Source organism: Pollicipes pollicipes, unplaced genomic scaffold, assembly GCF_011947565.3.
Source record: "Pollicipes pollicipes isolate AB1234 unplaced genomic scaffold, Ppol_2.1 Scaffold_7231;HRSCAF=8579_pilon_pilon_pilon, whole genome shotgun sequence".
Lineage (NCBI taxonomy): Eukaryota > Metazoa > Arthropoda > Thecostraca > Pollicipedomorpha > Pollicipedidae > Pollicipes > Pollicipes pollicipes.
Window position 1 is genome coordinate 4,110,147 of NW_023597034.1, and position 62,752 is coordinate 4,172,898.

At 60.4% G+C, this 62,752-nt stretch overlaps 4 protein-coding genes and 1 long non-coding RNA gene across 5 annotated transcripts in view; 4 read left to right on the forward strand and 1 right to left on the reverse strand.

Moving 5' to 3' along the window:
• The window catches only part of LOC119110229 (ras-related protein Rap-2a), a 29,912-nt gene extending 12,219 nt beyond the window's left edge, over positions 1-17,693 (forward strand). The window contains exon 2 of the mRNA XM_037233973.1: positions 16,875-17,693. The gene's annotated coding sequence lies outside the window, so the exon portion shown is untranslated. The remainder of the gene's footprint in view (positions 1-16,874) is intronic.
• A 2,041-nt stretch (positions 17,694-19,734) lies between these two features.
• Positions 19,735-23,395, reverse strand: LOC119109266 (NKAP family protein CG6066-like; the record flags this gene model as incomplete). The annotated part of the gene is given in 6 exon segments (XM_037232861.1): positions 19,735-20,195; positions 20,197-20,293; positions 21,107-21,227; positions 22,068-22,187; positions 22,500-22,705; positions 23,376-23,395. Coding segments are annotated over 6 exon segments (633 nt in total), but the record flags the coding sequence as incomplete, so codon positions are not given.
• A 2,888-nt stretch (positions 23,396-26,283) lies between these two features.
• LOC119109267 (DNA polymerase alpha catalytic subunit) lies at positions 26,284-45,835 on the forward strand. The gene is made up of 29 exons (XM_037232862.1): positions 26,284-26,438; positions 27,449-27,655; positions 28,145-28,320; positions 28,685-28,812; positions 29,196-29,313; positions 29,603-29,674; positions 30,190-30,311; positions 30,900-31,029; positions 31,384-31,548; positions 31,930-32,118; positions 32,583-32,759; positions 33,210-33,414; positions 34,034-34,158; positions 34,616-34,765; positions 35,226-35,348; positions 35,795-35,962; positions 36,613-36,747; positions 36,998-37,228; positions 37,587-37,733; positions 38,488-38,596; positions 39,287-39,426; positions 39,840-40,045; positions 40,447-40,582; positions 41,634-41,762; positions 42,232-42,409; positions 42,869-43,170; positions 43,744-43,860; positions 44,197-44,290; positions 45,162-45,835. The coding sequence occupies exons 1-29, from the start codon at positions 26,423-26,425 to the stop codon at positions 45,323-45,325; spliced, it is 4,359 nt and encodes a 1,452-aa protein (XP_037088757.1). The 5' UTR covers positions 26,284-26,422; the 3' UTR covers positions 45,326-45,835.
• A 6,042-nt stretch (positions 45,836-51,877) lies between these two features.
• LOC119110500 (uncharacterized) lies at positions 51,878-55,204 on the forward strand. The gene is made up of 4 exons (XR_005095498.1): positions 51,878-51,930; positions 52,679-52,820; positions 54,162-54,271; positions 55,168-55,204. It is a non-coding gene; the product is annotated as an uncharacterized LOC119110500 (long non-coding RNA).
• A 74-nt stretch (positions 55,205-55,278) lies between these two features.
• On the forward strand, positions 55,279-60,698 carry LOC119109269 (myosin-10; the record flags this gene model as incomplete). Its single annotated transcript, XM_037232863.1, is given in 6 exon segments — positions 55,279-55,533; positions 55,891-56,028; positions 56,341-58,926; positions 59,561-59,668; positions 60,025-60,198; positions 60,568-60,698. Coding segments are annotated over 6 exon segments (3,392 nt in total), but the record flags the coding sequence as incomplete, so codon positions are not given.
• Positions 60,699-62,752: the final 2,054 nt, after the last annotated feature.

The following is a 62,752-nucleotide window of genomic DNA, read 5'->3' on the forward strand; positions in this document are numbered from 1 at the left end:
GGAACAGCATCGAGGAGCAGACCGGCATCAGGACCGAGGCAGGGTCAGGAGTTAGGACCGAGGCAGGTCGACAGCAAAGTCTCAGTACCCCCGAGGCGGGGCAGGGCCGGTAAGAAGTAGGACAGTGAAGAGAAGCCCGCAGTAGGAGGAGGAGCCGCCAGTAGAGTTATGACCTGGGAAGAGGTCCCAGCGGCGTCAAGACCAGGGCAAGAGCGGACAGCAGGAGCAGCGCCGGACACAGATCGGCAGCAGTGTCGGAGCAGGGCAAGATCTTGGTGCCGGGTCACGATTGAGGGACGGGGGGGGGGGGGACGTGCCCTGTCCGCCGGCGCCGGTCCGTCCGCCGTCCCGCTGCGCCCGGCTCTGTCCCGTGGCGCGACGGAGAGTGAAAGTGGCGCAGCGGCGGCCGGGCCGCGTCTCTCGGAGATCACCACCGCGGCGGGGGCAGGCGGTGGCGGGCCCCTCGTCGCCGTCCCGCCAAGTCAGGGCTTTGCCTTGCTCCAGCCCCGGCCGGTGACGACATCGAGGTGGGTATGAGCTCGGCGTGGGGGGTGGCGGCAGACACGCTGTCCGCGGCGCTTGACGGGCCCGTCTTCGCGGCAGGGTACCGCCGTGGCGCCGTCAGTCCGTCCACGCGCGGCCCGCGGCGCGGTGGGATGAATCGCCGCGTATGCACGGCAGGGTTTCAATTCGCCGCAGCGCGCGTCCGGCGCCGGCTAGCGACGGACAAAGCCCGAGCCCGGCGTGGCGTCGTAGAATCGTGTTACGTTCGCTCGAAATCGTTCGCCGAGGCTCACTCAGGCCGCTGTCTTCAAGTTGCCTTATTGGGTTGTGTTTTTAGCGGAGCTTAGGAACACAAAGGAATGGCTTTATCCTGTAATAGCGTCCTGAGGCGTCGGGGTTTTTGCGTGCGCGGGGAGGATCGACCGTGGAGATCCCGGTGGAGACGAAGGTTTTTGCTGCGCCAGTATCTCTAGGATGCAGCGTCCAGCCGCCCGCCAGTGGGCTGGGACAAGCCTTTGATCTGTACGAGTGCTCGTTTCGAACTGTGATGGGAATTCATAAGTGATTAGAGCGTCATTGGCCGCATGCCCGTCCCGGAAGAGGTGTGGCACGAGCACATGGCGGGGCCCGCGGTCTAAAGCGCCACTTGTGCGCGGAAATAGCGCGGCCCATCCTGAGCGGCGTCCAAAATCAGAAGGAATGGCTCAACCCACGCGGCCAATCTCCGGCCGGCGGGAATAGCCCGCTCAAGCCCGACGTGCCGCGGGCGGTCGGCAGGCTCCTCAGCGAAATGGATGATGTCCAAAAGCGGCCTCGACGAGCGCTGGCAGAACGTACCTCGCCTCTGTCACGGCGGCACGTGAAGATGGCTCTGCGTCGGGTGTCCAGTGTCCGGTGTTGCCGAACACAGGTCTCTGAGAACCAGAGCAGCCGGGCGCCGGCGTAACGGGCGCGGCGTGCCGACTTTCCTGCGGCCGTTTCCTGGCCCATCCATTTCATGTGATGACATTCTCTGATTGGTCATGACTCGCATGAATTTATAGCGAGCGCTTTGCGGGCCAGCACGTTTGTGTCACGCCGTTCCGCGCGACCGGAAACGCCGCAACAAGACGCGACAGGCGCGAACCCGCTGCAGCTGCGGACAGGCTGCTGCAGCCGCCACCGCTGGCGCCGGTCGCCGGCCGCTCGTCGTGTTGCTAGGTATTCCCTTTTTGTCGACGACCATGTGATCGTTGCTACTATCTGATCGTGGACGAGGCTGGATGTCGGACGCCCGTGGACGACCTGGCGACGGCGGGACAAGCGGTCGAGGCCGAGGTCGGGAGCCCGCGTGAGGGTGTGTTCTCGGCAATGTCCGGGACGCGGTTCCTATGATCGGCCGCTGGGCGACGGGGCCGGTCTGCCGGCCATATGTGCGCACCACGCGTGCCTGTCCGCCTCGGCCGCTTCCGCGCCGCTGTCAGCGTTCATCAGCCAGCCGCCGGATGTTGGACAGCCTGGCCTCGCCTCGCTTCGCTTCGCCCGAGACTGGCCGACGGGCCCACGCCGAAGGCCTGCACCTGCGCACCAACCCCCGCATCGTGTTCGTGAGGGGTTCTGAGAGGTCTTCTCCACTCGCTCTGCCCGACCATCAGGGCATCGAGCTGCAACCAAGCGCGGTCGCGATGCGCTGGGCCGCTAGCTCTGAAGCAGTCCCATGCTTCAGGAGCGGTCCTCAGCCGGGCGAGGCGGGCTCCCCGCCTGGCGGGGCGCCCAGCCGTCGGCCGCGTATGGCACGGCCGGACCGGCCGCCTGCCCATGTTTGGCGGCCGGCCCTGGCGCCGCCCCTGCTGCCACCTGTCGGCGCCGCACGGCGGCGGCCGCCGCTCGTTATCTAAGGAGCCGTGCCGCGTCGCTTTAGAGAAATTACCGCCGGGATATTGGGATTTAATTAGCGCGCGGGAGTGGTGCGCCGATAAGGAGGCGGCCGCCGCGTGTGCGGCCAGCGGGGGCGCCCGTACCGACGGCCGGGGTCAGGTGCGGAGGGGCGCCGGCACGGCGCGGCGCGGCGCCGCCGATGGGGCGATAGCTAGGCATCTCGTGACGCCGAGGGGGCTGGCCGGTTGGGGCTGAGTGGGCCCCGACAAGGCCGTCACGGCATCCGCCTGGCGCTGGCCGCCGTGATTCGCGCGATGACGGCGCTTCTGTGCGGCCGGCGGACGCGGCGGACGGGCGGCGCTCGGCGGAGCTGACGGCAGGTGTCGTGTTGTGGCCGTCGCGCCGCTGGCTGCGAGGTCGGCTCGGCGTTCCTCGCCAGCTGAGGAGCGCCGCGCCGGTGGCGCCGCCCCGTGGTGACCGGATACGACCCGCGGCGCTCTGTTTGCCGCCCACGTAAATGTTTATGGGTTCGGCGGCGTCCGCCAGCCGCACACGCAGTCGGCGGTGGGCGCCCGCGCGGCGCCGCGTGGGCCGCCCGGCGCACCTCCACTCGCTGCCAGCATGTCAGAGGCCACTGGCTGCACTCCCGATCCGTCGAGCCAATGTTTAGCTCTGGAGGGCGGGGTTCGTCTGCCAAGACAGCGGTTTGGTCGACCTCTTCCAACCCACCGGTTTTTAACACCCGCGCCCTCTCCCATAGTTTTGTGGTCTGCAGTCGCTAGTGGAGCTTTTGACCGGCTTGTATGGACGCATTAAGGTGCTATATTTGCCTGTTGGCTGGCGCTCCCGCTGTACAGCACAGTCGCGCAGGCTGGCCAGGGCCGCACCCCATCCAGCGGAACGGTAGCGCGCTCCAGCAGCTCTGGCTGTCCTAGCTCTCTACTGGCGTCGTCGCCGGCCGAACGCCGCGGGCGCGCCGGAGGTGACCCAGACCTGACACACGGCCGACTACAGACCTTACAAGCGGCCGACTGCGGACTTTACAAGCTGCAGACTGCAGACTGTGGGGACCGTCGGACGTCGTTACCGTCTGACGGTGCGACCTCGGCGGTACGTGGTCACGCTGGCCTACGGGCCGGGCTTTTCAGCGCCGGACCAAATTGTCCGAGGGCCTGTCAGCGCCGGACGAGATCACCAGGGGGCTTGTCAGCGCCGGACGAAATCGCCGGGGGGCCTATCAGGACCGGACGAAATCGACCACGACCTGTCAGCGCCGGACGAGATCACCTGGGGGCCTGTCAGCGCCGGACGAGACCGCCAGGGGACCTGTCAGCACCGGACGAAATCGCCTGGGGGCCTATCAACGCCGGACGAAATCGACCACGACCTGTCAGCGCCGGACGAGATCATCTGGGGGCCTGTCAGCGCCGGACGAGATCGCCTGGGGGCCTGCCAGCGCCGGACGAGATCGCCTGAGGGCCTGCCAGCGCCGGACGAGATCGCCAGCTCTGTGCAGTTGCTGGTCGATGGCCAGAATCCCCCGGCCGCCGACAGGAGCTCTCCGGGCACCGAACGGCGCCGACGTCGGATACGGTCGGCGTCCTGCCGTCAGCGGGGTATCCCAAGCAGGTCCGTCGGCCCTTTGCTCACGAGGCCACGCGCCTGTGTAGTGCCCCTCAGCGTGTTGTTCCGTGTGGGCGTCGATCGTGCGACACCGGGACGGACGCCCCGCCAGCGCCAGGTCGTGCGGTCTCGGTTGGCGGCGGGCAGTGGCGTGTCGCCGCTGCCATCGCGCCGCGGAGCCTCCTGGGGATAGCCCGACGCGCAGTGTCAACAACAAAGGGGCCATTTTCCGGAAGAGCGCGCGGTCGCGCACGCCCCTGATCCGCGCGGTGGCGGTGAATGACGCTCAGAAAGTTGCGGCGGGTTTCCCGTCGCGCACGGCGGCGGCCGTTCGCGGCGCCGCGACGTTGCCGTGGTCGCGGAGGAGCCGCCGCCGCCGTCCGTGCCGGCGGCCGCCCTGGGTTGTTGTGCCGCGGCTCCAGTGCAAACACTGGAGATAGGCGGCCGTTCGCCGGGCGTCCGTATCTCGTCGGGACGTCCGGCTGCGAGCCGCCGGCGCCGGTCGGCCCAGCCGATCGCAAACGACGGCGGCGGCGACGGCGTCACGGCCGGTGGAGCTGATCCAGTGGCGCGCGCCCAGCGGCGCGTCTGTCGTCGGGCCGCTGCCGTGCTGGCGCGCACCTGTGGCCGCCTCCCGCGCTGGACGGCGGCGGGCGGCGCGGCGACGCGCGCCCTGCCCTCGGGTCCGCCGGCGCCGGCGCCTGGGCCGACTGGTCGCTCCCTTCGCTGGCCCGGGGGCGCTGGGGGCGGTATCCGTCGGTGTGCACAGGCTGGGAGTCGGTGTCGTGCTCAGAGGGGTTAGTTATGTCGGCCCGCAGCGGCGAGGGCCTGGCAGCGGCGGCTGCACTGTGTGCCATGACGGCACCGCGCGGCGAGGTGTCTTTCCTCGTGGGCCTTCGCTTCATCGCGCCGCTGTGTTGTGCCGTAGTGCCAGAACCGCGTGCTTGCAGCGACGGCGCCACGCTCGTGTGGTGGCCGCCGCCGGTCGGAGGCGGGCTGCACTGGCGCGGCCGCCGGCCAGACGAGCGGCCGTCGGCGCCGTCATTCGACTGATGACCGGCGCCGCGCCCCGCGGCGTCGTCGCTCCGGCGATGACCCCGGCGGCCTCTGATGGACGCCGCCGGGTCGGAGAGTCCCGGGCCGCCGTAATAGAGCGTCATTACCGCCTGATGAGCCGGCCGTAATGCGGCGCGGCCGCCCCGTCAACGTCGGCACCTGGCTCGACCGTCACAAAGGTGTACAGATGCGGCGATGGGCGACGGCAGCCTGTCGCCTGCCGCGAACGATCCCCGCCGCCGGCGCGCGTCGCCGCGCTGCCAACGCCGCCCGCGGCATGTCGCTAATGCCGCCTCCCCATTGCAGTTGAGTGTTATGGGCCGTTTGGTCGTCAGGCCGGCGGCAGGTCGCCGTCAGCGCCGTTTTGTGGAAGATGGTTGGCGCTGTTACAGTTCGCAGAGCCTGAGGCGCAGTGCCGCGGCGGTGGGCTGCTGGCGCTCTGGATCCCCCCGCCGCGCCGCCAGACGGTCGCGCCGCCGAGGGGAAGAAAATTGGCGTAATTGCTTGATTGAATGGATTGGCCGGGGAGCTGATGGATTAAACGAAAGCGGCTGATAGTCCGGCGTTTTGAGGGCCGGGCAATCGACGCTCGAGAGGCCGCAGTTGGGCGGCGCTGTCGATGATGCTCGGGCTTGTGAGCACGGCCGTTCGCGTCCATGTCTGGTGACCGCTTGGCCCTCGTGGTCCGGACAGCCTCTCCCGATGGCAGCTGCGGCGTGCCGGCTCCGCTCTCGAATCGAACGGCTGCAGGCGCCCGCAATTTATGGCCGACGTAATTTGGTGCAGGCTGATAAGGCCGACTTCGATTTCGGTCTGCTGAGGTTTTTCCGCACGAGTCTTCCACGGAGGTAATTGGGGGCATTTTAGAGATGTGGTGGGGTTACAGAGATCATGGAAGGCCATGTTGCTATCTTAACTGTAGGTCGTTTGGCATTCATCTGTAACGGAATTGGGTTGCTGAATAGCCATCACGTAAGAAGTACCGAGAGTACATTGGAGGTCGGGCTTTACGTGATGCTGGATGCAATCCAGTGATTGCTGCAGGCTCGCGTGAATGGTGACCGCGCGACCGCCTTGGTCTTCGCTGCGGGACAGCCCGCCCCAGTGCCCGTCCTCGTCGAGAGCTGGGCGCGCAGGAGCTCTGCCTGCCAGCCAGTATGGAGCAACTACGGTGAATCGGGCCCGTGTCAGCTGCCGCCGCCACCGCCTCGGACGCTGGGATTGCGCCGGACGCTTTCGTCGAGCCGGGCTTGGCACGCGGCGGTGGCTGCCAGCGGCGTGTGTTTACTTACGGAGCGGCCGCGTGGCACCTTCTATCCAGCGGGACGCCGGGGAGGGGGCGGATGGGGGGGGGGGGGAGGGCGGGGCGTCTCCCCACCACCGGGGAGGAAGGCGTGCCGGGACTGCGGTGGGCGTGGCGGTCCTGTTGGCGACGGGTGGAGGTCAGCGACGACGAGTGTGGGATTGGATCGGCTTGCACGGCGGGCTTGGGGACGCAGCGTGGTTATCATTCATTATTTGTGAGGCCTATGGCGCCAGTCAGCGGCATGGCTCTGTTTCCGCTGTACGGCGTCTGCGCCGTGTCAGCGCTCATTGGTTTCTTATTCAGAAAACATCCAACGCTGCCATGGGCTGCGCAGTGTCTTGGAAGGCCAGGATGTGTCACATCAGTTATCATCACGCTACCGGTTGGGTTTGGATAAGCACGGTTTCGAGGCAGTGTTTCCAGCAAACAAAGCCGACGCGGAAGCACACCCTGCATGTGGCCGATCCCTCGCGCAGACTCAGAGCACCTGTACCGGACGCCGGCGCCGCTGTGATCTCGCCGCGTCTGGCGTCGGACGACGCGGGCGGCGACGGAGCGCGACTAAGTGACGGCAGCTGCGCCCCGGACCCGCGCGTCCGTCGTCAGTCTGCCCCCGTTCTGTCGGTGCGCCGCGCGGCTGGTGGTCCTGGGTCGGCAGCGTCGGTGGCGTCGGGTCCCTGGACGTGCCGCCAGGCCTGCTGTCCTCGCAGGCGGGGAGGATGACGTCCCTGCCACTCGTCCCCGCTCTGACGGAGGGTCTACACGTCAACTGCACCGCCCCGTCGGTCCGCCGACGCCGGACGGTGGCGGTCCGGAGCGCCAGGGACGCCCCTCTCACGGTGTGTAACCAGGGCTGCCTCACGCGGCGGACGTGGCGGACGCGCGCGGGAGCGGTGCTCTGCGGACGTGGCGGACACGCGCGGGAGCGGTGCTCTGCAGACGTGGCGGACACGCGCGGGAGCAGTGCTCTGCGGACGTGGCGGGCACGCGCGGGAGCGGTGCTCTGCGGACGTGGCGGACGCGCGCGGGAGCGGTGCTCCGCGGACGTGGCGGACACGCGCGGGAGCGGTGCTCTGCCGTCCGGTGACGACACGCCCGGGCAGCCATAGCGCGCGCCAGCTCACGTGTGGGGCGGCGTGGCAGCGGCCGGCTGCGGCCAACAGCCCTGGTGGTGCGGTCGCTCAAGCCAGACACCACGCGAGCAGCTGTTTTTGAGGGCGGCTTCCGGCCATGTAGTTTGGCCTAACGCGGCTGGTGCTGGAGGCTCAGCGATAGGGAAGTGGACGGCGTTGTGTGGCGTTAGCCGCCTTCACGTGCGCATCCAGTATTCCGATTATTTTGGGGCGCACGCCTGTGCTTCGGGCGCGCATCCACCATTGCAGCCACTGATGATGACTGTACAGTGGTCACGTCAGGTACTAGACTACCAGCTAGTGGTCGGAAGGTCGGCCCACGCCCTGACCTTGTGTGACCTGCACTGTGCTGCAGCGCCTCCCCGCACTGCGCTGCGGCCTCCGCGCATCCCCCATGCTGATCGCCGCCATGCCTCGCGGCCGGGAGCGAGTAGTCGGCGTCAGACGCCGTGCTGGCGCGGCGTCCGTCTGCACCGGGCTCTGTCGCCGTGAGCGTGCTCAGCTGCGCGTGCCGCTGCCGACGTCCGACATGTCCGGTATGACGATGGTACAATTAGGGGGTTTGTATGCACGCGGCGTGCCGGGCCGATCTGATCCGTCGTCGCCGTCCGTCAGCGCCGGCGGCGGGCGGCGAGCAATGGCGCCGCGTCCCGTCCCGCGCGAGCACGCCACCCGCTCTGCCGCCCGGCGAGGCAGCGGCTGGAGTCGAGGGAGCGACGAGCCACGCCCACGGCGGGAGGGCCCACTCGTCTGAGGCGTCCGGCGCGTCCCTGAAGAGCGTCGCCGTGCAGAGGAAGGCGCCGGAATTTGCGCTGAATTTCCACGAGGCTGCCCCAGAGGAGTGGGTCGATATTTCGGGATCTGAGACGGTGCGGGACGCCCGTGCAGGGCGAGGTGTTTGCGGCCGGTGCGATGGGCTGACAGTGGCCCGCGGTACCGGCTTGTGTGCTGCCATCTCCGGCGTACCTGCCCGCATGTTCAACTGTTCCTGCCTCGCCCATGCAGGGCGGACGGAGGGCGTGTCCCTGACTGGAGGTGCAGGCAGTTAATTAGTGGCCTCGTGCGTGTGGGAAGACAAACGGGGCTGGACATGGGCGGTCCGCCCGGCTGGCTGACTGCCTGAACGGTGCCGGGGTCAAGCCGGGGCCGTAGCGCCCCGGGCCTGCGTGAAGGAGCGGCTTGCGGGCTGACCCACACCAAGTCACTCTCAAGCGCCGGTCCGGGTGACCAGGTCGGACCTGGCCGGGCCATGGCAGTCTCGCGTGCAGGGGTCTGTTGGACTGCTCTGGACCGCGTCAAAGTGACCGCTGGCTGGCCGCTCGGCCTCCGCCGCGCGAGGTCTCGCAGTGTGGTCCGCGCCGGTCCGCCGCGCGAGATCTCGCAGTGTGGTCCGCGCCGGTCTGCCGCGCGAGATCTCGCAGTGTGGCCCGAGCCGGTCCGCCGCGCGAGATCTCGCAGTGTGGTCCGCGCCGGTCCGCCGCACGAGATCTCGCGGTGTGGTCCGAGCCGGTCCGCCGCGCGAGATCTCGCAGTGTGGTCCGCGCCGGTCCGCCGCGCGAGATCTCGCGGTGTGGTCCGAGCCGGTCCGCCGCGCGAGATCTCGCAGTGTGGTCCGAGCCGGTCCGCCGCGCGAGATCTCGCAGTGTGGTCCGAGCCGGTCAGATCCGACCCGGCGAGATGGATCCGGCGGGATCGTGTCGGCTCAGGCGCCACTTTCGTGTTCAGTTGCGAAGGATTTGGATTAGAGATGCTGCACTTAATTGAAAAAGGTGGTACCAGCACTGCACCGGCCCCCGCCAGATGCATGAGTACCGGCTCAGGGCCGGCGGGATGCCGTCCTTGTGACATTGGCGTGGTGCGGGGTTTCCGCGCGTTTAATACGGCCAGTGTTTATGGGTACCGATCGGCGAGGTTGTAGCACTGACAGCTCAAGCGCCGCCCACGCAGCACCAGCACCGCCCAAGCGTCGCCCCAGCAGCACCAGCACCGTCCAAGTGCCGCCCCAGCAGCGCCAGCACTGCCCAAGCGCCGCCGCTACCGATTAATGACGGCTGCCGGTACCGCGGCACCGGAGGTTGCTTATCCAGTTGGCACCGGAGGTTGCTTATCCAGGGCGACGAGATCTGCACTGTCTTCGACTCCGGACTCCGACTTTGACTCCGACTCCGGAGACTCGCGGTGACTCCTCAGACGTGGCCGAAGGCGCTCCTCGTCAGCACGGCCCCACGCCCACCGCCGGAGCCGGCCCTGGGCAGTGCTGCAGAGCCTGACCCCTGCTGGAGCCATTTGACCTCTTGAGGAGCCAGCTGACGGGCTACGGCGCCCGCTCGGCCGCCGACGCCCCCCCCCCCCTCACACCCGTACTTACTGGTGGTTTGGGAGGCGGGTGTGCTCGGGATTACTGCCCGGCGGCGGAGTGCGTGGCCGTGTCCGCGGGCCGCGCCGCCGTTCAGGGCTGTTTGTCGTGTGCGCGCGGCGCACGACGGCGGCCCGCCGAGCCTCTGTTGACGTTATTCCCGCCGAGTATTGCCGACCGGGAGGCTGTCGCGCCGGGAGGGGGCGGGTCCGCCCACGTCGCCGCCGTCGGGGCGACCGACACTGGTCGGTCGTGACGCCCGCGAAGCCTGCCCCGTGCCGCGAGCAGCGCCTGCACGCGACGCCGGCGGTGACGCGTCCCGCAGCAAGGGGCGGTTCTGCGCGCCCGCCCACGCCTGTTGTCACGTCGTTAGCGGCCGCAGCTCGTCAACGGCCGGGCATGATGGCTCTGCCGGAGCGGTGGTGACGCTAGTGATGGTGGTGGTGACGTTGGTGACGTTGAGACTGTCACGCGTGACGCCGGCAGAGGTCCGCTGCCGGAGCGGTGGTGACATTAGTGACGGTGGTGGTGACGTTGGTGACGTTAGTACTGTCACGCGTGACGCCGGCAGAAGTCCGCTGCCGGAGTCGATGGTGCCGTGGGTTGGAGGCCTCCTCAGCCGCTGCTCTTCACAAGCGGCGTCGCGGCCGGCGAACCCGGTGCTTTTGTCGCCGGACGTGACGCCGAAGCTTCCGCTTTTTTTTACCTGGCGCGCCCGCGCTGTCTGCGAGCCTCGTGCTGCCCTCTTTTTTCCCGCGGACTGGATGTCGCTCCTGCCGCCTCTCTTCGTCGTTTCTCCTCTCACTCTCCTTCGCTTTCACCGGCGGCTGCGCTTCGTCACTGTTTAGGGGCATGCCCTTTGCGCCAAACGGCTGGACGATGCACAGCTGCAGGGTGTCGCAACTGGCGGCGTCTGCAGCATGGACTCGGCAGCGGCCACCGCCCTCCGGTCGGGCCCCGGCCGGCTGGTGGTGCCCATCACGTGCCACCCGGCGTCCGACCACGGCCGGCACGTGCGGTCCCTGTGCCGGCCGGGGGCGGACAGCGGCCCCGCCATCGTGTCCGGTGGCGTGGCCCGCGGGACATTTCGAGACGGTGAAGCAAACCGCCTGGAGACGATGACGAAACGTCTGCACGGTGTGACGAACCGTCTGGACGCTGAAGGTGACCAGACGGTTCGTCACACCGTGCAGACGCTACTGGTCGTTGGGGGTGAGTCGTTGGCATGTCGTGAGGGTACGAACTGTCAAGTGCTGGACACCGTGGCAGTCGCCTGGAAACATGATTAAATCACCAGGGAAGTCGGTAGACCACTCCCAATAATGACGTCGGGTACCGGGAAAAGACACGATACAAAGCCAGCCAATTCGACATGTCGTTCGGGGATTTAGACGCACAATTAGACCATCAAACAGTGGACCGGAAGAGCAGATGGTGGCTGGCGGAGCAGTGGTCGATGCGACTCGCTCGACGCTCCGGTCGGGACAGGCTGCCGAGCCGCGCGCTGCCGCGGTAAAAAGCGTACGCGCTCCGTACCCCACAACATAACGACGCGGTCGCGGGACCGGCCACCGCCTCGGCCACCTGCTCCATTGTTTATTGTCCGTGTTTCCCTCTCATCTGTCATATCGGGCCATCTCGCAGCCGCTCTCGGTCCGCCTTTCACTGGCGCGCGCCGGCTGCTCGGCCGGCCCCTCCCGCCAGCAGCGGCGCGCCGGCCGCCGCGGCGCCCCCTCAGACGCCACGGCGGCGCCGAGCTGAGCCCGGCCGGCGCGCGGACCGCGACGTCCGCCGACGTCGACGCGACGCCAGCGACGGACGGAGCTGCGACAGCCGCCGGTGCCGCCGGTGTCACCCGCTCGTCTGATAGCTCGGGGCGGGCCGGAGGGGGGGGGGGGGTGACGTCAAACGGACGCAGGCGCACGAGCCGCGGCCCGCTCCGACACGTGGCGCCTGCGCGCGGCCAACAGCTGAGTGGTCGCGAGGCGCACGGTCTGCGCCTGTGCGCCACCTGCACCAGTTGCAAGCATTTGCGTGCATTAGTCGCCGTGCGCGCGCTGGCGTCTGTGAAAACCGACACCGCAGCGCGCCGCGCGAACGGGGCGCGAACGTTCTGAATCGGCGTCTGTCCGACGCGTTGCCCGGGTGTGAGCGTGTGCGGCGGGCGTGCCGGCGGCCGGCGGGGTCAGACCGCCTGCGCCGCCGTCACGGCCGCCCTTCGGCCTTGCCAGCCCTTCCGGCGGCGTGGGGCGCGGCGTGCCGCCAGCCGGCCGGTCACGGCTTCGGCGGCGGCCACAGCTTCCGGACAGCTCTGCGCCGTCCCTCCTTTGTCTCTGTCTGTCTGTCTGTCTGTCTGTCCGTTTGTTTATGTGTGCGTGTGTACATGTGTCTGCATGCCTGTCTGTCCGTCGGTCAGTGAGCCTGACCTCGCCGTGGCCGGGTCCCTGTCAAGAGCGTCCCGCCGCCGCCTCCTTTCGCCGCGTGAATGCGAGGCGTCCGCGCTGCATGCGTGACGCGAGCGGACGGGTTTGGCCCCGGCTCGGGCCGCCACTCACCGCCGGCCGCTGAGGGAGACGCCCGACTGGCGGCTGCTGATGTGGAGACGGCGGTGCGCTGGTGTGCGGACGGCTGCAGCGGGCCCGTATGGAGATGGTGCTCACAGAGCTGCTGATGTGGAGACGGCGGTGCGCTGGTGTGCGGACGGCTGCAGCCGGCCCGTATGGAGAAGGTGCTCGCAGAGCTGCTGATGTAGGAGACGGCGGTGCGCTGGTGTGCGGACGGCTGCAGCTGGCCCGTATGGAGATGGTGCTCGCAGAAGAAGACGTCCGACCACGCGCTGGTGTGTTGAGCGTGGTGCACCGGTGCATTTGCATGACATTATGCTGAGCGAAACGCGCTAATGGAAATTTAATGCGACTTACGCTTGCTGAAATCAGCAGGTGTCTGGAGTGAGATGAGGGTTCCATCAATCATTATCCCGGTCAATTCGATGACATGCATGATCGGCCAAAGTCGTGATGCGCACAGGTGGCAGCTTGGGCCTGGTCGGCATCAGCTTTTTGCCAATTTTCCGATCGCATGAACCTGGTTACCGGTTACAAAATGTTTCTGCGCCTGATTTATGACTTCTGTTGCCCATGTGTCGTAACGTTTAGTGCTTCACTTCGCGGAACATTTCATGGCTGTGGTCTCCTTTGTTGTGTCGTGATGGAGCGATAGCGCCTTGCAGACTCTGGTGCTGTTTTTAACACCGTGACCAACCACATGGTCTTGGTACCACACCGGTGACCAGCCCTGCCGCCACCAGCGGCGCCGTCGGCCGACGCCAGACGCGGCTCGGCCGACGCCTGGCCTCCGTTGTCGCTCTCGTCCGGTCCGTCCCCGGCCCGTCTCAGTCGGAACTGCGCGCTGCCTAACCGAGGCAGTGACGCGCGCGGTTCTCCGCCTCCCGCCGCGTCCCGGTCGGCCGGGCGCCGGCGCCGGCGCCCGTCTGCCGGCGGTGGCGCGTCCTGCGGCGGCGCCGCTGCCGGCCGCGGCCGGACGCGGCCGGCGTCGCACCTCCGACCGACGTCGGCGTCGCTTCGCCGAAGGCCGCATCGCGTGCGACCTGATCCGGCGGCCAGGGTTCGGTGGCGGCGCCCGCGCCTCGCCTGAGCCGGCGGGTGTGGAGCGACGTCACGAGCGCACCCGATGACACGGGTCTGCCGATGAACCGGTTCGCCTTCAGCGGTGTGCTCCGCGGCCGCAGGTGCGTGCTCCGGCCGTCCTGCCGTCGCTGCTGCTGCATTGATTCGTGCTGGATGTCGTCCACGTTTCAGCGACGGGCCCAAAATGGGTGTGGGATTGACAACTGAAGGATGGATTGGTCACCGGTCATCCCGCACCGGCGCAGTCTGAACGTGGCCACCGGTCCAGACGGCGGCTGTTCCGACGGCTTTTTCCGCGCCGAACACCGTAATGTGACAGTAACGGATGACTGTGATTTTTACCGGCCGACCGAATCGAGCTGCCCCGCCGGTGGCTATTTGTACTGGCCTTAGCGCCGGTGGTGCTAAATAATGCCTCCTTTCACCGGCGATGGCGACCTCTCCGCTGCTGGATCAGGCAGTAATGGCCGGCCCTTGAGTGCTCTGGGCGTATTGTAGGCGCCAGATCATAGGGTCAAAGTGCGACTTGGGACGAGTGATTGGTTGGTTATATTCTGATTCCAGTGCGCCATAATCTCCCCTGCGTCTTTTTCTGATGATTGCTAATGTTGTTACAGCATCATAATTTTTTTTCAGCGGCGCTGCGACGCATCAAACCAATCCTGTATTTGTACTGAATTCGTGTTCAAGCGTTGGGTCCTATGCTTATAAAGCTTACGTTGTTACCATTAGCAAACCCCGTCCCTGGAGTTATGTTTCCTCTTCTGTCTCCCAGTTCCCTCACCAGATGGATTATCTACTTGAAAACCGAGCAGGAAAACACGAGCCGTGGCACCATCTCCACACATCTGCCGCCTGTCGGCGGAGGAGTGGATCCTTGGATTTGAGCCACCTCGTCGCATCATTCCACCTGTTGTGATGGGGCGTGGCAGACGGCGCTCGCTTCCACCCCAGGCAGTATCCAAACGTCCCCTTTTTCCATGGACCGCGCAGCCGGAGGTCGCTCACCCCAGATATACTGGCGCCGTGGCTGTGCGTACCGGGCGTCGCCGTCCCCAGCTGCGTGTGCCGTTGTCAGCGGCGCCCCTCGCCGTGCCCCGCGGCCGGCTGGTGACCCCTGACCCCCGCGCTGGGTGCACGGCCGGCCGCCGCCCCGGCGCGGCGATCGGCGGCGGGTGCTGACCCGTGTCTCCCTTCGTCGCCCCCCCCCCCCCTCCCCCCCGTCACGACCCGCACCCGCGTCGGGTTTCCCGCCGGCGCGCCCGGCGAGATGCCGTTTCGCTGGGCGCGGCCGCAGGTGTGTGGTGTGTGGTGTGTAGCGCCGGGGCCTCCAGTCGGTCCAGCGGCCGGCCGGCCCTGGCCCGAGCCGTGCGCCCGTCAGCGGCGCGAAATCCCTGCAAAGGGCATTGCTGCCACCTGGATATATCAGCACGACATGCCAGCACGAATCTGTTCAAAGCCAGGCTGAAAGTCGTGCACCTGATGATCACTTTGAAAACGACCGTCTTCGCTGACTGTTGGACGCGTTGTCGTTGCCAACCATGTGATGGGCACCGCGCCAGGCAGGCCACCTTCCTCTATTGGAAGTCGTTATGGGGGGGGGGGGGGGCGAGATTGTTGATATGTGGGGTTCGTTACTGGGCTGTGTGAAACACACCCAGTTTTAACTGGCTTCAAAATAAACGCTAGTTGTGAAAACAATCCGTATTGTCAGCGTATGCTTGCATCAAATCCTACGTCATCGCCCGTGCAAATGGCCTGCTATGTTTTGTGGAACATTAACCCGTGGCCCATTCGACTTCTCCTGTCTCTTTGCCACCCAGATTCACACCTCTTCACAGCGGCCGGTAAGGCTGCCCTGTCCCCTCCCCATCTCCGTCCCCGTGCCATCCCCATCTCCGTCCCCGTGCCATCCCCATTCCCATCCCCATCCCCATCCCCATCATCATCTCCACCCACGTCCCCGTCCCCGTCCCCGTCTCCGTCCCTATCCCTACCGCTATCCCTATCCCTGGTGGCGGCCCCGGTCCGACCGGCGGCGCCAGCGCAGCGGCGGCCGCCGTCGCTGTCCGCCCGTGACCTTGCCGGCCGCCCGATGTGTGCCATGGAGCGGCCGCCTGACGAACCGGTTCTGCCCGGACTCGAACCGCACGTGAGGCTCCGAGCCGGGTCGGCGCCGCGCCGGAGGCGCCGCCGGGTCAGGGGGCCGGCCGACAGTGACCTGCCGGTCTGAAGGAACCCCCGGACAGCGGCGCGGGGCGCCCGGCGCGGCCGCTCGGCGGCAATTGGTCGGCGTCGCAAGTGTTGGGCGTGACGTCACGGCTCGCCACCGTGATTCATCGGGCCGTCGCGCTCGGTGCGATGGGCGGCGCCGCCGCGCGCCGGCTCGGTGCAGGCTGGCTGGCGCGCGCGCGGCCGCTGCAGGAGCCCGGCGCGCGGCCGTCAAGTGGGTTTGGAGGGCGGCCCTGACCGGCGGCGGCCGCGGCGAGACGCGCTGGCCAGCGGCGCGACAGCCACCCGTCACACGTCCTCAGTTTGAGGAGTCGCGCCGTCGGAGGTCCGAGGTCGGAGGTCGGACACTGCCCGGCGGAGGCGCCTCGTTATCGGAGAACGCTCTTTGACGAAGGCGCTTGTTACTGGGGAACGTTCTCCGGCGGAGACGTTGCGTTATTTAAGAACGTTCTCCGGCAGAGACGTTGCGTTATCGGAGAACGTTTTGCGGCGAAGACGCCTCGTTTCAGAGAGCAGTTACGCCTGGCTATGTGGCAGGTTTCCCTGGCAAGCTCCGCTGACAGGGGGGCGACGGGACGGCGTCTATGAACCGTCGGTCCCGTTGTTGCCTAGGAGCGTGCCGACGGGCCGGTCGGCTAGCCACTGGACCTCGCTCCCTCCGACGCGTGCCGCGAGCAGCGGCCGGGGCGCCTGTCCTGTGCAGCTGCTGTCAGTTGGCAGCGGGCGGATGAAGCCCGGCCGGGCCGACAGGCCGCCGCGCCGCCTTTGTCAGCGGCGGCGACTCAGCAGGAGCGGGCCGGCGCTGTGGCCGTAAGCGGCCGGCTCTGCGGCGGAGCACGTCCGTCAGACCGTCACGCGGGTGCCGCCGGCCGGCCCGACCGGCGGCCGGCGCCGGCCCGGGTGGGGTCCAGACTGTTGCGGTCCGCCGCTGGGTATTCGGGACCGGCAGCGGTGTGGAGGCGCGGCGGGAATCGCCGCCGGAGATGAGGAGGTGATTTGGTAATGGCTGACGCGTGGCTGATGCGCCTGCACTGCACGAAGCTTTGAGCAGTGCTGTGAATGTAATCCGTGCGTGGTGAACGCGGCCGCCTCACCAGGCCGCTGTTGGCTCGCCGGCGGCCGGTCGGGCCGTGCCACTGACCACGCTCTCCCCGCTGCAGGTGCTGCCGCGCTGCCCCGCGGACGGCCCCGCCGGCCGACCAGACCGGACCAGTCGGCGGCGCCCAGCCGTCAGCACCGGCACGCGAGTCGCCGTTTCATATCGTGACGAAGCCTTGTTGTCTGGCGGCGGGGCGGCCCGGTGCGGCCGCCTGAGCCGGGAGGGCCGACCGGACCTGACCGGACCCCAGCCCCGCCGAACTGCGTGTGTTGGGCGCCGCCCCGTGTTTGTACGCCGCGTGGAGCGCTGCGACAGTGATGTTACTTTTGACGGAGAGATTTATCGTGTGACTGTTTGTAATCCCGCATCGCCCGCCGGGCGGCGCGCGCGCGCAGCGGCCTCGTCCCGTGTCCCTGGGGCTCGGCCGGCCGGTTGCCATATGTCGCCGCGGCGCGGCGCTGCGGTCGGTCAGCCGCGAGGTCGGGCCGCCGCCGCCGCCGCCGCTGCCCCCCTCCCGTCTGTGATCCGACGGCCGGCAATACCAGCGTCTGCTCAAAGGCGGCACGTGACGGCCGCCGCGCGCCCGGCCGTCCTCCGCCCTCGAACGTGCCTGCGGTGGAGCCGCGCGCCGACGGCCCGCCGCGCCGGTCAACGCCACTGAGCTAACGCTGCTGGGACGCGCCACGCCAGAGTGTGGCCGCCTGGTGCTATGTTAACACGCCGGTTGGTTAACCCGTTGTCGACGTGCGTGGAGATTTGTAGACTTTGCTATATTATTTTTGTATACAGCGTACATTGCGGGCTGTATCGGAATCATTTTTAAGACGATCCTGTTCTGTGCGCATGCCGGGGCTCTGTAATACACGTAAATTTTCGCGTACGTATTGTGACGTCTCCGCGCTTGCCTGTCGGCCGTGCTTTGGCGCAGATGGCGCGGTCGCCGTCCGCTGAACGGACGCGGACTTGCTCGGTGCCGTCCGCCGCTGGGCGGATGGGCATCGGACGGATTTGAGAGCTCGGCGTCCGCCCGGCGCGCTCTCAGGCTAAAGCGATGTGGCCTTGAAGTCAACGGTGCAAGCAATCGCCCGAGAAAGCATCTCTCACGCAAGCGAGGCAGGCGGGCCGCGGCCGGGATCGGGCTGCGGCACTGGATCTGCGGGGCGAGGCAGGTGGCCGGCGACTGAGATCGGGCCGCGGCACTGGATCTGCGGGGCGAGGCAGGCGGGCTGCGACTGAGATCGGGCCGCGGCACTGTACCGGCGGAGCGAGCCGCAAGGCAGGGCGCGTGAAACGGCACTGGCGTGCTAAAATACGCCTGCAAGGGACGTTTCAATGGGCGGCACATGGACAAAACGAACGGGTATAGATGTTCGTCTGCGCTGTGCCCAGGGTTTCACAGCTTTTGGTTCGGGGGCTGGGGTCCCCCGTACCGGATAATTTAGTTATTAGTCGCATGACGCTGCATTCAGCAGCTTCGGGAAGCCCGCATCATATTTGAAAAACGACACCCCTGTTAGCTTCTCAGATGCAGTCGCATGGGTTCAATGGCCCTGCCGCCGGGTCGTTCATGAATGCTGCTGACCGGACCTACACTCATATAATCTCCCTGCTACCCATCCATGCAATGCCAGTGCGGCAGCGGACATAATGACCCCACATGAGTGTCAAAGACCCTATGCACCCACTCCGAGGAGCGGGCGGACGGCTGAACGCGCTGATTCACTATTCAGCCCATCTGTCTTGAGGTCACGACACCGAGATGACGCGCGTGTTGTTCGGGAAAGGGCCGCAAAACATGAAAGCCACAAAATGAAGGCACGAAAATGTCAGCGCTAGGTTATGAGGCATGGACAAACGTATATTCCGGACTAGACCACATCAGTCAGAACGAGTCATATGAATCAACTACTGCCCGCAGCTCGCGTAGCGGATTGGTATGCGGCTGCTTACATGACCAAGAGACCTGCGGCCTACACTATCCAGGTGCACAACACACGTGTGCTCGCATGGTGTAACTCAGTGCGGACAATCGAGCTCGAGTGACGGGCGTGTCGTGCAGAGCTCGCCACCCTCGCGATTTGTACTGCGGGCCGGTCCGCGCCCTCCCACTGGGCTCTGCGGTAGCGCGCTGGTAACATTTGCCCGAAGCCTTTCCATGCGCATAAATGCTGCCGTGCTACCGCCGGCACTGAATCAGACACTCACCGCGAGTGCCCAGGCACCCACTCCGGGTGCTCAGACACTCACCCCGAGTGCCCAGACACTCGCCCGAGTGCTCAGGCACTCACCCGAGTGCCCAGACACTCACCCGAGTGCTCAGGCACTTACCGTGAGTGCTCTGGCACTCACTCAGGCGACGCATTTTTCTGCCCATCGACCCAGGAATGTTCGCTTTTGGGCCTCCATATCCGGCTGGGGGCAGACGGGTGGCCCCCCCATGCCTGACTTAACAGAGGGCTGAAATTCTCTGCTCGCGGAAGCTGATTAATCTGATGACTAAGTACCACCCCACGCCAACCCTTGCAGGGTTGTCTCTCGGATCAATCTGCTCGTTTTCTTTCAAAGTTTGGGATATGCAGGATCTGCATCAGCCCGTTTCTCCACGCCAGATTCCCTCCGTACATCTCAGACACGCCGTCAAAACTCGGCCATCAGCGAGACGGCAGCGCAACACTTCTGAAGGAAAACTGCAGCCACCGTGCGTGCGCAAAAAACCCGCGCCACTGCGCGCCGCTCCGGCCGCGGCCGGCGACGGCCAGTGCCGCGGCCGAGCTGCTGGTTTGGGGCGGGCTGAGCCGCGCCGAGCCGCTGGCTGGGGCGGGCCGCGCCGCGCAGGTCTGGCGGCTGCCGACGTCATGACCGCGACACCTCGCTGCGCGCAGCGCGCAGGGTCACAGTCGGCTGGGGGCGATGCGTGGTATATTCGCACGAGCGTGTCACCCGAGGCGATCCCGCGCGGAGAGCCTCCGTCAGCCACAGAGCCGACCGGCGCGCCATGCAACACGCGCTCAAACTGTACCAGACCCGCGCGATGGGGGGTGCCGCACGCCGCGTGAGTCACGCCGTGCCCGATGACAGATAAACAGCGAACGTTTTCGGAGCCCGCCCCCACTGCACGTGCGTTACCACGTGCGCGCGTGAAGTACACAACACGTGTCCGCGACCGCACGCAAACAGTAAAACAGCTGACTCAGCGCAGTTGGAGCGCCAGGTCAGCCAGCGAGGATCGCTAAAACAGGCGCTCTTCACCACGAAGCCTCCGGTGGCGTCTCCTTGACATCGGTCTGCAGTTTATAGCACCGGACACCACGCGTTACTTCTTGCTCAGCTTGTTGCTGATCATCTCTCGGAACTGTCCCAGGATTTTGTTTTCGCGTTTCTGTCCGCTCTTCTTTGTTGAACATCTGCAGCGCGCGTTTCTCATCCGCCGAGTAGATCTGGTTCTCCTTGCGCATGCGCACAGCCTCCATGCGGCGATGCCTGCAAATGCCAGTGCATGGTATGAGTTGTAGGTGTCAGCACGAGCAAAATACGGGTGATCGAGGGCCGGAGGGGCCCTGACGGCGGGGAAGTTAGGCTAATACTCATACATCGGCACAAATCGCCAGTCCCTCAAATGGTACGGATCGTAACTGCACTGAAGCCCGTCACGCGCGCATCCCTGCCAATTTGAGAGACCCGCACAATGCGCACCGCCTGAACTACGTGCACTAGATCCCAAGGTCCCAGTTTATCTCAACTACGTCACCGGAGCCCAGGGCGGTACGTCACAGGAATAGGGGACTCGCTAATAATAAACTGATTACGCAGAGATGCAGACATCTCATCTCTCGTGACAAATATTTGCAATACACAACTTGATACACATATACACAAGTAACAGTGGCGATCAGCAAAAGCCCATTGGAAGTAGATTACAGACCAAGGCTGAGGCACTGAACATGAAAGAAGAGCCCGTAAAAAACTGGCCAACAGATTGTCTAGTGACTCGGAGTTTTGAGTGAGCCTCCTTTTCAATTTACTGACAGGATTCCACGACTGTCAGTAACCGGTAAACTGACGACAGCTTCTGCGGTCCCGTGATACGTAGATTATGCATTCTGACACACTGCTCCTCAAAGAAAATCGCCGATTCATTAAACACCTTCCATTCTGCCCCTGGCACATCACTGACAGGGGCCGACCGCCCGACCACGGCCTCACGCCGACCGGGGGTAACACCGCCGCCCCGCCCCAGCGCCGGCCGTCAGCCATCAGCCAGCGGCCGGGCGGGCGGCGTCGGCCGTCACGAACCTGCTGCCGCTCATGACGTAGCCCTTGGCCTCGAACGAGGCGATCTCGTCGCTAGTCAGGCCGATCTCGCCGCGCCGCGGGATGCGCTTGCCGTCCGCCACGAACGCCGCCATCGCCGCACCTGCGCCGAAGATCGCCGCGAGTCAGGCGGGCTGCCGCGCTGAGGGCGGGCCCCGTACAACACAGGCCGCCAGGGGTGCGCCCCAAGCTGGGACGCACGGTTACGCGAGGGCACGTCATGCTACCCAGGATGTTGGGGTATTGCCTGGTGCTACGTGCACGTATTCGGAGACGACGGGTGTTTCAGGACAGGGGAGGGCGACGCGCTATGACAAGAGATACGATCAGCATTGCGTTCTCAGCCTATTTTGGTGCACGGAATATACTTGTGGAAGTATGAATGAGCCTGATAAGTGTGACAGCGTCCTACATTCGAATATTCTGCATGTGGATTGCAGCTCCGAAACTATTTTCATTGATCGTCTTCGTTTTCTAGCGCAAGATGCAACCCCGTTTTACCATCTGGTTCACAGCCAACACAAAAATTTACTTCTTTGCCAAAATCCCGCTGAAATGCTCGGGAGTTTTGCACTTAACGCCATATTTCACCCTACCTTTCAGAGAAAAGGCCAGCGATATACTTATCTAACCAGAGAAAGTTGAAGCCAGTGCCTCACTGTGAAAGAGAATGCCCCCAACGCATGTCCACCCCTCTAGAAAACAGCACGAAGGTCGTCACCAACTGAAATGTGACATTGCTTCTTGCGTACCAATAGTGCGTATCACGTCAGCGGCGGGCCGCAAGCATGATTTGTGTCTAGCGTTAACACGATACCGCCACTCCCTAAGTCACAGCACACAGATCAAAACTACTCTTTCATAGGCCTGAAGCAGCCGCAACGTCCCCGGCCGTGTCCGCCGTCTCCCCGCCCTCAGCCCGTCGCACCGTCTCAGGACGCACCTTCGCCGGGCAACAAGGCCTGGCCCATCTCCTTCCTCGAGAGCTGCACCTTCTCCTTGGGCATCGGACCGAACGAGTCGTCGCCGTCGACGCCGAGGCCGTCCGGGCCAGCGATGGACGCTGCGAGAACAGAGCGTCAGACGACACACAGTCGGGGCATGACCATCCAATGACGGAAACCAGGGCACAGCTGCGAGACGTGCCGCTCGTGCGGCATGACGGCAAACCAGCTGAGAGGACCGAGCGTCAGACGACACCTGCGCTTAAATAACGGCCGTTGCGTTTTCAGGGGTAGTGGCATTGCGATACACATAACACAGTTCATTAGGACATAATAAGTGGAAGTGACAGCCAACGTTCCCATATGGGAACGAAGCACGCATACTAAGGAGCGCGCTCTCTGAGCATATTCAATCATAACTTTGCCCATACCTCCCTTCTCCATCCACTGCTCTTCTTCGTCTTCTAATTCGCTGGACGAAGACGAAACCTTCTTCTTTTTCTTCTTTCGCTTCTTCTTCTTTTTCTTATCTTTTTTGCTCTTTTTCTCCTTCTTGGCCTTTTTCTTTTTCTTTATTTCCGCTTCGTCGGCCGACGAGACAGACTCCCGCTGCGGCTTCGGGCTGGCCAGGTCGGAGCTGAGGAACAACATAATACCGTGAGGCGACCGGCACAAAAACTCTGGCAGCTCAAATGCAAGTCTATTTTGTGCAAAATCACTAAGAAAGCACGGCAGGTTGCGGACAACAACAAATAACAACCCGCGATAGATTGTTAGGCACACACATCATACACGAGCGCACACACAATACACACATTAATTCAGTAATGTAACACAGCCTTCCCATGATGTTGTGATGGCATTAGAAATACGATACCACGTGGCTTTAAACGGCGGTGCGACGTCATTCTTCAACGTTGTGTTATGTAAGATTAGCAAAATCCAGTCCGGCACAGCATCACAGGGACGCGTTAGCATGCTTTCGAAAACGCACGTTGCACAAAAACTGTTTGGGCAAAAGCATCGCACCGATACGACGCCATCATTGCAACGAGAATCAACCTGAAGGCCTACGGAAGTGGTGGAAGGCTCCCGCCAACCAGATGCATCATGTACCGACGCCCTTGTTGAGGGTTTGCGGGGCTGCTCGAGCGGAGCTCCGGCCCGGGAAGACGTGAGCCGGCTGGTAGCTGACGGCCACAGCTGGCTTCAGCATACGGGCCACTGCGAGGATTTAGGATCAGGCAGTAGTGAGGCAGGCAGGGCGGATCGCCTGTGCCACGCCGACCCTGTACACCAGTACTCACTCGTCGGCGCCGTCTTCCCTGGGCGGGGAGTGGCTCCACACCTCAGGGACACCTCGCTCGCTGATCCTGATGCGCTGCTCGCGCCGCTCCGACGCGAAGTCCTCGTGCTGCGGCGCGTCCCGGCCGCTGTGCCGGTCCACACGCGGTCCCCAGCTCCAGCCACCGGCAGCCGGCGACGGGCCGCGGTCCTCTCGGTGCTGCCACCTGGCGTCCTGGATCGAATGTTTCGCCTCGGCCGGCCGCCGCCTGGCGTGCCGCTCGTCCTCGGCCGGGCTGCGCTCGCGGCGCCGTGGCTCCGGCCGCGCGTGCTCGTCGCGCCGGTGCGGCGAGCGGTCGCGGCCGTCGCGCCGCCTGTGGTGCGCGCCGGTGCTGTCGAACTCGTCCGGGTGCCGTCGCTCGCGGGACCGGGTGCGTCGCGGCGCCGTGCGCGCGCTCCTCTCGCGGGAGCCGCTCCGGTGCCGGCCCCTCACGCGCTCGCCCTGGCCGGCCGCGTCCCTGCGCCACTTGTCACCGCGATCACTGCGCTCAGCTCGCTCGCCACGGTCACCGCGCTCAGCACGTTCACCGCGGTCACCGCGCTCGGCACGTTCGCGATCACTGCGCTCAGCTCGGTCCCCTCGTTCGTTCCTCTCGCCGCGGTCGCTGCGGCCACCGCGCTCGCTACGCTCACCGCGGTGCGAGCCGGCTCGGTGTGACGGCCGTTCGTCCCTGTTCCTGTCCCTCTGCTCGTCCCTGGTGCCCTGGCTGTGGCGCCGATGGCCGCTGCGGCCCGCCTCCCGCGAGCCGGCGCGGCGACCGCGCGCGTCCGGCTCACGCGAGCCGCTGCACCGGTCGCGGCGCGCGCGCGCGCCGGGCGAGGGTGCTCGCCGTGGTGACGGCCGCCGCGCGGCGCCACTGTCGCGGCGGCGCTTAGACCTCCGCTCGACAGACGAGTCCTGAGTCGGAGTCGGAGTCGACCGAGCGCGGGCGGCGGGCGGCGCTGGCAGGGCGGCGGACGCGATGGGCCCTTGCGGGATGGTGATGGTGAGCGACTGGAGTCAGAGTCAGAGTCAGAGTCACTGCTGCCAGAGCTGGGGGCTGGCATTGTGTCTCCTGCAAGAAAAGAGTGGGAAGTCAGCCAAAGCACATCAGAAAATGCAACTTTCTTATTAGCTTTATTTAGTAAAGCCAGACCACAAAGTTCATCCAGCTCCCAGCACCAGTTGGTACCTAGATACCAGTCAACATGCCTGGAGACACCAGAACACACTGTTTGCAAGCATCTGTCCTACAAGACCTGTTGGAGGGATGAATGGGGAGAGGGGGAGTTCAGGCTATTGCTGGGCATGGGTTAAAGTGGCAATCATATAGGGTGATAGCATTTCAATGCACATTACTGGGCTTTACCAGTGCAGTAATATTTTGCACTTTTTGTTAGGGTATAAGGCTGTGATGATGGCACAGTGCAGCAAAATGAATATCAGTGATACCACTGTTAAGTTATCAACAAGAGTATCAAAGAAATAATGTCTACATAAGTGCAGAAAAAATGGGTATGCTGCTTGGCAACAAACTGGTATATGGGGGTCAGATTGAGTCATGGGATAACAATTCTTATGTAAGGTTCACATATAAATTTTTGGCATCCTTTCTGACACAAGCTTTCAATTACTCATTGGATGGCAGTGTTTAGCACTTGAAGCCTAGTCCTGAATTCAGGTTGGCAATCACTCTGAATCTGGAAAAAATTCTAGATTTGGAAGTTTTTTTCTTTAAGCTTATTGCATATCATACTGTAGATGGGACAAAGTTATATAATCTAGTGGTCCAATTCACTACATGTCCTGTTTTTTGAACCAACAATCTACTATGACAGCCTAAAATGATGACAAACCTGACTGATCATGTATAAATGATGGACAATCATGGTTTTTAAGCCTGCCCATTAGACATAAATGGTTCTAAAATGCATAGCAAGATGTTGTAGCTTTATAATAGTTTAATTGACAAATCCTATCCTATAATGATGGAAACCTACAAGCTAAAGGGCAAAATCTTTTAGTACAGTTCTCTAGATTATATACCAGATTATAATGCATGAATATCAGGAAAGAGTTGGGTGCTGTTTCATAGTGTTTCACATGTCAGGTGTCATAAAGCCCTTGTGTCTCACATCCAATTTATTTTCTCATTTCCCTGGCATCCTTGTAGTAAGAAATGTACAAAGCACTCAATAAAATATTCCACTTAAGTATGCAATCAGTCTCATGCAAACACCAGTGAAAAAACCAAATGTAGTTAAGAATAAGGATCAATTCACTTGCAAGAAAGATTGTATCTGTTCTCACACATTTGTTCATAATTCTGGCAACCAGCAGCAAGCTAGATTATTACATTGCATGCCTTATGAAAATAATGGAACAAGTTATAACCTTGAAGCAAAAAAAAACATGAAAAAACAACAAGATATCATGTCTACAACATTTTGATAGCTAAATATCATACATACGCTACAAAAAGATCTAAATGACAAAGTAAGCAGGATTTCTGAAATCCAGCACACAACCAGCATAGAATTGGCTTACCAAGGAAATTTACCTTCGGTGCCTGGCCTTGCCACGCTTCACAAAAAATTAGAGAAACGGACGTGATTTGTAATCAATCCATTAAATTTGCTGCGTTCTTCAAGTCCACACAAGAACCCACACCGCAACCTAACGTTGGCTTCTCAACTGTGGTCAACACCGCGATTAGCAAGCCGAAATCGTTGCTGGTCACAAATACGGCGCGGATGAGACGACAACATATCAGCTGACGACTATTAAATTTGCCGCTACATTAAAATAATTTGCAAAAGAATCCTTTATTTGGTAGCTCATTGTCCAAAAGCAATTTGGCGCGAAATGGTGAAACATTTGGCGCGAGAAGCGATACGGTCTTTGCGGACGCTCAGATCGCTTTTGGCGGGGTTTTTGAGGCTTTGCGCCGCAATCCCAAATTTATCGCGGCATTTTAGCCTGGTTATTGGAAACATTCCATCACTTTGATCCTTGCTGAAGTCGTGAAATATGTCGGAATCAAATGGTAAGTACTTTTGCCTGTCTTTATGGAATTTCTCGTCGAACATGCAGTGCAATGGAACTCTGGATGGGGGAGAGGCTTGCATAAATCGCACCCTGTTCCTTCCATGGGCCATAGGGCTATTGTATTTTTCTAGAAGCTTGCCAGAAGCTATTGCTTGCTGCTTGCGATGCCTGAGACTTTTCCAGTATTTGTTAGCAAATTCTAAGCATGCATACCTTCAGAAATATGAGCTTTACTTATGTGGTGGGCATTTAATCCATTCTTGTTGGCCTCAGGCTATGACTTGAGCTTAATGTTATGCTGAATGATATGGGTGTTGCAGTGCTTACCAGCTTCTGCAAATATTGGTCTATTTTTTGTTTGAAAACATCTGAGTGAAGCACATTCCCAGTTAGAAGCTGGGAAGCACTCCAAGACATGTTCTGTAGGTTCCTGCTTTCCTGGTCATTTTTAAAGCAGCTTTTTGTTTGACATTGCATTTTAATGAGATTTGGGTAACCAACCAAAGATCATTTCCTGCAGTAAAAAAGTTTAAAAAATGTGTTTTGCTCTGTATTTGCAGCACACCCTGCATGCTCATGTTTACATAGAACTGAGTTGAGGCACTTGGTCATTGAGAATGTGCCTCCATTTTCTATTTACTAGCCTATAGTTTTGTATAGAATGAGCATGTTCTGTATGTCAGTTGTCTTTTTCAGAACATTTGGGGTCAGCTTTGCATTTAAATTGTGTTGTTTTGATTGCATTTCATGAATTACAACAATGCCTTTATTTTTCCTGCTGGTTGCAACCTATGTCACTTCCTCATCTCTGGATATCAAACACAGAATTTCCAGTTGCTGATCTCAGCTCACCACTGACACAGATATGGTAAATGGAAAATATGACCAATAACATGCCACCCCTACACAATGTGAAGACATCCACCACCTGACCTTGCCTCACCCAGCAAACACTGCAGGCCCCCACATGAGCCCCAGTGCTGACTGGGGCCTGCCCTGACTTGGCAGGTGATGCTGGGCTGGCTTCGGGCCGGTCGCGGCGGCAGCGGCGAGAGAACACCGGCCGCTCGGCGGCGCTGGACAAGATCAGGCGCGGCCAGAAGAACAAGTGTGAGGTGACAGAGGCGGCCGACAGCGTGTACGACATGGTGGACGAGCGCGAGTACTCGCGCCGCGTACAGGAGCGGCTCGAGGACGACTGGATCATTGATGATGGTGGGTGTCGCTGTCGGCTTGCGAGGCGGGTCTCGCGGCTATTTTGTGGTAATGTCGTCAGAGAGCGGTGAGGGACGTAGCAAACAGGATGTGGAGTAGGTGATGCAAAGTGGCACCTGATAGCACATGTTGATAAGGGTTAATATGTGGAGGGGAATAATAAAGGGAATGTGGCAGTAGGAAATGCCATAAGTGCACTGAACCTGCTGAAAAATGTGCAATGATAAATTATATTAACCGGTGTAAGAATAACTTCCTCAAAGTCATAAATGACTTGCTTCAGAGAAGAATCATACCCTGCCTGAGTGGATAACAGATTCCCTTTGGTCACACTGAAACAGTCTGAATCATGAGCTGTAAAGGAAATTCCTTACGACGTTTTTATGCCTACTGAATGGTGGCTGCAGCAGACAAGCAGATGGTGGCGCCCTCACCAGGTCCCGGTGCAAACGAATCGATCTGTCATCACGGCTGTCCATGCCTGTGCAGGCGGCGGCGACGGCTACGTGGAGGACGGCCGCGAGATATTCGATGACGACATCGTGGACGACGGAGCCAGCGACGCAGCCAAGGCCAAGCGCAAGTCCAACAGTCGGGTGCGTGACCCGGCGCAGCCCAAGAAGAGCAACATCCGCGACATGCTTCTCAGCATGCCCAGCAAGAAGGTGAGGGCGGTATGCGCGCAGCGGTGGCTGGCGTGGGGCCGGACCGCCGTCCCGCGATTAGATGAAGGTGCCACATGCTGGTGTGGCCTGCCAGGAGTAGGCGGTGCATTATGTGCAGCCGTCTCAGCGAACGCTGCTCTAGTGTCAGCTGCAGGCGTGTGTTTGGACGAGTAGAAGGCATCGGTAGCAATTTGGGTGGGGAGCGGAGGGGGGGGGGGGGAGGAGGAGGAGGGGGACAACGTAAAGATGCTGCGTGCGTGTGAACGGAAGAGCAGCCCCAGCGTCATGCGAAGACCAGACCGCCTGTCATCCGCCTCGCCGCCGCTTTAACCTCGCGTCCTCACGCTCTTCATCCTTGCTGCAGAGCAAGCGTGACGTGAAGCTGGAGGAGGACGAGGACCTGCAAGGTATCCTGCAGGACATCAAGTCATCACCGGCCATCGGCGTGCGACCGGCGCAGCTGAAGCGCAAGTCGACGCCCAGCGCGCCCCCGTACGGGACTCGGTATAGTCCGCGAGCGGGGTTGGGGCTGTGGACACCTGTGCAGTCTGCGAAGTGGTGGTTTTTATGACCCTTGTGACTCAGACGTGCTGTTATAGTTTAGCACTCATTCTGTTTTTTCTCACATGAGTGACGTGTGGGCAAGATCATGCATATTGACTTTCAACACACTTGTAACACCTATGTAGGCGAAGGTCGATGATACCAGAACAGTTCCAAGCAGCCTCATGAATTAATGTCTGTCTCTGACGGTCTGTCAGAGGAAGATGGCTGGGATAGTGCGTGTTGTTCACTGCCAGCGCTGCTGCTTACCACTGACAACACGTCCGCGGTGCATTGACCCTCGGTGCTCACCGCCGCCCTGGCTGTCGCAGGACGAAGAAGCTGCCGCTGGTCCCAGCGCCGCTGCGCGCGTCGACGACTCTGAAGACGACGCCCGTGGCTCGGGAGCCGCCGCCGCCGCGGGCGGACAGGCCGCGGCCCGGCGCACAGGTGAGCGCTGCGGGGTCCGGCGCCGGCCCGACCCCGGACCGGTCTGTGGCGTCCAGTCTGAGGCGGCGTCGGGAGGCTGGGGTCCTGTTGAGTGGCGCTGGAGTGCATTGTCGCCGGTTGGGCTAGGCCGGTTTGAAGACATGCGCGTTAGTGCATGGGAAAACGTGAACACGAATGCCCTTGAGTTTGGACTTACGCATTAGCACGGATCTGTTCATGCGGCGTACGGTGCCGGGCGTCAGTGCTGCCCCGTCTCCGACGCGACGCTCATGACGCCCCTGTGCGGCAGCCGGCAACGAGCGAGCCGGCGTCGCAGCTGATCGAGGACGCTCCGGCCACGCAGGACATCGAGGCAGACAAGGTGAGCCCACTGGGCGAGGAGCGTTCACGGCTTAGCTCGCTACAGAGCAATTTGTGCCGGTACGGTAAAAACACGTCACAAGCTCGCGTTATAAAACTGCCGGCAAACAGCTAGGGAACGGAGATCAGGCAGCTGCGTTGTAGAACGCCTGTAATCATGTGCTATCGCACGCCATGGTGCTTCTAGGTACGGAGATCGCCAGCCTGACACGGCTGGGCGCTTCAGGACAGCTTTGTGGTGCGCCGGTTGGTAGCCCGCTTTCGCGCCGTGGCCTGCGGGTCATGAGTTCAATGATCGCCTGAGGGCCTTCTGGTCATTGACGTGTCATGTAAACACGGTCGTGAAGTCCATTTGACGCAGCCGCTTGCGGGTAAGTAGTCTACGGGTCTGGGTCTGGCCGGCCAGGGGACACCCGGTAAGGTGCGTCCCTCAGACAGCAGGGTCTGGAAGGGGGAGCACCACGGGAGCGTCGCCTTCCCCCGCGCCCCTCACAGTGGCGGCCTGTCGCCCCGCAGCGGGCCGAGCGGGAGGCGGTGGACGCGCTCATCCAGGACGACGACTCCATGTTCGAGAGCATCGACCTGCCGGAGGAGGAGCCGGAGCCTGCCGCGCCGACCGTCAAGGATGAGCCCCCGCAGTGAGTGGCGACCTCGGTTGGGGGCGGCAGGTGCCAGGGGCGGGGTACGTCGCGTGGAGGAGAGAGGGTGTCGGGAGAAGATGCCTTGCGGGCTCGTGAGCGTGTGGCTCCGGCTCGTGTTGGGGTCGGGTTTGCCTGATGATGCGGTCTTGTATGTCGTTATGAAATAATGTGGTTTATAATATATGTGAGGGCTCCGACCGAAGGAGACGCGACGAGGTCGTAACCTCGCAACCCCGCTTCCAGACATTTGAGACAGTAACATTTCATTCAGGGAAGTTCTTGGCACAAGACGTTTCGTGGCCATGCGCCATTGTCGGTTTCCATGACCAGCTTGGAAGGCGCTGGTACGCCCCGGCGCCATGCCCACCACACAGACTCGCGGCGGAGATGTCTTGTGACCCTTCGCGACACACTATTACGGAGCTGTCACGGTGACCGGGCAACAACACAAGACAGCTGTGCAACAGCCGAGACGACAGCTCTGACCGTGTGATAACATGCCGCGGTATGCAAAACATACCCTGCCGCGACCATCCGGCGATCTCCTGGATATGTTGGCGTGACCCTGGCGACCTGACGCCGCAGGGAGCCGGCCGCCGAGGTGACCTCGGACTGGATGCGCACCGCGAGCCTCTGCGTGGAGCCGCCGCCCGCCGCCGACACCCTGGTGGACGCGTCCTCACTGCCGCTGGTCACCAACGCCGACGGCGAACAGGTCGGCCCGGCGGCATGGGTGCGCTCTCGGAGGCGGCCGGAGGACTGCCACGTTCGCCTGGATCGCGCATGTTGCGGCAGCCGCCTCCGTGCCGTGCGTGGCACGATGGTGTTCGCGTCAGGTCGTGGTGATGTTTGCAGACGTCCACGCCGTCTGCGCTGTGTTAATGGAGCTGCTGTTGTGATCTACCCTTACTACATTCCCGGTCATGCAGCAGACCCGTCTTCTGCCAGCCCCAGCCGCATGTGATCGCGCCAGTGACATCTCCTGCCCCGCGTCCGTCTTCCAGCCTGCCTGTCCGTGTCGCCACCCGCCTGTTCGTCCCCCGGCTCAACGGTCGCCTCTCTGTGCCAGGTGCTGCGGTTCTTCTGGCTGGACGCGTACTGCGACAACGCGGCCACCGGCAGTGTAGTGTACCTGTTCGGCCGGGTCTGGGTCGAGTCGGCCGGTGGCTACGTCTCCTGCTGTGTCCGCGTCAGCAACGTGCCGAGGCGCGTCTTCCTCCTGCCCAGAGCCAGGGTGAGTTGAGGGTCGGCGCTGCCCAGAGTCAGGGCAAGGTGAGGATTAGCGCTGCACAGAGTCAGGGCAATCTGAGGGTTAGCTGCTGCCCAGAATCAGGGCTAGCTGAGGGTGAGCACTGCCCAGAATCAGGGCAAGCTGAGGGTTGGCGCTGCCCAGAGTCAGAGCAAGCTGAGGGTGAGTGCTGCCCAGAGTCAGGACAAGCTGAGTTAGCGCTGCCCAGAGTCAGAGTGAGCTGAGGGTTAGCACTGTCCAGAGCTTAGCTGAGCTGAAGGTGAGCTAGTGAACACTGTCCAGTCAGCGTGAGCGGTTCTGAATGTGTCCTCAGCCGCCGGATGAGCCGCGACATTGTTCGCTGACGGACTTCTGCCCTGTCGGCAGCGGCTGAACCCCAAGACGAGAGTCGAGGGAGACGAGATTACGATGAAGGATGTGTATGATGAGTTCAACTCCAGAGTGGCCAACCGGTTCAAGATCGCCGAGTTCCGCTCCAAGGTCTCCACCATGAACTACGCCTTCGAGAAGTTCGACGTGCCCAACCAGGCCGACTATCTGGAGGTCATGTACTCGGTATGTGCGAGCGTACATTCGCCCCAGACATTCGGTGGAATGCACTCGGGTGCATGGATGGTATGGAAAGAAATGAGTCGGTCTCATTCCAGCTGTTTGAATACGGTTCCTTGTCAGCGAAGTTCGCAACGCTTTAGTGATGTGCGTGCTGTGAATGCATAATGCCTTTAATGAGTGGGACATGTATTTCTTTTCTTTATATCATTGTCGTGATGGCGACGAGGTATAACACACATATCAACCTTCGCGCTCATCTTGCTTTCTGCCCGTTATGTTGATCACATACGACAGCGCCTGGCCTCGGCCACCTGCTCCTGTTATCTATTGACTGTCAGCCCCTACTGTGGCCAGAGGTCATTTGCAGGGCTCTCCTGGGGTTTCGGGAGCAGAGAGAGAGAGCGATGGGTAGCACTGGCATCAGCTTTCCACTGCGCGTACATTTCACACGGCGGACTGTGTTTCAGTCGTCGTACAGCGCGCTGCCGCAGAACCTGGAGGGCGAGACGTTTAGCCACGTGTTCGGCACCAACACCAACACGCTGGAGGCCTTCCTCATCGGCAACAAGGTCAAGGGACCGTGCTGGCTGGAGGTCAAGAAGCCCACGATCCCTCAGCAGAAGCTCAGCTTTTGCACCATCGAGGTGAGTCTTACCGGCGTCGCTCGTCGCGAAAGCCACGGCTGCCGCATCCCGCACATGTTGCGGGCTTCAGCGGCTACAGCGCAGGGCAATGGAAAGATGCATAGTTGTCTCTCTGAGCTGCTTCGTCTGCTGCTGTGTGTAGTGGCAGTGACCCGACTGAGCTGCTTCTTCGGCTGCTGTATGTAGTGGCGCCGTGTGCGGCGGCTCGCCAGGCAGCCGCGCTCCGACCGGTCGGGCTCCCGCCGTCCGATGCCGCCCGCCCTCATCTGCCTGTCACGTGACGTGCCTGCTGCTACCCGATGAGGCTGTGCTGAAATATTCGCCCATGTCAAACGTCTAACGTCTCCACCCTGAGTGTCACCATGTGCAGTCGCGGCTGTCCTGCAGGAGACATGACAGTGCCCCTCGCACTCTCACCCCGTCACTAACTCCGGCCGGTCTGTGCGTCAGGCGGCGGCCAGTATGCCACTGCCGGGCCTGGTGTCGGCGCACTCGGCGCCGCCGCCGCCGCTCACCGTGCTCACGCTGGCCACGCGCACCGTGGTGAGCGCGCGCTCTCACCAGAGCGAGCTGGTCATGATCTCCTGCCTGGTGCACAAGCAGTTCCGACTGGACGGCGCCGCGCCGACGCCGCTCTTCCAGCAGCATTTCTGCGGTAGGTCAGGCGGGATCCGCACGGCGTGGCGATTACGTGCTGACTTTGCGAGGTCGTGTTGTTCAGTGCTAATGAATGATAATTCCGTTCGTTTTGCGCCGGCCGGGGTTGGATTGTATGAATTCTGTCGGCTTTAGACGTCATGTATGTGGTGGTCTGGAGACCCGGTACGCTCTCGTCGTTAAACATGTCCAGGATCTACCATTACCACCCCGTAAGGGACAAGGCGTTATGCCAGTATAGGCTGTCATACCGTGTTTTTTCCGTCGTATCGGGGTAATCCACCCATCCCGTCTCTCATACTTGCAGGCATGAAGTCATTGGCGCTAGGCATTTGCGTAAATGTTGGTGGGCATGGCGGCCTCATTTTACGTCAGTATTTACACGGAGCATGACGTAGCCACGCGAGTTGTGTGCTCCAAGTAATTGTATCCTGGCATTCCGAAACTTGTGGGAGTCTCTACGATTGTGTGAACCGATCCGGAACTCACTGTGCCTGCCACTCGATTTGGGATGAGACCGGTGGCGCAACCACCGCGTCGCTTGTTCTGAGTTCTGAGTTAACGGAGTTGGAGCGCGCCACCACCGTCGTAGCTGACCAACTGTGTCTCTGTTGCAGCCGTCACCAAGCCGGCAGACGCAGCCTGGCCGTACGACTTCGACAAGCAGCTGGCGGGCTTCAGCGACACCACAGTCCGCAAGTGTATGAACGAGAAGGCACTCATTTCGTTCTTCCTTGCGAAGGTAGGCTGCTTAGACCGAGTGAAATGGGCCGGGACGCCGGGTTTGGGCAGTGACAAGAGACGTGGTGCAACTTGTTGCACACCGCCATGTTCAGGCATCTCATATAATGTTGCATGCATGCGAGATGTTGCATCTTACGTTGCCGAGTGTTGCGCCGAAATGTATGTTTGAGCCTGTTGGTATTGGATATTCTGTAGTGGTATTTAAAGCTGTTCTTTGCTCCTCTTTTTGGTCACATTGAGGCGCCCTCTGCAAAGAAAATATTTTGAAACGTGCAAAGTTGTGTGACAAACATTTCCCGTCGTGGAAACCTCGTGTGCCAGTTGACACACGGGTTTATTTGTTCGGTACGTGACTCCAGCAGCATGCCGCCAGTAAATAGCGAAGCACCTGTCAGTGAACTACTGGAGAAGTTAGTTCATCGTCTTGACCTCCTCATGCACCATGCATGCCACAGATGAACAAGCTGGACCCAGACCTGGTGGTCGGCCACAACGTGTACGGCTTCGACCTGGACGTGCTGCTCAGCCGCTGCCGCCTGCTGAAGCTGAACAACTGGGCGCACATGGGCCGCCTGCGACGCTCGGCTGACGTCCTCTTCAAATCGGTCAGTGCAGCAGTGTCGCTGCCGGCAGCGTAGGTCGTCATAGGTCATCATGCGGACAGTACGGGTCAGCATGTGGCCCCGGGACGGCTAGTGCGCTGGCATGCTGTTCATGTCCTGTTCATGTTCATGGCATGCTGTTCATGATGCGTTTTTAAAGGCTAGCATTTTTGGAACGATCACCGCACGGGCCCACGCGTCTGCGGCACGTTTTGTATCCCCTCCAAGTCAGCCGTGCCATGTACTAGCCCCCAGCGGGCTGTGTGTGGTGTCCTACTAATCCCGACCCAGCGATGGCCGCGCTCTCCGTCATAGCGCGTCCCGTTACGTTGAAAGGCAGGTGGCGCGGCGTTGTTCGACGTGCTTCTCAGTGCGCCGATCGCCTGTGAACACGGCCGAGGCGATGCGGCCCCTGCCGCTGTCAGTGACCCGCGCCGCTGACCGTCCGTCCCGCGTCCGGCAGAAATTCTCGGACGACACGGTGCGTCGGAGCGCGCTGTGCGGCCGGCTGCTCTGCGACACCTTCCTCTCGGCCAAGGAGCTGACGCGCCAGAAGAGCTATGACCTGCCGGAGCTGTGCCGCACCGTACGTGAGGCACGAGGCGGCGGGGCCGCAGCCGGCACCGCGCCCAGATCAAACGGTGTCATCGACTCGGCTGGTGTTCTCACGTGTATGCGTGATAAACGTTCAGACGTGCATTTCGTAGCCGGGTTGTATGGCCAGGTATTGCTTTGGAAGTTGCGCTTATGAAATGTCCTCTGGCCAGTCCTCCTGGTCTTCCGCACTGCCAGTCGCCGAGCGGAGGTAGGCCGGTCACCAAGCCACCGTCAACACAAAGTGCTGTTGTCGCCCCCCTCCCCCCCCCCCCCCCGCCGCATCCGCCACGTCCGATCGGTTGTGTGACTCCACTACCCTGTCTGCCAGTTGCTCCGCTTGGTTCGCCGCCTCCGATACGGGCTGACTTGTGCCTGTTGTGAGCCCACCCGATCCTGCCCTCTCCCTCGCCACGTGACGCCCTCTCGCGCCGCCAGGTGCTGCGTCTGCCGCCCGCCGAGATCGTGGAGGTGTCTCAGGAGCGCGTGGCCGGCATGTTCTCGGCGTCGCGCTCCATCCTGCAGCTGGTGACGCTGACCATGCAGGAGGCGCACAACGCCGGCCGCGTGCTGGCAGAGCTCAACGCCCTGCCGCTGGCGCTGCAGGTGGGACCTCACGGCGCGGGCTCGCGGTCAGCTGCTGTTTGTGTGGGAGGGACTCGTCGTCGACGCGTGTGGGCTTTGTTGGTTGTCTTTGAGTGAGCTTTGAGTGACTCGGTGTGATGTTGCAAGCAAGCGCCATTCGGAAGTCTCCGTGCCTTCGCCGTGTTAGGATCAGGACAGTCAGGCGCCGCGCAAAGACGCAACGTGCCGGCATTTTGACGCCAGTAGATTATTGAATTATGGTAATACGCGAGCTGACGACGTCGCACCGAACCCAGCCGCAGTGGCAATGGTCGTCGAGCCTTCGCAACATCACCGTGTTTGGCTCGCGGTCTTAGTTGTGCGGCATCGCGCTGGCCACCTCTTACTGACCTTCCCTCGTCTGGTGACCGCCAGATCACGCGTCTGGCCGGTAACCACTGACCTCTCGTCTGGTGACCATCAGATCGCACGTCTGGCCGGTAACCACTGACCTTCCCTCGTCTGGTGACCGTCATATCACACATCTGGCCGGTAATCACTGACCTGCTCTCGTCCGGTGACCCTCAGATCGCACGTCTGGCCGGTAACCACTGACCTTCCCTCGTCTGGTGACCGTCATATCACACGTCTGGCCGGTAATCACTGACGTGCTCTCGTCTGGTAACCGTCAGATCACGCGTCTGGCCGGTAACCTGATGTCACGGACTTTGCTCGGCGGCCGGGCGGAGCGCAACGAGTTCCTGCTGCTTCATGCCTTCACCGAGCGGGGCTACATCGTGCCCGACAAACAGTGGGGCAAGAAGAAGGTGGGTGGCTGGGGCTGCTGAGTGTTGCGATCGGCAAAAAATAACTGATCTGCGAAAAAAACTTTTTTAGAAGTGTGCGATCTGTTAGCTACTCGCCTTATCAGTCTGGCCGCGGAAAATGTCACCAGTGATCGGCCCGAGATGCACCGCTTCGCGAGGAGTCGACACGGGCCGCCGCCCAGCGTGCTCAGCCCGCTGCCGTGGGGCGACCGTGGCCGCCCCGCGCTCAGCTGTCCGCCACGTGCCGCAGTTCCCGCGGGCGCCCGAGCCTGGCGGCGATGAGGAGCCGGCGGAGGCGGCGGCTGACCCGAGGGCGCGCCGGAAGCCCAAGTACGGCGGCGGGCTGGTGCTCGACCCCAAGAAGGGCTTCTACGACCGCTACATCCTGCTCATGGACTTCAACTCGCTCTACCCCAGCATCATCCAGGAGTACAACATCTGCTTCACCACGCTGCCGCGGCTGCCGGCCGCGCAGCACGAGGTTGGTGCTGACTGAAACGCTGGGGTTCCGCAGGCTCCGCGGTGCCTCTGGCACGGTGTTTCGCCCAGGGCTTTCGCGTAGCTCGTGATGAGACTACGCGGTATTTTATTTCGGAAAATATGCCCGCCCTCTGGTGTCATGTAAGTCTATGTGGACACTATGTTCGAACGGGCGAGGACGTGCTCAGCTGTTGCACAGTTACCGCCGTCTGGAGTCAGGTCCTGGGAAGTGGTCTGCAGTCGCTGTATGCCGGACACCATATGACCTCGTAGGCTGCGGCCTCCATCCCGCGACGCCGTTGCGGTCCAGGACAGACCTCCACGGAGTCCCGCTGTAGTGCACGCTGCCGCGTCCTCAGGAGGGGGACGAGGTGGCGCTGGACATGCCGGCCGACGACCTGGAGACGGGCGTGCTGCCGCTGGAGATCAAGAAGCTGGTGGAGCGGCGGCGCGAGGTCAAGAAGCTGATGAAGGACCCCAAGACCAACCCCGAGGACACGCTCCAGGTATGCAGCGAAACGTTCGGTGTACGGTGGCGCGCGCAGCGCGCGCGCGCGATCACAGCGGGGACCCGACAGTGACAGTGGACGGCCTGTTCCTTATTGCCAGCTCGCCTGAGACACGCACTTCGCGCTGATGTGGTGAGATTACAGCTGGCTCATCTCCCGGATGGTCAGAGTTTATGCAGTTGTACTCGCCATCAGACAGGAGCTTTGCCAGCTGGCCGAATGACTGCGGTCGGCTCACTGGGTTAGCGACGAACCAGCGCGGTCGCCGTGTGGTGCTCAGCTCGTGCCTGTCCCTGACCCCGCCGTCGCCGTGTGGTGCTCAGCCCGTGCCTGTCCCTGACCCCGCCGTCGCCGTGTGGTGCTCAGCTCGTGCCTGTCCCTTACCTCGCCGTCGCCGTGTGGTGCTCAGCCCGTGCCTGTCCCTGACCCCGCCGTCGCCGTGTGGTGCTCAGCTCATGCCTGTCCCTGACCCCGCCGTCGCCGTGTGGTGCTCAGCTCGTGCCTGTCCCTGACCCCGCCGTCGCCGTGTGGTGCTCAGCTCGTGCCTGTCCCTGACCCCGCCGTCGCCGTGTGGTGCTCAGCTCGTGCCTGTCCCTGACCCCGCCGTCGCCGTGTGGTGCTCAGCTCATGCCTGTCCCTGACCCCGCCGTCGCCGTGTGGTGCTCAGCTCGTGCCTGTCCCTGACACCGCCGTCGCCGTGTGGTGCTCAGCTCGTGCCTGTCCCTGACCCCGCCGTCGTCGCCGCCGCCAGCTGGACGTGCGACAGAAGGCGCTGAAGCTGACGGCCAACAGCATGTACGGCTGCCTCGGCTTCGAGTCGTCCCGCTTCTACGCCAAACATCTGGCGGCGCTCATCACAGGTCGGCGGCGATTGGGGTGGGGGAGTGCGCCTGCCGGGGGTTGCAGGCTGCCACGGGGCGCGGGGAGGGGGGGGGGGATATGCTCGGTACGGGCTGTCGGCACGTGGGCCATACAGGACGAGTGGCGCAACTTTGCGCTGTCACGCGTCCTGGCATTAGCTCATAAGGCCGCGCGCGGTCGTCTTGTGCTGCCGGGCGGATGGATGTGTGTTGGACACCAATACCGTCCCGGGCTGCTAGACCATGCTCTATCGTTAAGGGCGTTCAGTGCCATATTTAGACCCGCGCAAATGCAGCTCGCACCTGCTCCCTCAACACCGACTCGTCAGCGCGGCCCTGATCGCCACGCACCTCACCTGGGGTGGTGCGTCTGACTGAGCTCCCTCCTCCTCCTCCGGCCGCAGCCAAGGGCTGCCCGAGGTGGCCGTCTGACTGAGCTCCCTCCTCCCCCTCCGGCCGCAGCCAAGGGCCGTCCGGGGTGGCCCGTCTGACTGAGCTCCCTCCTCCTCCTCCGGCCGCAGCCAAGGGCTGCCCGGGGTGGCCGTCTGACTGAGCTCCTTCCTCCTCCTCCGGCCGCAGCCAAGGGCCGTCCGGGGTGGTGCGTCTGACTAAGCTCCCTCCTCCTCCGGCCGCAGCCAAGGGCCGTCCGGGGTGGCCCGTCTGACTCGGCCCCCTCCCCTCCGGCCGCAGCCAAGGGCCGCGACATCCTGCTGCAGACCAAGTCGCTGGTGGAACGCATGGACCTGGAAGTGGTGTACGGCGACACCGACTCCATCATGATCAACTCGCGCCAGCTCAACTTTGACCAGGTCATGGAGCTCGGCAAAGAGGTACGGGGCGAGGCAGGGGGAGGGGGGGGGGGGGATGCGGCTGGAGCGCGGCCGAGTGGATGGCTGTATGACGGATGAAGGAGACATGGATGGGGTTTGCATGGGCTGTCTCCGATGGTGGCGCTTAAGATGCTGAAATTCAAGTCAAACTAGAGAGCTTGACGAGTTCCCGGTGACCGCCTGCGATATTTCACAGAACCACGCCTGCTTATGTTGTATACTTTTATTAACTGTGATGCATAATCGTTTTATGCTTTAGCGGATATAACATTAATCTTACGAAGATCGATCACGATCTCCGATCTGTGTCTAGCCGGTTGGAGGATCATCCATTCCCAAGCTCGAGCCACGAATGTCCGAGGCCATATTCAGCCGTGTGAATTTCCGTTGGACACCCCCGCCCGCGCCTTCAGATCAAACGTGAGGTCAACAAGCTGTACAAGCTGCTGGAGCTGGACGTGGACGGCCTGTACCGTTACATGCTGCTGCTGAAGAAGAAGAAGTACGCGGCGGTGGCGGCTAGCCGCGGCCCTGACGGTGTCATCCAGTACACACGCGAGCTGAAGGGCCTGGACATCGTGCGCCGGGACTGGAGCAAGATTTCGGCCAGCTGCGGCATGTGAGCCCCTTCCGCCCCTCCGGCTCCGGCCGGGGAAGGAATGGAGACACGCCGTGCCCTGCGTACTATGCCACATGGTGCTGACGCTCCATTGTCTGTGTATGCCGCACGTTGATAGCCTCAGGACGGCTTCGTTTCATGGCTGCGCCCGGCTGTCTCGTCTTCGTTCATTCGTTTCGGTTTAGCCTGACTGTCCTGTGTTACGTCACCATGTTACGTTTATGCGTGCGATATCCGCATATCATTCCTCCATGGGCATGCGGAGAATAATTCACACCGATGTAGAACGCACGCCGTCCCCGTCCCCCCCTCGCCCCGTGCCTGTGGGCCGCCAGTGTGTTGCCCGTGCTTCGAGCCCGGCCAGTGACGCCAGCCCCTCCCCCTCCCCGATGCGTGCCCAGGTACGTGATCGACCAGATCTTCTCGGCGCTGGAGCACGACGAGAAGCTGGAGCGGATCCATGCTCACCTGGAGGCGGTGCGGGCGCGCCTGGAGCAGGGCGACGTGCCTCTGGCGGACCTGGCTATTACCAAGGAGGTCAGCCGCCGGACCGCACCCTCGACGCCGTCAGGCGCTGGCCGGGACCGGGCTGTGCACGATGACCTTGGCGTGATTGTTTGGGACGAATTTTGCCGGTTGGGACGTTGTGGTCCGAATGTAGGAGTAGGGCGACGCGTGCACCAGCCGGCGCAGGATTTTGAACTTTAGGAGTTGTGTTTGAAAGCCTCGATTTTATCCGAAATCATTGCCAACGTAAAAGCAGCAATGCGGAATAAAAACACGTGACAAAATGCCGGCCGTAGTTGCATTTGTTATGTAAAGCCAGCACTCATTCACTTGACTCTTTCCTGCCTATCCGCCAGCGTTGCTTGCCGTGGGCGTTGTATGATAGTCATTCGGTAGCCCGGGTCTGATCTGGTTGAAGGTAGTGCGGCACATCCGTGCTGTGCCGTCGCCAGTGGAGCTCATCTCCCGCGCCCCGACTTCCCCCGCCTCCACCGCCTGAGACTCCGCACGCCCAACGCTCCGCCTTCCCCGCCTCCACCGCCTGACGACTCCGCCCCGCCCAACGCCCCGACTTCCCCCGCCTCCACCGCCTGACGACTCGCCCCGCCCAACGCTCGTGTTCCCCGCCTCCACCGCCTGACGACTCCGCCCCGCCCAACGCTCCGCCTTCCCCGCCTACTACCTGAGACTCCGCCCCGCCCAACGCTCCGTGTTCCCCGCCTCCACCGTATGACGACTCCGCCCGCCCAACGCCCCGCCTTCCCCGCCTCACTACTGACGACTCCGCCCCGCCCAACGCTCCGTTTCCCTCGCCTCCACCGTCTGACGACTCCGCCCCGCCCAACCCCGCCTTCCCCCGCCTCTACCTGACGACTCCGCCCCGCCCAACGCTCCGTTTCCCTCGCCTCCACCGTCTGACGACCCCCCCCGCCCAACGCTCCGCCTTCCCTCGCCTCCACCCTGACGACTCCGCCCCGCCCAACGCTCCGCCTTCCCCCGCCTCCACGCCTGATGACTCCGCCCCGCCCAACGCTCCGCCTTCCCTCGCCTCCACCGTCTGACGACCCCGCCCCGCCCCCAGCTGAAGAAGAACCCGGAAGAGTACGCCGACAAGAAGGGCCAGGCGCACGTTAACGTGGCGCTGCGCGTGAACTCGCGCGGCGGCAAGAAGCTGCGGCGTGGTGACACGGTCCAGTACATCATCTGCAAGGTGGGGCCGCGGCCGGGCGGCCCTGTGCTGCCCGAGGCTCTGCGGAGCCGGGGCCTCCTGCCGCCCGAGGCTCCGCGGGGCCGGGCGGGCCGCGCTCGGAGCGCTGTGGTACGATTCAGACGGCTGTGCGCCGCGTGGTTGGCGCCCCCCCCCCCCCCCCCCCAATTGGCACCATGTGATCTGGTGCCTGGAGGGTACAGCAGGGGGAAGTACAGATCAGATGTGGTTTCGCAGCAGGGGGCTCGACTCGCACAAAAACGGGCCCTCGTCGGCGCCTGCGCGAGGCGCTGAGGCATTATCGGGATGCGGGCAGGTGTGCTGATGACGTCTGGGCTGGGATCATGCTCACGCTGACTATCCGGCAGCGTGTTCTTTGACCAAGTGTACGGTCACGCCCTCAGACCGGGACGGTGACGCGTCCTCGACCCGGCGGCTTACCCTCCCCGCCCCTTCCCCCCGCGCCCGGCAGGACGGCAGCGGTCTGGAGCCGATGCAGCGCGCCTACGCGCTGGAGGAGGTGGCGACCGGCGGCGGCGCACTGCCCGTCGACACCGAGTACTACCTGGCCGGCCAGGTGCACCCCGTCGTCAGCCGGCTGGTGGAGCCGCTCGAGGGCACCGACGCCGCCCGGCTCGCGCAGGCGCTCGGTGAGTGCGTGCGGGCAGGGCGGCGCGCGACGGCGGAGCGGCCGGTGACGGAGAGAGCGGGAGCGGGAGCGGGCGCGGCGCTCTGACGAGACGTGCAAGTGGCGGACCACTGCAGCAATGTGGCAGTTCTGATGAGGGTGATCAGGTCTTGACGCGCGCCGACTGCGTTGGTCATAGGGCGCCCATAGATGGGGTAGTTAATGAGAGCAGCCATGTTGTTCCTAACTGAACACAGAGTGGAAGCGCGCTAGGTGGGCGCCTCGTTCATACCATTGCTTTCTGATGTCTTGCGAGACGTCGTGATGTTCTTCTGCCACGGCGAAATCGGCGTCCACATGAATCGATGCAAGGTTCCACAAACGTGATCCCAAGCAATTGGGCGGTTTTGTGAAGGCGGCCAGCCGCCGCTGCTCCGGCTGACGCGTCGCCCGGGTGGCTGATAACTCCGGCTCGTTACAGGACTGGACCCGAGCAAGTTCCGACAGCACGTGGCGCGCCAGGAGGACGGCGACGAGGCGCAGCGCGCGCTGGCTGGCCTCTCGGAGGCGCAGCGGTACGCCGCCTGCGCGCCGCTCCTGGTGCGCTGTGTCGGTTGCCAGCAGGAGCAGAAGTTCGCCGGCGTGTTCATAGAGGGCGGGCAGGAACTGCGCCTGGCGCGCTGCGAGAACGCAGCATGCGACGCCGTGCCCGTGCAGTACCTGCCGCTTATCGTCAACAAGCTGCGCATGGACATCCGGTCTGCCATACATCGTTACCTGCAGGTCAGGCTGCGGGCGGGGCGGGGCCGCGGCCCGGCCGGCGCCACGGTCCGGCCGGCGCCGCGGTCCGGCCGGCGGGCCCGCCGGATCGTCGAGTGGCGGGGTCTGGCAGGGAGGGAGCTTCGTCCCAAGTGCGATGACCGTGGTGTCGGCGTCGCAGGGGAGGTCCTGTGCATCTTGGTCAGCACTGAAATGTGGCGGGCTTTGCTTTGTCTGCGGTTCTTGTAAGCTGCACGCACAACATCACTGAGCTAGCTGTGTTCAACTTGGGGCAGTACAACTGCTCGTTCCCAGTATCTGGATAGCACCAAGGCCGTATTTCCTACATCACTTACGTCACCATAGTCACTTATAAGAACCTGAGTCTGGTCATCGCGTTGTCCATATGTGCTAAATTGACCGACACTGCTCAACGGCCCTTAGGGTCGTTGAGCACCCTGTTCGACTCTCATTAACTATAAGCGAACGGCACTGTGTTCAACGACCCTAAGGGTTGTTAAACGCGGTGTCGTTCGGTCGCAGCAGACTTCTGCCGCGTCCCGTGTCAGCCACCCGACCACAGCGGCCTGTTGACAGGGGGTGCTTTACTGCGAGGATCCCGGCTGCCCGCACGAGACCACCCGCATACCGTTCGCGTTCGAGCGGGGATTCCCCGTCTGTGAGCTGTGTCACAAGGCGGTGCTCATACCGAAGGTGAGTCCGTGGGCCGGGCGCGCCGTGTGTGTGTGTGGGGGGGGGGGGGCGGGGGGGGGGCACCTCGTTCCCGTGTACATTGTGGCGTGGTCCGTCCCGAAGTGTGTCCCGGGAGGGGCGCTCAGCTCTGGATTACTAGCATTGCGCCATTTATTCTCTCGTGGGTGTGCACTGGAAACTCCTGCTTACAATCTCACGATGTGTCATTGTCACCTTGTGCTCGCTCCCGCTGTCAGACCTCGCCTGATTGTCCTGAAGTCCTGACTCGCCCACGAGCCCAGGACGCTGAGATTTCCGCGAGGTTTTCGCTGACGCGTACGCTTTCTGCATCCCCAGTATGACGACCGAGCCCTGTATAATCAGCTGTGCTTCTACCAGCACATGTTCGACCTCAAGAAGGCCTTGGATGATCTCGACGTCAAACAGAAGCGTGAGTAGCGTTTCGCATGCGCTCTCGCCGTGTATTCAGGCGTCAGTGCCTGACCACGCACGAGCGAGGCTGCGTTGCCAGAGAGGTCATTTCCTCGATAACCTACCGGAGGTTACAGTCTCAGCTCGTGCGTTGTTTCTGCAGAGGCCGGAAGAGTGTCCGCCGGTTGATGACGCAGCTGTAAGTCGGGCTAGAACAGATCGACTCATATCGCTTTGTGTGGAGTTAACATTTGAGCATCGGCATCGATCGTTTACGGAGCATTCTTCTGCGCGCTGTCCAACAGCAAAGGCTCCCCACTGAGCAGCTTTCCAAGTTCGCCCGCCGCACGTCTCCAATTTCACCACTAAATATCCAACGATATCAGGAGAGGGCTGCTGTTTTTAGAGCGTATAGTCAAGTCCTGGTAAAGTAACGAATGTCGTCCGGTGTTGAACGTGCCCTTGTGACAGACCGCATGTCTCCAGCGCATTCGATCTGTCTCCAGGCTCCAAGTGAGATTTGCGTCTGTTAGCACGACCACCCCTGTGATGTGCCAGCGATTATCACGCATAGCGCGAGTTGCCCATGGTAGCTCCTATCCCGTGAGACGCGTCCCGTGTGTGAAAGCCTTTTTGTCTCGCTACGTGTCTCTTTGCGTGTGCATCTTTCTCATTCTGACAATGACGACCGAGCGCCACGCGCGCCTGTGTGGTGGCGCCGTGAGCAGAAGACCTGGCGTCTGATGTCCGCGCTTCGGACACAGTTCGCTCACCGTAAGATCGCGTGCCAGCCCGCTCGGATCGTGTCCGTAGCGCTGCCGACCGCAGATGCCGCTCGCTGGCGGTCCCCCGCGCGGTCCCGTTCTCACGTGGTCCCGCTCTCACCACAGAGACGGCGCGGCGCGCGGCTGGCTTCGCGGCCCTGGAGGCGGCCTACGGCACGCTGCAAGCCGAAGTGGACGCCGCGCTCCGGCTCAGCAACTACTCCCACATCGACCTGGGCCTGCTGTTCCAGGACATGGTGATCCGGCCGGTCGTCAAGCGGGAGGCCTAGATTTGGGGTGGGGCGTCGCGGAGAGGTGCGTTCGGTTCTGACTTCAGCTTCAATGTTGTGATGTCACAGACCGCAAGACTGGTGGGAGTTTTTTGGCCGTGAATTGGCAACGATTGCTCAAAATGCGGCTTGTTAGGAAAGCTACACATTCGTGCCGGACATTTTAAAACACGCGTGCTAGTTTTGACTGTCTGAGTACTTTTTGTGAGACGTGCCGTAGAAGAGTGGCCACGTGATCCTGTGGGATATCCTCGGAGTGGCAGGGATGTAGGGTTGTTTGAAAAGCTTCGTCACTGGGGCACGTTTCGTCATTGACTGCGCCGTAGCTTGGGAGGCGGTTCTCGTGACAGTGTTCCGGATGAGCCCTATGCTTGCTTTGACGGGAATGAATGCTGGACGACATCTCGGTCGCAGTCGTCTCACCCTTGTGAATTATATCATCGAAGTCGCCGTGTTTGCGCCATGACCGCGTGTAAATATACGTGGGGCATCACCTACGAGTGTGCCGAAGCCCGTCAGTCGTGTTGCTTTGTCTGCGATCTGATAGATCATCTTTGCCTGGAATCTCACGGAACTTTTTAACGCGAGAGCCCAGGCTCTGGCGCCGTTAGCCGTGATACGTAGCGAAGCAGCGAGGTGCTTGGACTGGTACCGGGCCGGGGATCGCCTGCCGGGAACGGCAGGCACCCATCCCGCGATACGCCGCCGACTTTCCCCGGCCGATCCAAGGTCGTCGTGTGGACGAGAACATGGCGGACGAGTTGGCAGGTCGGTGACGTCATCCGCTGGTGGCTATTCGGCTGCATTGGCTGGTTGAGGCGGCGGGGTCGTTCGCTGTCCGGGGTTGAGGAGAACGGCGGACGTCACCCCTGCAATTGCGCGACAGCTGTGGCGCCACCTGTGCACAGGTGAAAGCTGCGCCAGCACAGCCCCATCCCCACGCATGTTACGGTGTACTATGAAGTACCACCTTATTTGGGTTTCGAATCTTTAAATGATGTACCTTGGCGGCCGTCCGTACATTACGTCACGCATGGGGGAGATGGCGAGTGTTGAAAGATCGTAGCGAAAACATGGCAGGGGATGGGAGGGGATTTTCGAAGTTTACGCTCAGGTGATGTGGTTGTGGATAATGCTAGTGCTAAAACGCTAGGTATTAACGATTTAAAACCTAAATTCCGGGCACCGTGAATTTTTTCCCCATGAAGAGGAAAGAATCCCTTATTTGTATCGTATTCTTAGCTCAGTTAGGCGCCAGATGGACCCATTTTGGGGATGTTACGCCTGATACGGCGTTACCAGGGGGAGGCGGTTCGTCGAAGGTAACCAGTGCGTAACCAGGGGAGGGGGTGCGGAATATTGGACAAGGGCTATAACGTACGACGCGATTTGGGCGGCCCTTTAGGGCATACTGACTGAATGACTGTACGACTGTGTGAAGCCCAGTACCTGTGTTTGGCTTTGCTGCAGTTGGATTTGCTAAGTATTCCTTACGGATGGAGTTCAGATCGTTTAATAGGGGGCCAGTGCGTCCGTAATGTGGGGCATATCTGTTCTCCGCGTGACAGATGCTGCTTTTTCCAAGGTGCGAGTACGGTTTTGTTTGTTACGTTTGGCCCAAGCGCTCGTTCCAGACATGCGCGCCCGGACGATCAACAGAGGGCGGCCCTTTAAAGACCCCGTCGGAGTGTGGGGACGTTCAGACAGTACCGTAGCAGCAGCAGTCGGCTGTCGGAGGGACACTGAGACGGACGCGGTGATGGGAGACCATATCGGCCTGTCACTCGGCGCCCACACCTCTGCAAAATGTAAGCCCGGAGGAGGAATCGCCGACCCTTAAGCGAGTCTTTGAGATCCCGGCCCCTTCATGTTCCATTACCTTGCGTTGCATTAACACACCTTAAAAAAGGAAAGTTCTGTAGGAATGATGAGCTTGCGTACTCGCACATTATTTCTAATACGTTATAGGTCGTACACTCCTTTCGTGCTTGCATCGTATCGTAGTAATTAGCATATCGCATATGCAAGTATGTCGCTAATGTGTATCGTTAAATGGTATTCTGACCCCTGCCTGGCATTCGTCTATGCGTTTCAATGAAGTTTGTTGGAAAATAGCAGATCAGTGAATTATGTGTGGCCTGAATTTTGTGCTATGAGGCAGGACGCGTCGTGTCAGGTCCATACTTTTGACGTTAATATTACTATCTTGCGTAGCTCATATGCTGCGTACAGATTGTGGCGGCTGTGAATTGTCTACGAGTGCAGTGAAATGACTTTTGTCACCACGGGCCAAATGCGTCACAGACGCCTAGCGTTATGACTCCCCCGGGCAGCGACGGAGAACGTATTAAGCGGGACGTAGGCAGTTGTCTAGCCGTGGGTTGAAAGGTCCCCCTCCTTACAGAAATCAGGCAGTTGGCTGTAGGTCGATCTCCCGACGGCTCATACGTGAGGTGGGACGCGCTTTTGCACGTCGCTGGCCACTGGTGAAGTGGCAGTAGCACCTGTGGAGTACCGTTGATCGACTTGGGACTCGCAGAACGCGAAATTCGTTTTTCAGCTGCCTTCTCGCGCCTCTCAAAATGTGGGGGTCCAAAAAGTGCGTTGGGCTGTCGGAAAAGTTGGTTGCTAATTCTGTTGGTGAATTGACACGTAGCCACAGAAGTGGGTTCGATAAGACAACCATAAGTAACTGACCCTTAGCACCGGCAGTGAATTCCGTGAATGGTAATGGTACTGTTGTTAGAAAAATCAAATAATACCGTTGTTAGAATAATGCCATAGACTCCACCAGAACGCGAGGTTCACTACGAGCCGATGGGAGATGCCGGCGTGCCGATGAGGGATTCCAGCGACTGAGGATTTTGGGCCGATGGGAGACTCCGGCGACTAAATATTACGAGCCGAGAAGGATTCCGGGGTGCCGATGAGGTATCCCGGCATTATTCAGTGACGAGAGAGGGTGGGGGCTACGTGGTGGTACTGCGGTGAGCCCTGCACCAGGTGGTTTCTATTTACTGGAGACAAATTCCAAGGAATACGTGGTGTACGACTGCACGGTTCCGCTCATAATTGAGAGAGTCTGATCATCGCAGACTGATCCTCTGAGCAGACTGTGTGAAGCCCATGTTAGGACGAAAAAATATGTTTTGTAAAAGCAATGCCAGCGAGCCCATGTTTTGCCCCCATGTGCAGTCGCCCCAGATAGTTGGTCCATGTAAGGGAATGGCCGCAATGGTAATTACCTGCGAATCCATACAGTGCAGCGGGCCAATAAGCCAACGGCCACCACCAACAATGGCACGCATAATTAATTCAAGCAAACATGATTATTGCCGGTAGCCGTATTACTCCCAAGGAACTTTCTTTTTGTGAGGTCGTTTTGCTGAGTACAGTCAGTATCTCCAGACTATTTGGGCCTGCCGTGCCGTGGCCGCCCTTCGTGCTAGAATGAAAGGCGGGCGACGCCGGGCAGACTGAGCGGCTGGGCGCGTAGCAAAGCCCAATAACAGGATCAACGCGGGAGGCAAATAAGACGGTCGAATCCCGCCCCCTACCGTTTGCTAAACGCACAGCTAACTTAACGACCAAAGCGATATATTCATCAACGTCGTTAATCCGACGAAGTGGTCCTGTTACCTCGCTGACTGACGTTCGTAGCGAGTTCAAAACAGTATGCATTACACAACATCACAAACAAGCACATAACTTCAAAAACCATGCAGAAACTTCACCCAATTGTTGAGTAAGTCACGGCGTTTGTTGCCTTGATGCAAGTTGGGCTTTGGGAATCTCGTGATTGCCGTTTGGTGTCTGTCAAAAATCCGTCGGGTGAGCATAACGATATCGCTGAAAATGAGGAGCCAGTACTCCTAGCTGCGTCGACGGCCAGCGTGGGAGATGGCGCCTAAGAATGAAGTGAGAAAACTCAAGAAACTTAGCTAACTTAGCTAACATTCTGCGTAACATGCCATAACTGAAATAACTGACATTACGCGCTGCAACTCCAGGACGAATTTCACGTATCGGGAGGCTTGCAGCGCTCAAGGCATTACTACTACACACGCTAACTTCTTGTCGAGAGCGCTGCAATACGCATGGCACACACACACACACACACACACACACACACACACACACACACACACACACACACACACACACGCACACACACACACACACACACACATGTATATATATATATTCGCCACCACGGTAACGTCGTTTGGTTGCTTGATTGTTTCGATTAGAGCCCTTTCGACCAGAAATGGTCATTTCAGGGCTATGTAATGAAAGATAATGGATAAGGATGGAGCAGAACTGCATGCGACTAAGGGGGGGGGGGACAGCCGCCAAGCTTTAGTCCGCGCAAGGACCCCCGGGGTGGGCGCTGGGCCTGGGTCGGGGTTCCCCCCTGGGAGGCCTCTCGGCCCACTCATGGCTGATGCATGCAGCCTGCCCCAGATCAGCTGGGCGTCGCGAGGATTCAGGATGAAAAAGACAGGATGAGAGGATCGGATAAAGTAACACGGTTCGGGCCACTCGACCATCGTCCGCGCGCTGTCGCGGAACAGCAAGAAAATGCAGAAGGCAACGCCGGCCTGTTGCCGTTGGGGTAAAACATAAAAGGCACTAGGCAGCTTCTCCTGGCATAGTCACAAAAATCAATTATGCGTCATCAAATGAGGGACCGCTGGCGAAGCTGATATTAATAATAAGATCGTGACGAAATCAATGCTCCACTAAGCGTAATCTGTGGCTGAAGCGGCATTTTTTTACGTTGCATGGGGTACTATTATATGCCCACAAAAAACAATCATTTGAACCCAACGCATGAAAACCTGAGCATCAGCCGCATATGTAATGCTTATGCTAATTGAGGCTTGATGCGCAGTCAACCGTAATAACCCTTTTGCCAAACTGTTTCCGAAATTGTAATAGTGCTCACATCTGCATAAGGTGAGCATATACAGAGTAGTAAGGCAAAATACGTTTATACCACACATAAAATGTGTAGACACCTTGTTGTGACGTCATGGCTCCTGATTATGCGGTTAACCGCTGCCAATAGCGAACACAGAAGAGACCAACCGCGGTAGATATGTCTTTTATGCGCCGACCAGTTATTTCCACGTAAACAAAACAAACAGTCCCTGCAGTCATTTGTTTGGAAGGCCGAATTGTGCGTAGGATGATGATAGGCCAACCGCGTGCAAGATGGTAAACGAATAGCATGGTACGTGACGTGCGCATGTAATATTTTATGGCCAGTAGGTAGGAGATCCATCCAATGAACCGGACGCTTACGAGACATCGGTGTGTTGAACGTCGCGCTCGCGTTGCCGAGCGTTGACCAAGCCAAATTGTACCGCACTGTCAAATCATTTTTGGGTGGAAAATGTTGACGCCTTTTTTGTGTGAAATGTACTGCACACTGTTGAAACACCTTGGAATGTAAGCTCTCTATGTGCTGAAACTGGTGGTGATTCCAACTGGCTGAGCCAAATGGAACGATCAGCATTATGATCTACGTGTGTTGAACATGTGTGGAGGTCGTTGCCACACCTGACATGTTTGGCATAATGTGTATTTTTTTCAGTCTGGCCATCTTTGGGTTTTTTCTGGTGCTATGCCAGCCACAATGTAAACAGCTACAATTTATAGTGCTTCCCCTATTTCTGTCTTGTGCTTGTGTAATAGTTTATGTTACTACACTTCTGTTTTTCAAAAAATATAAATGAGATTGACTGTGTGGTATTGATATTTGCAAGCCAAGCTGACTTTATACAGCACACATGGATCATTGCCTCATTGCACATCATTACTGTCTGAAAGGTACCTACTGACAGGCTTTGCCTTTGAAATATATATATATATATATATATATATATATATATATATATATATATATATATATATATATATATATATATGCAAACATGTTTCCAACAAGATTAAGTGGTAACCTGTATTTGGTTATGATTTTCGTGAGATCAAAACCAAGCAGCAGCTAACTAGCACTTGTAGGTGCATGAATTTCCTCCACAGATGGAGCAAGTCAGGTGAGGTTTGGTGTTTGGGAAAGGTAATGTCTTTACTGTGATGTAAATCTAGTGTAAATGCTGCAGATGTATCATCAACCTCAGTGGACCATTTTAAATCTAGGCTCAATTTTTACTAGGGTGACATCATGCACGATGTCTCACACCAACTGCATCCCTAATTTAAGACTGTTGGGTTGCCTAAATGGGAACTCAGATAGTGATTGACAGGCCTAGTGGCCTTTTGAATTCCTAATCATCATAAGGTAACATATGGCAAATCTAGTGTGTGCTGTAATAAAGAACCAAAGATTTCATAGTGAGAATTGTGCCTTTGCACTGTATTGGATGGAACCATGCCGCTGCCCCCTCCCCTCCACCATGTCAACATGTGATCCACAAGCGGCTTCTCATGAAATGGTCTATCACAGAGTTGATATGCTGATTTAACCCAACATGACTTACTGACCTATTTTCTTGTTGCAGCACAGCCGGCAATAGTATGAAATAATGTATTTCATGTGCAGCACCACATAGTTCACAGAACAGGCTTTATCTATGAGTGTAAGTATGTACTATAGACACATTACTTTGAACATTTGCATGCCTCCCACAGATACCATTTATCTTTGCTTCAAGAAAGTTAACTGTATCATTTGATATATTGTGTTCCCTAAAATCTCCTGTCTGTATTCTGACAGCACCTTTTTCTGGAAAGCACATGAGGAATTGTAATAAAGGATTGCTTATATGCTTACTACATGAACGGATCAAATATCCCATGCTTCCCATGATTGTTTGATCACAGTAGCTGTGAGTGGCATTGAAGGCTGCTGCTGGACCTGGTTGGAGCAGTGTGAATGCTTATCAGTGTTAGGTGGTAGGTGCACCTGCTGAATAGTACTTTTATTTTAAAAAAAACGGTTTGTGTTTTTGAAGTTCAGTCCAAAGCTTCTGATTGGATGAATGTCTGGCATCAAAGTTAACATGCTGTGGTGTGCATCAATTTGTCTGCCCTTCAACATCATGCAATGTTTAACATAGCTGGTGGCAGCCTGTCTCAATCAGGAGAAGATAGCCAGTGCCTCATGCAACCTGTATGCCATGGTGGAGTAAACCTAAAGCAGACACTAACCATCTGAGCCACTGGAACCAACAGGTTGTATTGGCTGGCAGATGGTATCTTTACAAATGTTCAGTCTACTAACAAAACTATAAGTCCAGTCTCTTGGCCATTTTGGAAGCAAAGCCAATGGATCCTGTCAGTGTTTGGTGTGGTGACACCATGTCAACATGGGTCTCGCCATGGTAGGACTGCGGTGACTCCCGGCCTGCGTCGGGGGTGACGACGCCGACCACCAGGGCCAGGATCGAGGCACTCACAAGGGAAGAGCTCATCCAGAGATGCAGATCACTGCTCTCTATTGCCCACAAGGCTAAAGTGGCAAAAGATGGTAAGCCCCATTACTGCAGAGATCGACTTATGGAAGTAGGGGTGAATAGAGGGCACTGTTTAACAGGTTAGCTATTACTTTGGCATATTATTTAGGTGGTCTTCTTTTGTTCATTGTATTTTTATAATTTTATTTAAGGGATATCTAGGGATGTGACTAGAAAGGGCTTTCAATTACCTCTGCATGACCTTTGCACTATGTAGGAGGATGATGTTTGTATTTTTGCAAGCAACCAAACATGCTTTGTAAAATGTGAACAGGCACCTAACTGTAGCTTCTCCAAATAGCATCAGGCATTCATGTTGAGTGCTGTAAAAATCTGGAAACAGCAACTTTACACAGCTATTCTGGCATCTTATGGGTGCTGAGCAACTTCAGTTTGGGATTCAAACCAAAAATGGCATTACATGTGAAGGCCCGGCCCAGCCGAACTTTTGCGATTGGTGGACGCGGTGATGCGCTGTTTCAGCAAAATGCACAGCATGACTAGCACGCTTTGGCATCAACCCGATCTGAAGCAAGTGTCTTGAAATGCCTGTAGGTTTATGTGCCCCTTACCCAGTGCGACTAGTGTCAATCGATTGTCATTCATGAGAGAAAGGGATCACATACCAGAGTCCACCGTTGTTTGCTTTCTATTCAATTCCACCGAATGTGATTTTTAAGAGGCTGTTGCCACCTGGCTATGGCATACTCCGAAGCAATTGGGTGCATGCATATTGATTCAAACGATCAAGCATGATTCCAGTGTTGTGCATCATGTTCAAGCTTCTAATATTTGTCTTGTGTGTAACCACTGATGAGGCCGAGGGACATTTTCCCGGCCACAGGATATTTTCCTTCCTGGGTTGTAAAATTGGACATTCAGTTCCCACTTTGGTTTTTACTAGCAGTTTTGAATATGTTTAGTTAGGAACTCTATTTCAGATCAGAATGGACCCAGGAGATCTCTCGCCTGTCTATCTATGAGGCATGGCCAGACGAAGAGGGTCGGTTCTTTTTCATGTGATATTTCGGTGCCGAAAAACCGGGGCTCATTGCCTTTTTGCCTTTACAGGTAAATCTGGGGGTGCTCTCTTTGTGCTGCAATAACCATTTGAAATTGAGGCCTTAGCAGGGGCCTCGAGGTGGGGTAGAATGTGGCAGTAGTACTGTCAACATGACAACACTATATTTCGTTGCACTACGACCAAAAAGAGCGCAAAAGTGACCATATTTAACTTGACACTTGTCGACATTAGCGCATCGCCCTTTTTCTTGCATGACATTAAAAACACGACCAAATAGAAATAGTGGAAAATCTTACTTCATGCATAAGACATCTTTATCGTTCGTTTCCAGATGCCGTAAAGCAAGCCGAGGTCCTCAGACAAGCGTTGATATCAAACGAGTCGTCTCAGGACGCCAATTTGCAAACACTCAAAGCTGAAAAGAATGATCTTGATGAACAGGTATGTGCATATCAGCGGCACTCCCGTGCTCTATTGTGTGTCACTTTCCGTGATGGTATTGCCATTATCTCAATGGAACTGTAGGCTGTTGTGATTGGCCTTTGCTCCTGGTCAGGCACTGTGACCTTATTTTCTGTAGCTGCTGTGAATCTGTTCACACAGGTCTACTCCGTCGTGCTCTAGTATCTGTGATCTCTGACCCGCGCTGGCGTGCGTGGTCTCTGACCTGCCTTGGTGCATATGGTCCGTGACCTGTCTCTCACTCGCAGTCGGTGACCTGTCACTGTGCGGTCGGTGACCTGTCACGGGGTGGCCTGATGGATATTTCCCGCGATCTGCCCCGAGCGGGGTGATCACTGACGTCCCTGTCCTGATCCCCGCGGTCTCTGACTCGGCCTGGTGTGTGTGGTCGGGAACTTGTGGCGTATTCCCTCCTGTGCGATCACTGACGTTCCTGTCCTGTTCCGTGCGGTCTCCGACTCGGTCTGGTGTGTGTGGCCGGGAACCGGGATGTGTTCCCTTCATGTGTGGTCACTGACGTCTCTGTCCTGATTCCTGCGGTCTCTGACTCGGTCTAGTTCGTGTGGCCGGGACCTGTGATGTATTCCCTCCTGTGTGATCACTGACGTCCCTGTTCTGATCCCCGCCGTCTCTGACTCGGCCTGGTTCTTGTGATCGGGAACTTGTGGTGTATTCCCTCCTGTGTGATCGCTGACGTTCCCGTCCTGTTCAGTGCAGTCTCCGACTCGGTCTGGTCGTGCGGTCGGGGACCTGCCGTCTGTTCTCTCCGACGTGTCAGGATCTGTTAGCTTTCTGGCCTAGCAGTCGCGTCCGTGTTAGCCGGTGACCTGCTGCCGGTGCTGTGACCCGGCCTGACCCACCGCCCCGCGCCGCAGCTGTCGCGGCTGCAGAGCCAGCTGGAGGAGGCGGCGGCCGAGCGCCGGACGCTGCGGGCCGAGCTGGACGAGCGGGACACGGCCGCGGCCGGGCTGGAGCGCGCCAGCCGCCGGCTCGAGGCTGACAACGAGGCGCTGCTCGCCCGCCTCGAGCAGGCCGACCGCGAGCGGCGCGACGCCGAGGCGACGCTCGTGGCGCGCGCCGCCGCCGTCGAGGAGGACCTGCTGCCGTTCAAGCAGATGGCCGAGACGTTCAAGGTGCGCTGGCGCGAGGCTGTTGAGGAGCTGGCCGCGCTGCGCGCCCTGACGGAGCGAGGCGACGCCACACAGGCCGCCGCCTGCCAGACGGAGCCACCACCCGAGCGGGACGCGGACCGGGCCGCGGCCGCCGCCGACGGGCCGGAGGAAGGCGAGGCGGCGGCGGCCGGTCTGTCGCCGGGCGCCGTCTGGGAGCAGCTGCAGCAGGAGCGGGCCCGCGCCGAGCGGCTGGCGACTCAGCTCCAGGAGGAGGCCGAGGGCGGCGCCGCGCTGCGCGAGCGGCTGGCCGAACTCGGCGCCGGTCAGCAGGAGGAGGCGGCCCGCTGCGCGGCGCTGGAGCGGGCCAGCGCCGAGAGCGCGGCGCGCGTGGACGAGCTGGCGGGCCGCGAGGCGGAGCTGCAGCTGTCGTTGCGCCAGCTGCGGGAGGACAACGCGCGGCTGACGGCCGAGGCCGGCGGTCACCAGGCCGCCCTGGAGCGGATGGTCGCTGGCCTCGAGGAGGTGCGCCAGGGTCGCGCGGAGCTGGAGCGGCGCCTGGAGACAGAGCTTCGGCAGCGTGACCAGGCCGTGCGCCAGCTGGCTAGCCAGCTGACGGCGCTGGAGGTCGACGCGTCGAGCGCAGCCGCCGACGGTAGCGGAGAAGACGCCCCGGCACTCGAGAAGGCTCCAGGTGTCTGCGATGACACGACCGGAGACGTAACAGACGGGCCACTGGACGGACCCGGAGACGCCGGCAGTCCCGGTGCCGTGGACTCGGCGCCGCTGTACGACGCCGAGGCGGAGCGGGCGGCCTGCCAGCGGACGCTCACGGCAGCGGCGGGCCGCCTGTCCGCGCTGACGGCCGCGCTGGACACGGCCGCCGCGGGACGGGCGGGCGCTGAGCTGGCGCTGGCGGCGCTGCAGACCGACAAGCTGGAGCTGCAGCAGCGCGGCGCCCAGCTGCTGGAGGAGATGAACACCATGAACGAGACGTTGAAGGAGCGGGGCGGCGCCATCTCGCAGCTGGAGGAGCTGCTGGCGGTGGCGCGGCGCGAGACAGAACAGCGCCAGGAGACGCTGTCCGCGCTGGAGGCGGAGAATGGCCGTCTAAAGGAGACGACAGATGCGGCGGAGAAAGAGAATGGGACGCTGAGAGAGGCGCTCGATGGTGTGCAGATTGAGAGCAGGAAAAAGGATCTTAAACTGGAGCAGCTGCAGAGTGCTGGAACAAGGGCAGATGACCTTGCATCAGAGAGGGACCAATTGGATGGACAAGTCTCTGCGCTGAATCGGACTATAGAAAACAGCAAGGTGGAAATTAATGAGATAATAGCACGCAATGATGCCATGGAAAAGAAGGTGAATGGGTTGGAAGCGCAAATTAGTGAGTTAATTGAGCAGAACCATGCGTTCAAAACGAAGGCACATGAGTTGGAAGTTCAAGTAAATGAGCTAACCGAACAGAACGATGCGTTCAAGACGAAGGCACGTGACTTGGAAGTTCAAGCCAGTGAGCTAACCGAACAGAACGATGCGTTCAAGACGAAGGCACGTGAGTTGGAAGTTCAAGCCAATGAGCTAACCGAACAGAACGATGCGTCCAAGACGAAGGCACGTGAGTTGGAAGTTCAGGTAAATGAGCTAACCGAACAGAACGACTCTCTCAAAAAGGAAGCGCATGAGTTTGAAGTGCTTTGCACCGACTTGAAAGCTAGATCAGCTGACCAAGAGGAGCGGATTGGAGTTCTTCAGGCAAAGGCAAACGGTTTGGAAAGAGACAACAATGCATTTAACGATAATCGAGAGCAGCTAGTGAAAGAAACCGACGCAAAAGTGGCTGATTTAAACGCGCAGAACATGGCCCTCAAGTTCAAGATACAGGAGCTCGAAGAACAAGCAGAACATATTAAAATTAAAGCAATGGAGAATGGCGAACAGAACGGCATTCATGGACATTCCCTGGAGGCATCCAAAGAGGGCAAGCGGTTAGATGCGGAAGCAGAAGATGGTGACGTAGGTGACGTCACTGTAGGGACTCACCTGGATGGTTCCGGTGAAGCGGTGACGGGAGAGGAGCCATTTGAGGTGCAGCGGGTCGCGACCGTCTGCCAGCCGGCCCCGCGTGCGGCCGCGGGGGCGAATGACGCCGCAACAGGTGTGGAGCACGGCGGCGCGTCGGAGGCGCGACAGGTGGAGCTGGAGACCGAGAACAGAGTGCTGCTGGCCCAGCTGGACGACGTGCAGCGCGAGAACAGATGCCTGATGTCGGAGCTGAATACGCTGAAGCTCAACAGCTCCGCCAGCACCCGGCTGGAGCAAGTTGAGGAGGAAAATCGGGCGCTGCAGGCCAAGCTGAAGGCCCAGGATGTTGCTGATGCGCGTCAAGACGGTTCGGAGGGGCTGTGCGCGAGTCTCAGCGATCCGCTGAACCGGCCCGTTGATCAGGAGCGCTGCGAGGAAGAGCTCCGTCTTCGTGTTCAATCCCTCCAGACCGAACTGGAGGAGGTTAGCGGGGAGCGGGACCGCCTCCAGTCGAGACTCGCTGAGGTTGAGGCGGAGGTGCGCTCCAAGGAGGTGAAACAAGCGGACCTCGAAGCCCAAGTTTCCTCGCTGGAGAGACAATATTCGGTGGTGCGAGACGAGAATGAAACTCATAAAGTCCAAGCACAAGAGCTAGAAAAACCGAACGAGGCATTGCAGTCCCGTATTGAGAAACTCCAGGACGCGAATCACGCACTCGAGTCCAAGCTTCTTGAGCTGCGGGATCAGAAAGCTGCCGTCGATCGGCGGGAGGCGGAGGTTCTCGAGGAGCGCGACGCCCTTAAGGAACTGCTGGCGCGGATGGAATCGGAGTTCGCGGACACTAAGAGATGCCTGGTGGAGGCAGAGGGAGAGAGCGGCTCTTTGCGGGGGAGAGTGGCGGAGCTGGAGTCGGAGCTGTTGGGCGTCCAGACGCGCCTAGCCGAGGCAGAGGAAGAGAGCGGTTCCCTGCGGGGCAGAGTGGCGGAGCTGGAGCCGGAGCTGTTGGCCGTCCAGACGCGTCTGACCGAGGCAGAGGGAGAGAGCGGTTCCCTGCGGGGCAGAGTGGCAGAGCTGGAGCCGGAGCTGTTGGCCGTCCAGGCGCGTCTGACCGGGGCAGAGGGAGAGAGCGGTTCCCTGCGGGGCAGAGTGGCGGAACTGGAGCCGGAGTTGTTGGCCGTCCAGGCGCGTCTGGCCGAGGCAGAGGGAGAGAGCGGCTCCCTGCGGGAGAGGGTGGCGGAGCTGGAGCCGGAACTGTTGGCCGTCCAGACGCGCCTGGCCGAGGCAGAGGGAGAGAGCGGTTCCCTGCGGGGCAGAGTGGCGGAACTGGAGCCGGAGCTGTTGGCCGTCCAGGCGCATCTGGCCAAGGCAGAGGGAGAGAGCGGCTCCCTGCGGGAGAGGGTGGCAGAGCTGACCAATCGGCCGCCGCGCGCCGAAGACACCGAGGGTGGTCCGCTGCGAGTCAAAGCCGACGAGTCAGGCACCGGCTCCCGACTCGATCTGGTGAGTACTGGTTGGGCCGGTCATACTATGATATAAACTCAATGCGTAGGCGCGTTGGCACCCGTGCAGTATGTACTGAGAATGTATGGTGATGCGTCCATGTCGACCGCTACGCGGCCGTTATAGATACCTGGGGATATACAGTGATGCTTTCGGTTTTATTGTTATATGTTGGAATTGTGCGCTGCATGGTGTGCATATATCACTGAATGATTGGTATCACAGAATGCTAAGAAGTAGAACATTTTCACAAGTGTCGTGGTGTTAAATTAATTCTGCTGGTTCTTTACCGAGGAAATGCCAACCCGCCTGACCTCACTGGAGCATTGTTGAAGTCTGGTGAACCGTATCATGTGTGCCGAGCTGTGTGTGCCGGGCGTTGTCTGAACCCAAGCTGTGTGCGCCGGGCACTGTCTGAACCCAAGCTGTGTGCGCAGGGCGCTGTCTGAACCCGAAACTGCGTGTGCCGGGCGTTGTCTGGACCCGAACTGTGTGTGCCGGGCGCTGTCTGAACCCGAGCTGTGTGTGCCGGGCGCTGTCTGAACCCGAGCTGTGTGTGCCGGGCGCTGTCTGAACCCGAGCTGTGTGTGCCGGGCGCCGGGCGCTATTTGAACCCATGCCATGTGCTCGCCAGTCGGAGACGCAGAGCGAGGCGCTGAGCACCAGCACAGCGCTCAGCCGGGCCGACGACCTGTCGCGCATGCGCGACGTGGAGGACAGCATCGAGGAACGCTACCACAAGGTGAGACGGGGAGGGGCTTGGTGACGTCACACCTGTGCAGGGGCACCACCGCAACACCCCCTGTCAAGTGTTGTTGGACCGTGGCGTCATCGGGAAGTCGGGAAGTGATCCGCACCTGCTCCTGGCAGGAGATTGGAGTCTGCTTGTTCTGAGAGCACAGGGACTGAGCTTGATTCGTCGGGTTTTTAGTCACCTCCTGGCTTCACCGGCTGCTTCCAGTCCCAGTGTGGCGAGCACGACTGTGACGTAGTGACGCCAACTCGCGCTCGCTGCATAGTCGTGGCGCACGATATCGCGTGGTGCCGTGCGCTGGGTACACGTCCATCGACCACAACGGCGTGTCTCGCTCGCCGCAGCTGCGGGCGCTGGCCGTCAAGCTGAAGAAGAAGGTGGTGCAGCTGACCAACCAGAGCGCCGCCGAGGCGGAGGCGCGGCAGAAGGCGCAGGGCGAGCTCAGTCAGCTGACTGGCCAGCTGAGCACCAGCAAGAAGGAGGCGGCCGCGCTGCGCGTGCAGGCGCAGAACCTGCAGGTGGGCGGGGTGGCCTCCGTGGAGGAGGGTCGGGATGGGGGAGGGGAAGGACCGGAGGCTACACCGATGGCAGTCAGGCATGGTCGGGCACGAGCCGCCTACCCGGGCATTATGTATGGCGAGTCAGATCTTTCCGGCGCGTCTTGCTATTCGTGGTATTGTTTTTACCTGGCGTGGGCTATATCGTTGAAATATTGCTAGCTTGCCCTTGTTGGTCAGTGCCCTTCACCATTTGGTTTACCTGTCGTTGTAGCCTGACCCGCCTCTGCCGACCTTGACCCAGTCGGATCCGGTGCCGCTGTGTACTCACCCCTCCTCGCCGCCTTGCGAGACGCTGGTGCCGCTCGTGACCCCCACATGTCTGCGCAGGCTCTGCAGGCCAGCTATGACCGGCTGCAGGATCAGGTCGACTCGCTGACCTCGTCCGACCGTGACCTGCGGAACGAGCTGACCCGGGCCGGCGAGCAGCTGAGCCAGCTCAAGCTTGAGCTGTGCGAGACACAGGAGCTCAAGAGCGCCGCCGAGGCTCGCGCGCAGGTAAGCTGAGCAGGCGGAAACCAGGACACCTGGTTCCGGGGGACTCTGAGCCGCTGTGTTCCATCGGCGAATGTTTACGTCAAAACTTCAAACGTACAAGACAAATTTGACGTCACAGTGTGGATGGTTGCGCTTGACGCTCGTGTGGGCATCGTCGATGTGAGCGCGCACGCTATCTTGCATTGCCGCGAATACTTTGACGCAAAGCTTCCGCGTGCTATCCTTCATGGGCTTCGTTTCGCGTTGGGGGTAGACCGTCAGCTGTAAACGCGGCAGCTCGGGCCCAGCGGCCGTTCGGTCCTTGCTCCCGCTCAGCCGCCGTCTCTCCTCCCCAACGTGCTCGCCTGGCGGCCGTTTGGGTCCTTGCTCCCGCTCAACCGTCGCATCTCCTCCCAACGTGCTCGCCCGGCGGCCGCCGTGCTCCGGTGGCCTGGTGACCGCTGACCGGCCGCGCCTCCGCCGCTGGCCAGTCGCTGACCGAGTCCGGGGCCGAGCTGGAGGCGCAGCTGGCGGCGGCGGCGGGGGGGCGGGCCGCCGCCGAGGCCGAGCGGAGCCGGCTGGACGGACGGCAGCGTGAGGCCGAGGCGCGGGCGGAGCGGGAGCGACGTGACCGACTGCAGCTGCAGGAGCGGCTGGACCAGGTGAGTGGCAGCTGCAGGGGCGGCTGGACCAGGTGAGTAGCAGCTGCAGGGCGGCTGGACCAGGTGAGTAGCAGCTGCAGGAGCGGCTGGACCAGGTGAGTAGCAGCTGCAGGAGCGGCTGGACCAGGTGAGTAGCAGCTGCAGGGGCGGCTGGACCAGGTGAGTAGCAGCTGCAGGAGCGGCTGGACCAGGTGAGTAGCAGCTGCAGGGCGGCTGGACCAGGTGAGTAGCAGCTGCAGGAGTAGTTGGATTAGATGAGTGACGGCTGCAGGACTAGCTGGACCAGGTGAGTAGCAACTGCAGGAGCAGCCGAACCAGGTGAGTAGCACCTGCAGGAGCAGTTGGATTAGATGAGTGACGGCTGTAGGAGCGGCTGGACCAGGTGAGGCACTGTGGCAGGAGTATCTGGAATAGGGGGTGGCAGCCACCACAACTTTCAGTTCCGCACCGTCACAATCATTTGCGTGTACCCTGTTGAGTCGTGATGTTCTATGAATTCGTTTGTCTGCCAAATGTGTTTTGTTACAAAGGCACCCATCTGTGTCATATATGCACTCATTTTAGGTCCTTACGTAATGCATGTGCTACATGACTGAGGTTTTTAGTCCCGTCCCCTCGCAAGTAACCTAAGTGTCTGACTGTTCTCCATCAAATCGTTGTCGAGTTTTTCATGACCGCATACGTTGCGCCGGGAGTGAGCCGCGGTCAGATCATTGCAGCCAGGGAACTGCTGCCCCAGCAACGCCCCCTGTCTGAGCCCGACGCGTCCGGCAGCTGGAACTGGAGCGGGACCAGCGCTCCGCGGACGACCGCCAGCGCGAGCAGCTGCAGCTGTCGCGGAGCAGCTGCGCGGCGAGCTGACTCACGCCCAGGCCGAGCTGGCCGAGGCGCGCCGGCAGCTGCAGCACCTGGGCGACGAGCATCAGACGGCCGAGCAACAGCTGCAGCTGGCCACCGAGGAGCTGCAGCTGGAGCAGGGACGCGTGGGACAGCTGAAGGTGCGACCCCGCCCTGACCGCACCCCGACCCTGACCTGACCTGACCTGACCTGACCTGACCTGACCTGACAGGCCCGCGCTGGTGCCCACGGTTGGCCGTGGACGGCGTGCTGCAGGCGGCTGCGGCTTCCGCTTACGACAGTGTGCGGAGAGTTGCGGGTCTGAACGGGACTTCTGGCCTAGTTCCATTCTATTTCACGCGGCAGTGGGAGTCGGTGATGACTAGTAATCATGTGAAGAGACGATCGAGCATAATTATTTTGTTGGCGGGTCTAATGGCGGTGGCGTGCTAGGCTGAAGACACGCGGTCGTTGGGGCGGGCGTCCCGCCGGCGCGCCCCGCCGCTGCACTGTCGAGCCTCGGTCACGGCCGGCCGGC

Excerpts from the sequence above, each read along its gene's own strand:
- LOC119109267 (XM_037232862.1), top strand. Across the intron at positions 38,597-39,286 it reads TCTGGCGGCGCTCATCACAG|CCAAGGGCCGCGACATCCTG; the intron begins GTCGGCGGCGAT and ends CTCCGGCCGCAG. Across the intron at positions 44,291-45,161 it reads TCTCGACGTCAAACAGAAGC|AGACGGCGCGGCGCGCGGCT; the intron begins GTGAGTAGCGTT and ends CTCTCACCACAG.